The sequence below is a fragment of the Leptodactylus fuscus genome, chromosome 6 (genome assembly GCF_031893055.1).
Source record: "Leptodactylus fuscus isolate aLepFus1 chromosome 6, aLepFus1.hap2, whole genome shotgun sequence".
Classification (NCBI taxonomy): Eukaryota; Metazoa; Chordata; class Amphibia; order Anura; family Leptodactylidae; genus Leptodactylus; species Leptodactylus fuscus.
This window is the reverse complement of record NC_134270.1, coordinates 169,502,450-169,574,538: the sequence shown is the minus strand read 5'-3', so window position 1 is coordinate 169,574,538 and position 72,089 is coordinate 169,502,450. Positions and strand designations below refer to the sequence as shown.

Below are 72,089 nucleotides of genomic sequence, written 5' to 3'. Positions count from 1 at the left end.
TTCTACTGCCTCCCTGTCTCCTGTGCCTTTATTCACACTTATGCAATGTCCCCCCCAAAAAGGTCAACTGCTTTGGCGGTTGACCTTTGGACAAAATTACCAGGACACTTATGTAATGTCCCCCCAAAAAGGTCAATGGCTCAGGCTGCTCTTACACAACCGTATTGAATGTACGGTCCGCAAGTTGCTGATCAGCAACATAGACTCCGCAGATGTCCATGTCCTGCCGCACTCGCCCATAGAGTTCTATGGGCAAGTCTATGCAGTGCCGCAATTCACGGCCATTACAGACATGTCCTATAAATTGTGGACCACGGTTGCGGCCCGGCCACACCACGGATAAAATAGCCGGTTCTTAGAAGGTACACGTGCACCTTTTAACCAATAAATTCTACTGTGACCTCGAGCGCGGTCTATTGCCTTCTTCATATCAGGTTCTTGGAAGGTGGAAGGAGTTCCATGGTTGTTAGGAGCCCCCACCTTTAGCCATTGGGTCACTTGGTGGTTCAGTTTGTCTATAAGTAGTGCTGATGATCTTCAGCCCAACAGGTTGTACCATGTCACCAGACCTGTATGCTAGTAGAACCAAGACTTCTTGAACCTGGTATAAGCTGAACATCTCCACTGCTGAACCAGTAAAGAAACTTAAGTGTCCAGGCTGTATTTTCCCTAGTGGACTATGAGGATTATGTTGCAGGGGTCAAAAAGAGTCACAGAACAGAGGAAAGTGGGAAGAGCAATGGCCACTCCTCTCCATGTGTGTATAAAATGGTATACCTATGGAAATTACTGCTGTAAGGGACTAGATGAATCTGTCTCCTGTGCCTTTATTCACACCTAACACCAAGGGCACCCCAAAACACCATCAAATGGAAAACCAATAGCAGGGCATGCCCAAGAGGACCCAACACCTTCACCTCAATGCAACCCCCTCATCATTGTGCAGCCATCAAGTCCAACCTATAAACCTACGAAATTGAGCCCAAGGCCCCTTGTCACTGTTACAGGCCTAAGTTATAAGAGATCATTGTATTCCCTTTACTATCCATGTTATGAGGTCACTCCTAAGATATCTTTTTTCCAAACGGAATATCCCCAAGTTTGATAACCTGTCTTTATACTCTAATCCGCCCATCCCTTTAATTACCTTGGTCGCCTCCTCTGCACCCATTCCAGATCAGCGATATCTTTCCTATATATAGGTACTTTCTACTAGATATTGTAGTGTATGAGTGAGAATTTTTGGCCATTCATCCAGAGGAGCACTGGTGAGATCAGAGACTGATGGTGGACATTGAGAGGCTCTGGCTGATAACGTTCATTTTAGTTCATGCCAATGGTGTTGAGGTCGGGGATCTGTGTGGCCAGTCAAGTTTATCCTTACCAAACTCTTACCCATGCCTTTCTGGACCTTGCTTTGTGCACTGGGCCCAGTCAGTGTTGAAACTTGACTACCATAAAATATCTTGGTCTGATAAACAATGACAATTTTCAATCACTGGAACCAGGAGTGTAACCTGAAGCTTTAGGGTCCCAATGCAAAATATGTAATGGAGCCCCAACCAACCTTGTGCCATTTAGAATAGTGGTATATTTTATGTAACAGAGAAACTGATGGGCCTCATTGTCCGATTGTTGGATTCTGGTTCCTGTCCTGCATTTGCGGTTGGCTGGAGGTAGATCCCAATTTCAACTCATCTGCGCCTCCAGACGCAGATGGGTTGAATTCAAGAGTGGTGAACTAATGAGGTGACCACTTCTTGCTTCACCATTTGGCCTTCGTTTCTCAATGTAGAGACGTCACTTACTTTAAACCTTCAGCTACAAATGACTCAGACTAGAGACAGCAGACAGGACATATGGGGAATGGGGAGGGGAGAGTATTAGGTTTTTAATGTTTGTTTAGTACCAGGAGAGGGACATAATATTGTGCGGGCAGATGAAGGGGGACATTAAACTGGGGACAGATGAAGGGGGACATTAAACTGGAGGCAGATGAAGGGGGACATTAAACTAGGGGTAGATGACTGGGGACATCAAACTATGGAGGTAGCTAAAAAGGAGACATTATAATTTGGGGCTTTTGGAAGACGACATTATAATGTGTGGACCAGTGGCGTAACTAGGAATGGCGGGCCCCGTGGTAACTTTTGACATGGGCCGCCCCCCCAACCGACACCGAAAACCTCGACCGACCCCTTCTACACATTCCTGCGCGCTCTATTATGCCCCATAGTGGCCCTGCACATAGTATTATACCCCATGGTGGCCCCTGTACACAGTATTATACCCCATAGTGGCCCCTGCACACAGTATTATGTCCCTCAGTGACCCCTCCACACAGTATTATCTCCCATAGTGGCCCCTCCACACAGTATTATGCCCCATAATGGCCCCTCCACACAGTATTATCCCCCACAGTGGCCCCTTCACACAGTATTATCCACCATAGTGGCCCCTGCAAACAGTATTATACCCCATAGTGGCCCCTGCACACAGTATTATCCCCCATAGTGGCCCCTGCACACAGTATTATCCCCCATAGTGGCCCCTGAACACAGTATTGTCCCCCATAGTGGCCCCTGCACACAGTATTATCCCCCATAGTGGCCCCTGCACACAGTATTATCCCCCATAGTGGCCCCTGAACACAGTATTTTGCCCCATAGTGGCCCCTCCACACAGTATTATCCCCCATAGTGGCCCCTCCACACAGTATTATCCCCCATAGTGGCCCCTCCACACAGTATTATCCCCATAGTGGCCCCTCCACACAGTATTATCCCCATAGTGGCCCCTGCACACAGTATTATGTCCCACTGTGGACACCCATAAACAATTATTATACTCTTTTCAGACCCCAGAGTATAATAATCGGCGACCCAGGGGGAGAAAAACATAAAAAAAACCTCTGTTACTCACCTATCTCCCGTTTCTTATGCTGTCGGCCCCCTAAGTAGTCCATCTTCAATGACGTCAGAGCCGAAGCCTGCCCGATCGTGGAGAGGTAACTAACAGTGTTTTTTATGTTTCTTACCTCTCCCAGTCCGCCGATCATTATACTCGGGGGTCCGAAAAGACACCACCCCCACCCCCGAGTATAATGATAGCAGCAGTAGCAGCTGTCACCAGGCCCCTAATGTCCCGGGCCCTGTGGCAGCTGCCTCTGCTGCATCTGCGGTAGTTACGCCACTGGTGTGGACATATCATGTTAGGGTGACTGTATGGGGCATTGTACTGTGTGGGGATACAAACAGAAATGGATGGGAATTGCCAGAAGTAGAAGTAAGTGGGAGGTACGCCATAGTGCTAAACAGGACATAATACACACACACAAAAAAAATCACACTTTTTTGGGGAGAGACTCCTGCTGAAAAAAATGTCTAGAAAAAGACACTGATCCTGGGACACACAGAGCAGATTTTTTATACGTTTTTCATTTTTAATTGTGATGTGAGAAAAAATAAGATAAAAGAAGAGCATCATGTGATAGAGGGGAGGAGAGCTGGATTATTTTATATTTTTTGGTGGATTTTCTGATCTATCCATTGTCTGGTCCCCTCCTTAGATATCACCCCCTTGCCATAAAGTCACACACAGACGATACGTTGTTGATGCTGTGAGAATTTATTGCAGTGTGCAGAAAATCTCATTTTTATCATATTATCAGAAATCACTCATTTTCGTTCCGTGTTCTGAGCAGTCCATGAATTTTTAGGTTTTTAGTCCATGATGGTCTGGTTACTGGGATACTACAACTCCCAGTATGACATGGTAAGAGTTGTATGTACTTCCTCAGTAATGCAACATATTCATGTGACGACTCAGAAAAGCTCCCAACGGCAAAGCTAAAAAATCACATAGATGCCCCCGTGGAGGGCAAAGCTAAAAAATCACCCCGTGGCATTATAGATTAGATTATTATAATATGCGATGCGTGATTACGACAGATCAGAAGCAGATGATTGGTACCGAAGACGGCCGATCTGTTCAATGAGGAGTTGCGGGTCTTGCTTTCTCACAGCTCAGCCATTTCCTTTCTGTTTCATTAAAGCCAATAAAACTATCAATCGCAGAATTGCAGAGACCTATATTAGAACAACCGAGCTCAGTATACAGCTCATTTGTGCCATCTGTAGACACAAAAACAATGTCACTAGGTAAAATATCTTATATACATAGTGTAACGTCTTTATACTTTACAATCCCTTAAATGTGACATTCAGGTATTTTTCTTGCATGACATACATTATACAGTATGTAAAGTGTACAATAGGACATTATACTGTGTGCAGGGGTCACTATGGGGCATAATACTGTGTGCAGGGGCCACTATGGGACATTATACTATGTGCAGGGGCCACTATGGGACATTATACTGTGTGGAGGGGTCACTATGGGACATAATACTGTGTGGAGGGGACACTATTGGGAATAATGCTGTGTGAAGGGCCACTATGGGATATAATACTGTGTGCAGGGGCCACTATGGGACATTATACTGTGTGGAGGGGCCACTATGGGACATTATACTGTGTGCAGGGGCCACTATGGGACATTATACTGTGTGGAGGGGCCACTATGGGACATTATACTGCATGGAGGAGCCACTGTGGGACATTATACTGCATGGAGGAGCCACTATGGGACATTATACTGCATGGAGGGGCCACTATGGGACATTATACTGCATGGAGGGGCCACTATGGGACATTATACTGTGTGCAGGGCCACTATGGGACATTATACTGTGTGCAGGGCCACTATGGGACATTATACTGTGTGCAGGGCCACTATGGGACATTATACTGTGTAGAGGGGCCGCTATGGGACATTATACTGTGTGGAGGGGCACCATAGGACATAATAATGTGTGGAGGGGCCACTGTGTGGCATTATACTGTGTGGAGGGGCCACTATGGGACATTATTCTGCGTGGAGGGGTTGTTATGGGACATTATACTGTGTGCAGGGGCCACTATGGGATATAATACTATGTGTAGGAGCCATTATGGAGGATAATACTGTGTGCAGGGGCCACTATGGGACATTATCCTGTGTGCAGGGGCTACTATGGGGTATTATAATGCATGGAGGGGCCACTATGGGGGATAATACTGTGTACAGGGGTCACTATGGGACATTATACTGTGCGGAGGGGCCACTATGGGACATTATAATGCATGGAGGGCTGCTATGAGACATTATTCTTTAGAGTAAAAGGGGGGGGGGGTGATTTCTGAACAACCTTAAAACCCTCTACAATTAAAGATCTGCTCACCTGAAAATGTAATGTTACCGCTATACTGATAACACATGTCCAGTAGTCCTTCACACTCTATTTTGCCTACAGGCGTACACTTCTTCATAGTGCCCGATTTGAAGCAGTATGGGCAAAACAATCCATTACGAGTTCTATTTCGCTTAGAAACTGGAGAAATAAACAGAATTTTAACTCAAGTCAATATCGTACGTGTAATGGTCTAGAAAACCATCAGATCACTATAATAGTCACCATCACTTTTTAGGTTTCCCTTCTTGGTTTGAGATATCTACAATCTCTATGAACTAACTACAGACAGGGCAGTCAAATCTCCCAGAACATGGCCTGGAAGTCATCTGCTCACCACAATCCTGGCTTCAGAATTTCAATCAAATACCAAGATGTCTAATAAGGTCTAATAAATGCATAACTTACAAAAAAAAATTAAAAAAAATAATCAATTAATCCTCATGGCTAATGCCATTGTGATACTTACGGTTACATTTGTCTATGTTGCAGCCATTTCCAAAGCACGAGCTCATGTTACTTTTCATATAGAATCGGAGATGTAATGCTTCGATGCCGGATTGAGACATCGATGGATCGGCACAGCTCTTATAGAATGACCACATCTCAACCCCTTCTACAAAACGGGATAAATAGAGGTAAAAGAAAACAAAAATGAGACGGTGATCTTGTTATTAACAGGAAGATAGAAGATGTACTTACCAACAATAAGGTATTGGCAGACGCTCATACATCGACCTCCAACGCATTCAACCACCGTCTCGTTCTTACAAGTTGTACCGTTTCTTTCATGGCAATATTTACAGAACATTTCAGAAAAGACTGAAAAATAAAAGTGACCATTGAGTGATATTATATGTGAATGGTAAGAAAGGGGCAATTTGGTTGTCATTACAATAATGGTGTTATATAGTCAACAAAGCACAGACATTGGACATTGAAAACGTTGTTATCTTAAAGGGGTACACGGGTCAAGACTGAGGTGGGGATACGGAGATCACTGTCCTGACCACTAAGCTAGCAACATGTCTGTGCTATACTGTTAGTTGTTAGGTATTAGGTAACTCCGACTTATGTCTATCTACTACAGCCTGGAACGTGAGACTACCATCATATTATAGACCATCATCTTGGCTATCTCATACATAAATGTGACTTGTAACTAGTTAATATATGACTAGTTATGCATATTCTTGCATTGTTACTGTTTTGCTTGTGGTGGTGGAAACATCTTTTTCTTCTTGTATACTACAAATTACCTGTTCTCACATTACCTAATAGCACAGGGTGTTTTTAGGTCTATACAAATTAGCATGTAGGTGCACTGGAGGAGTGTCTTTACATCTAAAAGCGCTGATATTGTAAGAGTCTACAGTAAAGCATGGGACAGCACCAGCAACAGAAAAGATAGAATGGGGGCTTTATATAGGTGGAGGCTCAGGGGACGTGTGAAAAATAAAAAACAATTATACATATCTTCTGTTACCTCCTCTGGGCCTACACTTATTATACTCCGGGGTCTGAAAAGAGCTAAAAATTAGGAGTCCTAAGAGTATTCTACACTATGTTTTATAGATAGGTTCCAAGGAGCCCTGACAGTATTCTACACTATGTTTTATAGATAGGTTCCTAGGAGCCCTAAGAGTATTCTACACTATGTATTATAGATAGGTTCCTAGGATCCCTAAGAGTATTCTACACTATGTTTTATAGATAGGTTCCTAGGAGCCCTAAGAGTATTCTACACTATGTATTATAGATAGGTTCCTAGGAGTCCTGACAGTGTTCTACACTATGTTTTATAGATAGGTTCCTAGGAGTCCTGACAGTATTCTACACTATGTTTTATAGATAAAAGGGTAACAGACTTTATAATGCTATGCAGTTAGATGGGGGAGATGATGGATTACCTTTAATATGCACCTACAGAGCTTTGTTGATCTAACTTACGCACAAAAGGCCAAACATGATATAAGACTCTTGCTTCCTCTTGTATCAGTATATAAGATCTTACAAAATTGGTATAAATGGTCATCCATTAACTCACCTGAGCCCAGCAGAGCACAGAAGACAATGAGGCCGGTAGTAGAGAAGGTATTCATCTTGACAGCTAGTCAGAAGAGCTCAGGTGAGACGATGTCTTCAGATGATCTGTGATTCGAACTGGGCTCTTATATACTTTTCTCCTCCGTTGATGTAAATCAGATGATGAAACTTATTACCCATGTGCCATGGGTAGATGACATGTGACAAACAAATAAATCATGATCTCCTGTTGACAATAGTCTTAGGTAATCTTCACACCTTGGCTCTAATCCCATCCATACAATCCCTGAAGCTTCTACTGTAAATGGATTAGAGGCCTCAGTCTTGTCTATTGTTTTCACAGTTATATGGCCATTTCTCTTCTTAAAGGTGAAGTGAATATAGAATATATCATTTGATGGATTTTTTTAGGTTTGGGCTACACTATGGTTTTATTTGCTACCCCACAAATAACATAAATTCCATTAGAAAATATAATGTTGCCCCTTGCTAAATCGTTCTTAACTTCATTTTGCACCTGAAGAAGCCAAGAGGTCAAAAACTTGAATATTCAGACTTGTACCTTATAGGACCACTCTTTTTGGACCCCCAAAATATGACTGTGTTCCATAAAGAAAAACGTATCCTAATATTTCCTATGGAATTTTCATAATTACCCAGATACGGTAAAGCAAGGGCAACCTGGCACTACCTGGATGGGAAACCCAACAAGAAGTCGGACCAGTACCCAACCAATGCTAGATAGTTGGATGGTTGGACTGTACCCAGCTACTGGCATCTCTGATGGAGGTGGGAACCAGGGTAAAAATGGCTAGGGATAACCTATTTAGTGGCAAACACTAAGCCCACCTTACTAATGGATGCACATCTAGATCTGCATGCTTCAGAGTGTGCAGACTTCTTCTCCTAGTAAAGGAATCCCCTCAGTCAAAGGGTTAATCATGGTCAAGACTGTAATTAACCCCTGCATGGGCATTAATCACTTGGGCAATAAGTGTTGTGCATCAGATATCCTTAGGAACATGGGGATTCATGGAGACCTCCAAGTGCTCCAAAACCATATGTGCTACTTCAACTAAAGCAAATCTTAAAGGTTTCATTGGAAACTAAACTTCTGAGAAATTTTGATTAAATCTGGTTTGTTAAGAACCAGTTCATCAGTCACTACTCATTCCATTTTCAGCCAATTCATTCCCAAGATTCATTTCAGGTTGAATAAGCAGCAAAAGAGTTTAAATTGGCTTAAAACATTGTATTTGACACTGTATTTGACACTCTTGGGCTGTATCTATAAAAACATAATGTATGACCGTCAGGGATCCTAGGACTCGATTTATAAAATATAGTGTATGACATTCTCCAGGCTTCCAGGGTTGTATCTGTAAAACAAACTGTATGACATTGACATTCTCAGACTGTGTCTATAATACATAGTGTATGACACTGTCAGGACTCCTAGGACTATACACTCACCGGCCACTTTATTAGGTACACCATGCTAGTAACGGGTTGGACCCCCTTTTGCCTTCAGAACTGCCTCAATTCTTCGTGGCATAGATACAACAAGGTGCTGGAAGCATTCCTCAGAGATTTTGGTCCATATTGACATGATGGCATCACACAGTTGCCGCAGATTTGTCGGCTGCACATCCATGATGCGAATCTCCCGTTCCACCACATCCCAAAGATGCTCCTCTATTGGATTGAGATCTGGTGACTGTGGAGGCCATTGGAGTACAGTGAACTCATTGTCATGTTCAAGAAACCAGTCTGAGATGATTCCAGCTTTATGACATGGCGCATTATCCTGCTGAAAGTAGCCATCAGATGTTGGGTACATTGTGGTCATAAAGGGATGGACATGGTCAGCAACAATACTCAGGTAGGCTTTGGCGTTGCAACGATGCTCAATTGGTACCAAGGGGCCCAAAGAGTGCCAAGAAAATATTCCCCACACCATGACACCACCACCACCAGCCTGAACCGTTGATACAAGGCAGGATGGATCCATGCTTTCATGTTGTTGACGCCAAATTCTGACCCTACCATCCGAATGTCGCAGCAGAAATCGAGACTCATCAGACCAGGCAACGTTTTTCCAATCTTCAATTGTCCAATTTCGATGAGCTTGTGCAAATTGTAGCCTCAGTTTCCTGTTCTTAGCTGAAAGGAGTGGCACCCGGTGTGGTCTTCTGCTGCTGTAGCCCATCTGCCTCAAAGTTCGACGTACTGTGCGTTCAGAGATGCTCTTCTGGCTACCTTGGTTGTAACGGGTGGCTATTTGAGTCACTGTTGCCTTTCTATCAGCTCGAACCAGTCTGGCCATTCTCCTCTGACCTCTGGCATCAACAACGCATTTCCGCCCACAGAACTGCCGCTCACTGGATGTTTTTTCTTTTTCGGACCATTCTCTGTAAACCCTAGAGATGGTTGTGCGTGAAAATCCCAGTAGATCAGCAGTTTCTGAAATACTCAGACCAGCCCTTCTGGCACCAACAACCATGCCACGTTCAAAGGCACTCAAATCACCTTTCTTCCCCATACTGATGCTCGGTTTGAACTGCAGGAGATTGTCTTGACCATGTCTACATGCCTAAATGCACTGAGTTGCCGCCATGTGATTGGCTGATTAGAAATTAAGTGTTAACGAGCAGTTGGACAGGTGTACCTAATAAAGTGGTCGGTGAGTGTATATCTATAATACATAGTGTATAACACTGTCAGGACTCCTAGGACTATATATCTATAATGCATAATGTATGACACTGTCAGGGCTCCTAGGACTATATATCTATAATACATACTGTATGACACTGTCAGGGCTCCTCTGGACTATATATCTATAATACATAGTGTATGACACTGTCAGGTCTCCTAGGACTATATATATATCTATAATACATAGTGTATGACACTGTCAGGGCTCCTAGGACTATATATATCTATAATACATAGTGTAGAACACTGTCAGGGCTCCTAGGACTATATATCTATAATACATAGTATATGACACTGTCAGGGCTCCTATGTCTATATACCTATAATACATAGTGTATGACACTGTCAGGGCTCCTAGGACTATATATCTATAAAACAGTGTATGACACTGTCAGGGCTCCTAGGACTATATATCTATAATACATAGTGTATGACACTGTCAGGGCTCCTAGAACTATATATATCTATAATACATAGTGTATGACACTGTCAGGGCTCCTAGGACTATATATCTATAATACATAGTGTATGAGACTGTCACGGCTCCTAGGACTATATATCTATAATACATAGTGTATGACACTGTCAGGGCTCCTAGGACTATATATCTATAATACATAGTGTAGAACACTGTCAGGGCTCCTAGGACTATATATCTATAATACATAGTGTATGACACTGTCAGGGCTCCTAGGACTATATATCTATAATACATAGTGTAGAACACTGTCAGGGCTCCTAGGACTATATATCTATAATACATAGTGTATGACACTGTCAGGGCTCCTAGGACTATATATCTATAATACATAGTGTATGACACTGTCAGGACTCCTAGGACTATATATCTATAATACATAGTGTATGACATTGTCAGGGCTCCTAGGACTATATATCTATAATACATAGTGTAGAACACTGTCAGGGCTCCTAGGACTATATATCTATAATACATAGTGTATGACACTGTCAGAGCTCCTAGGACTATATATATCTATAATACATAGTGTATGACACTGTCAGGGCTCCTAGGACTATATATATCTATAATACATAGTGTAGAACACTGTCAGGGCTCCTATGTCTATATACCTATAATACATAGTGTATGACACTGTCAGGGCTCCTAGGACTATATATCTATAAAACAGTGTATGACACTGTCAGGGCTCCTAGGACTATATATCTATAATACATAGTGTATGACACTGTCAGGGCTCCTAGAACTATATATATCTATAATACATAGTGTATGACACTGTCAGGGCTCCTAGGACTATATATCTATAATACATAGTGTATGAGACTGTCACGGCTCCTAGGACTATATATCTATAATACATAGTGTATGACACTGTCAGGGCTCCTAGGACTATATATCTATAATACATAGTGTAGAACACTGTCAGGGCTCCTAGGACTATATATCTATAATACATAGTGTATGACACTGTCAGGGCTCCTAGGACTATATATCTATAATACATAGTGTAGAACACTGTCAGGGCTCCTAGGACTATATATCTATAATACATAGTGTATGACACTGTCAGGGCTCCTAGGACTATATATCTATAATACATAGTGTATGACACTGTCAGGACTCCTAGGACTATATATCTATAATACATAGTGTATGACATTGTCAGGGCTCCTAGGACTATATATCTATAATACATAGTGTAGAACACTGTCAGGGCTCCTAGGACTATATATCTATAATACATAGTGTATGACACTGTCAGAGCTCCTAGGACTATATATATCTATAATACATAGTGTATGACACTGTCAGGGCTCCTAGGACTATATATATCTATAATACATAGTGTAGAACACTGTCAGGGCTCCTAGGACTATATATCTATAATACATAGTATATGACACTGTCAGGGCTCCTATGTCTATATACCTATAATACATAGTGTATGACACTGTCAGGGCTCCTCTGGACTATATATCTATAATACATAGTGTATGACACTGTCAGGGCTCCTAGGACTATATATATCTATAATACATAGTGTATGAGACTGTCACGGCTCCTAGGACTATATATCTATAATACATACTGTATGACACTGTCAGGGCTCCTAGGACTATATATCTATAAAACAGTGTATGACACTGTCAGGGCTCCTAGGACTATATATCTATAATACATAGTGTATGACACTGTCAGGGCTCCTAGGACTATATATATCTATAATACATAGTGTAGAACACTGTCAGGGCTCCTAGGACTATATATCTATAATACATAGTGTATGACACTGTCAGGGCTCCTAGGACTATATATCTATAATACATAGTGTAGAACACTGTCAGGGCTCCTAGGACTATATATGTATAATACATAGTGTATGACACTGTCAGAGCTCCTAGGACTATATATCTATAATACATAGTGTAGAACACTGTCAGGGCTCCTAGGACTATATATCTATAATACATAGTGTATGACACTGTCAGGGCTCCTAGGACTATATATCTATAATACATATTATAGACTGGTGAAGGGAAAAAGATGTATGTAGAGGCAGTGGGCGCTTCATAAACTGTTTAGATGTCCGTGGGCCGGAATCAAAATTTAAGCCAGTTAGGGGCTGACAGAAATAACCATTATAACCCATGCCACAAAGCTGACACTCATACAACGTGGCAGGCAAGGCAGGGATCGAGGTTTGAGGCGCACATTTAGCCACAGAAAGGGCACCAAATGTTCACCTCAATATCATTCCTCTATGCCAGAAAACTGGGATAAGGGAAATGATGAATTCACCCTTTTGTGTATTACACTCTCTGGGTGACTACAAACTCATGTATACAACATCGGCAATCACATAGGACACATCGAGTGAACAAATTTAACTCAAAACTAATCTTTGAGGCAAACCGTCCAAACCCAAAATGAAATTAATTATCAGAGTATCATCCATCTTTAATTGCCAATCATTTGAGGATTGACATAACAGTCCACTAATGGAAAACTGGCTCAGTTCCTTCCACTGTTCCAATCTACTGGCCCAGAGGACAAGGCTACTGGTATAAGTTCTAGGTGTGACTGAGCCTGCTTGTGCAAGTGGTGGATATTCATTAACTGCTGTGACTCTGGTTGGCACTGAAAAGTAAAAAAAAAAAATTGGGGTTTCATATACTGAACTGGCTGGAGCTGACTTTTCTATTTGGAGCGGTGGGGCAGTGACTGAGTGAAGAAGACGAATGGGAGCAGTGTGTGCGGCTGTCAATGGCAGTTGTCTCCCTAAAAGCTGCAACAAACCTCACCTTGGCATTATACTGAGGTATAAAAGCATGGATAGCTGGTACTTACAGTATCCCTTTGCCTGGTACCAACATGCTTATCATGGATTTAGGGACCTACGATGGTTGGCTTGGCCAGCATGGTTGTCATCATCATCTCCAAAGAAATTAGAGTCAGCCTCATCTCCTGGCTATGAAATAGCAACGTCCCATCTACATCCATACAAATGTCTTCTGCTGCTGTCATAGATGCTCCGGCATGTGCAATGTGGAATTCCAGCAAGTGGAAACATTACAGCTGAAACAGTGCAAGGGTAGGCTGTTTTGTTATTAAAAGTCCACCAGGGTGATCATAGCCACATAAGGGCTGGGATATATAGACACTTTAATATGCAACACCTCCTTTAAGTGTTACGGCCGTGACTGCACCACCAGCATCTAGGCCAGGTATGAGTTAAGTTGCTGACCCCAGCACTGCGAGGCAGGAGAGCTAAACTCTCTACTGTCCTCTCATCTGAGTCACGGGAGAAGAGACTGTGCCAGCACTGTGACCAGGGGGTCCTAGAAGACGAGACCCACTTCCTGCTACACTGCACCAAATACTCAGCTGTGAGGGCCGTCTACTACCAAAGACTCTCTGCCCACATCCCAGACTTCAGATCTGCAGACGAGAAGAGGAAACTCTACATCCTACTGGGAGAAGAAGAAGCCACTGTGGAGATCGCTGCCCAATACGTGTCCAGCTGTCACCAAACCAGAGGAAGATGAGACTCCATGGACTGTTATATTTATCCCAAAACACCCGCCCCGCCCCCACCTCCCCATATAGCAGTCACCAACGAAGAGGAAGACAAGACTCCACGGACTGTTATACCCCAAACCAACCGCCCTGCCCCACCCCACCTCCAACCCCCCCCCCTAATAGCAGTCACCAACGAAGAGGAAGATGAGACTCCATGGACTGTTATAACCCAAACCCCCCCCCCATACCCACCACCCACCCAACCCAACTCCCCCCACACACACACTTTACTAGCTTTGGCAATGCCAAATACCTATTCGGACGTGCCAATAAAGCATTTTTTGATTTGATTTGATTTGATTTGAGTCATAAAGGGTTCCAGTTCCTTGTCCACCTCTATGGAAATCTTCAGGGTGACCTCACTAAGGTTTTCAAGACTGGAAGAACTGTGATATTCCCTCTTTACAATTTACAACACTTCCAACTGTAACTCAACATGGAACCACATTGGACAATGACATGTGGTCGCAACCACAAACACAAAGACATTGGGATATTATGGCTTCCATTAAAAGTCTCAAGACTAAAATGAGACTAGAGTGGATAGTAATCACATAACCAGGTGCAGTATTGGGTTATATCATCACTTCTTACTATATTAAATTTCAGGCCGCTCTTAAGGGCATTTACCAAGGGAAGAGTCAGAGTAATGTTGACTATAGTTGAGTAAGCAGCCAGTTGGACGTAATGTCTTAGCCATTGGCAAAGCTTGTCCATTATTGTCTATAGCACAAACACCTTAGAGTTATATGCTAAGAAGGAAGAGTCTCTGTGGATAGAACGACTTCATGTAATTAACTTTTGCACAGTAAATAACTTACAATACAGACAGAAGTTACTTCACGTCCACCATCTTCCAAACAGGTTCACATTTGCACTATAGATATAATTATTGGGGCACATTGTCCTCCTAATAGAGGCCACTGCTATGGACTAAACTCTTCTATCTCGGCATAATGTACTTTGTACTGACTATTTGCACCTTCCAGCTTTATGGTGGACACTCAGCAAGTAACAAGTCATTGCATGTTGCTGTACAAGTAGGAGTGGCTTATGTTCTTTGGACTTTGAAGGCGTTTAATGGTTGTTAGGACCCCCAACCTTTAGTCAGTGGGCTATTTTCTGGTCCAGTTAGTCTGTAGCTAGTGGTAGATTGTAATGTCCCAGAATGGCCATTATGTCTGTATACATTGGGCCTTTGTGTGCCACTGGCTGATGCTCTGCAGAGGGATATTGGTCAGTGCTGTCTCCTTATATAATAGTGTGTAATGGCTTCCTATTGGCATTACATTATACTACATTAGGTTTATTGGGTACTATTCCGTTATCGGGCCAGCAGCAGCGCATTTCAGCACCAGCTTTCGGGACAGCAGTTCAGTTCAGCAGCGGGAATTACAATGACATCCGAGGACTGCTGGCCCGATGCTTGTGCCCAGTAGCCAGTACATCAATGACCCCCCCTCCATCTCCTCCTCCTTCCAGTGCTGCCCCCCAGCTCTCCTTACATCTACCCCGTACCCTCTCCCCGCCACATGACTAAGCCGATGCTGGCCCGATGATAGAGGCCGTGCTTGTGTGTAGTAGGCAGTACATCGATCGATGCCCTCATCCTCCTCTTCCTTCCAGTGCTGCCCCCCAGCTCTTCTTACATCTGCCCCGTACCCTCTCCCTGTAATAGGCCTCACCGTAAATCTTGAGCAATGAATGCTACTAGATAGCCGCCGGACGCTGCAGAAAGTTTGTCCCTCCGGCTCGCTGTAGCTCACCGTTCCTATAGTCGGCGTGTTTCTTGTCAGGGCCTGGATTGAGCCCCGGTGTCTTTCCTTTCGGTCTCGGTACTAGCGCTGAGGTGAGGCCTAGTCGTGTGGCGGGGAGAGGGTACGGGGAAGATGTAAGGAGAGCTGGGGGGCAGCACTGGCAGGAGGAGAAGGATGGGGGAGGGGGGTCATCGATGTACTGGTTACTGGGCACAAGCATCGGGCCAGCAGTCCTCGGATGTCATTGTAATTCCCGCTGCTGAACTGCTGTCCCGAAAGCTGCTGCTGAACTGCGCTGCTGCTGGCCCGATAACGGAATAGTACCGTTTATTGTGTTGCTGCCACCTAATTACCAAAATGACACATTGATCTGTCTGCATAAATATTGGTTTATTCCTTGCTTGTAATGGTACGTTCCATAAGTCTGTCACATGATCCTTCCAGCCAATGACATCTGCTGATACCTCAGAAGGTTCTAGAATCTGCTAGATTTCCCCCCTCCCTCCTAGCACAGTGTGCGGTTCCTTCAGTAGTGAGTTGGAGCCTGACAGGACACCATCACCTCATCATGTCTCCCCTCAGGAGATGAGCCCTCAGACTACTACTCTGCTCCTCCATTACATTGTTCTGCTGCCAGGTCTTCTCCAGTAGTCCCGGCTGAGGTGTTTTATAAAGAGGTTGTATCCAGGGGTCAGGCCTGGCCAAATCTACTCACCCCTGACCCTGAGGATGACCTGTGCTGGATTACTGCTGTGTACAAGAGTCCTTTGTAGTTCCTTGTAAGACTTGGCCAAGCTTCTCTCCTGTCACCCAGTCCAGGCCAGAAGAGCATCTTCTCCTCACAGGTATCCAGAGGGGATAATCCTATGTCAGGGGCCCCTTTACCTGCTCCAGGCCTTTAATGGTTCCACCAGCCTGGGCACTATACAGTCTATATCCATGTGTGTGGCCACATCTCCACACTGAGCCAAGGCGTGAAGGCTCTTTCTAGGCAGAAGCCTTGTTACTTGGACTGTGTATTCCTTAATAGTCATCTCCCCTATCAACCAAGTATATTGTCTGCTCCAAGCAGAAGTTACTATAGGAGAGTGTGAACAGACTATTGCATGTATCTTTAATTTCTGCACCACTGACTGTGCCGAGATCTGAAGTGACTTTTCCTCTGCACATCTATGTCTGGATTACAGTTGTTTTATGCACAATCCTTCAGTAATAACTGTTACCTGGTTTACTCCAACCTTGTGTTCAGAAGTCATCGGCCTGCACATGGAAATTCCAAAGGAATTCTAGGATAGAAACACTAGGATTGCATATATTCTGCCACGTGATCCTACATACCTAGCCAGCCTAAACAGTGTTACCTCTGGTTACCACAAGATGACTTTTAGCTCTTAGGGTTAGATAGATAACAGATAGGGTTCAGCAGGTTGTACCAGATCACCAGACCTGTATGCTAGCAGAACCAAGACTTCTTGAACCTGGTGTAAGCTGAACATCTCCACTGCTGAACTAGTGAAAAAAACTTAGTGTCCAGGCCAAAATATGCTCTGTATTTTCCCAAGTGGGCTATGGAGGACTATGTCCCATGGAACAGAAAGAGGAACAGAGGAAGTGGGAAGAGCAATATCCAATTCCGTCCGTGTGTGTATTAAATAACATACTTGTGGAACCTACTGCTATAAGGGATCGGCACCTTCATGTTGACCTATAACTGAATGAATCTTGCCAAGTAAACTGAACCAAGAGCTCTGCCTGTATCTACTGCAACCCAAAGAACAATGGCACCATAAGATGCCATCACATGAAAACCAATAGCAGGGAGCGCCCCAGAGGGCCCAACACCATCACCTCAGTGCTAGTCAGTGAGTTCCATAGTCTCATCGCTCTTTCTGTAAAGAATCCCCTATATGACTATTGTAAACCCTATTTCCTTTAGACGTAGAGGACGGCTCCTTGATACAGTTACCGCATTGGAAAGATCTCTATACTGTCCATTCTGTATCTGTACATTGTTATCAGGTGGCCTTTCCATCTCAGTACTGCAAGGGTGCTAAACATTGTATGACATTTTCCAGCGCTTGTGACATCTCCGTGACAATACATTGTCAGTACCGTCATGTAATTGTTTCTCTAGTAGTGTTTCCTAGGGTGTAGGAGGCACCATGAATGTCGAAAGAGCCAGAAGCACAGGAGAAGTCTGGACATAGTGCAAGAATGCCTTAGAGTTATATACTAAGAGGGCAGATTCTACATAAACTCATTAACTTCATGTTGACTTCTTTGACCACGTAGAACTACTAGAGGCTTAAACAAGCAACAGCTGACGTTGCTTCCAGAAGACTCTCCGATGTGCCAGATTTCAAGTAAACCTATGAAGACTCCAAAACCTGAAAAAATATAGATGAAATTTAAGATATTTCAAGACAAATTTCTAGACCATAGTTTTCTTGGTAACTCTAAAAATTTTAAAACGTAGGGGTATAGACTCCCGGACTGAAAGCTTGGGAGGACGGGCTAGGCACAGTGGTGTGTTTGGCACACGAGGAGGCAGTGCCGGTGTCTTCTCGCTAGTGTCTATTAGGAAAGAAAGAGACTTTTAGAAAAAACACCAAACAAGAATGGTGGCCATGAAAGGACACCATGAAGGAACCCTCTGCGGTGCAAATTCATTGAAGCCCATCTCATGGCCATCAGGAACTTCCACAATGCTTCTGGGAAAATCTTTCATGGATAGACAAGACAGAACATTTGATGGATAGACACTAGGCTTGAAATAAAAGAACACGACTCACGATGATGGAAGCATTATGAGTTGAGGCTACTTTGCTGCCTCAGGACATGGACATCTTGTGATCATTGATGGGACAATAAATTCTATGGTGTGTCAAAACACCTTACAAAGAATTTAAGGACAGTAGTCCATGACCATAAGCTGAAGAGACGGGTGATACAGGAAGAAAATGACCCAACACACAAAAGTAAAACAACTAAAGAATGAATGAAAACCTCTATAGAGATACTGTGACATGTCCTGGGTTGTTTACGGAAGCGTTCCATGAAATGAAACACTTTTTTGGAGAGGAATGGTCCAAAACGCAACCTCAATCTGCACAAAATTTGGCACATAAATAAGAATATCACTACTATAATACTGCCCCTATATACAAAAATATAACTACTACTGTATAATACTGCTCCTATGTACAAGAATATAACTGTCCTTAGCTTGAAGATTTTTTGAAATCCTAGGTGCACGATCCAAGCTTCCGACTTCAAAGCTGCATAATGATATGTGCCCAAAAAGATAGATGGATCCGCTCGACCAGGGTAGGTTTAAAATGTAACCTTTAATCCGACATGATTAGCTGTAGCTGTCAGCTACAGCCATGCGATTTTAAGCACTATATTTGTTCTTTGTCTCCTTCCTTTTCACATTTTTGTTTGTTAAATATCTATGGAGTTTTTAATCATGTCGGATCCATCTATCTTTTTGAAGAATATAACTACTATAATACTGACCCCTATGTACAAGAATATAACTACTATAATACTGCTCCTATGTACAAGAATATAACTACTATAATACTGCTCCTATGTACAAGAATATAACTACTATAATACTACTCCTATGTACAAGAATATAACTACTATAATACTGCTCCTATGTACAAGAATATAACTACTATAATACTGCTCCTATGTACAAGAATATAACTACTATAATACTGCTCCTATGTACAAGAATATAACTACTATAATACTACTCCTATGTACAAGAATATAACTACTATAATACTGCTCCTATGTACAAGAATATAACTACTATAATACTGCCCCTATGTACAAGAATATAACTATTATAATACTACCTCCTATGTACAAGAATATAACTACTGTAATACTGCCCCTATGTACAAGAATATAACTACTATAATACTACCTCCTATATACAAGAATATAACTACTATAATACTGCTCCTATGTACAAGAATATAACTACTATAATACTGCTCCTATGTACAAGAATATAACTACTATAATACTGCTCCTATGTACAAGAATATAACTACTATAATACTACCTCCTATGTACAAGAATATAACTACTATAATACTGCTCCTATGTACAAGAATATAACTACTATAATACTACTTCTATGTACAAGAATATAACTACTATAATACTACCTCCTATGTACAAGAATATAACTACTATAATACTACCTCCTATGTACAAGAATATAACTACTATAATACTGCTCCTATGTACAAGAATATAACTACTATAATACTACTCCTATGTACAAGAATATAACTACTATAATACTGCTATGTACAAGAATATAACTACTATAATACTGCTCCTATGTACAAGAATATAACTACTATAATACTGCCCCTATGTACAAGAATATAGCTACTATAATACTGCCCCCTATGTACAAGGATATAACTACTATAATACTACTCCTATGTACAAGAATATAACTACTATAATACTGCTCCTATGTACAAGAATATAACTACTATAATACTGCTCCTATGTACAAGAATATAACTACTATAATACTACTCCTATGTACAAGAATATAACTGTTATAAAACTGCCCCCTATGTACAAGAATATAACTACTATAATACTGCTCCTATGTACAAGAATATAACTACTATAATACTTCTCCTATGTACAAGAATATAACTACTATAATACTACTCCTATGTACAAGAATATAACTACTATAATACTGCCCCTATGTACAAGAATATAACTACTATAATACTACTCCTATGTACAAGAATATATCTACTATAATACTACTTCTATGTACAAGAATATAACTACTATAATACTACCTCCTATGTACAAGAATATAACTACTATAATACTACCTCCTATGTACAAGAATATAACTACTATAATACTACCTCCTATATACAAGAATATAACTACTATAATACTACCTCCTATGTACAAGACTATAACTACTATAATACTACCTCCTATGTACAAGAATATAACTACTATAATACTACTCCTATGTACAAGACTATAACTACTATAAGGGCTAGTTCACACGTGGGCAAAGGGGAGGTTTTTGACAGCGGAATTCGCTTCAAAAACCGCTCCTTTAACATGGTGGTCTATGTAGACCACTAGCTTTTTTTTTCCTCCTAGCGTTTTCCGCCTGAAGAAGCGACATGACCTTTCTTCAGGCGGAAAACACCTGAAGAATTGCATAGAAGTGAATGGGAAGCGAAAACCGCGCGGTAAAAAACCGCGCGGTTTTTTGCACACAAAACCGCGCGTTTTTTTGCAAAAAACCGCGTGGTTTTCGCCTGCAGTTTCTATAGCACATATAGGGAAAAAAAACCCTAGCGAAAACCGCTAGCGAAAACCGCGTCAAAAACCGCGTGGAATGCAAAAAACAGCGTCAAAAAAACTCCCCGAGGTTTTTTACCTCGCACAAATAAGCTAGGCGGTTTTCACGTGTGAACTGACACTAATACTACCTCCTATGTACAAGAATATAACTACTATAATACTACTCCTATGTACAAGAATATAACTACTATAATACTACCTCCTATATACAAGAATATAACTACTATAATACTACTCCTATGTACAAGAATATAACTACTATAATACTACCTCCTATGTACAAGAATATAACTACTATAATACTGACCCTTATGTGCAAGAATATAACTACTATAATACTCCTCCTATGTACAAGAATATAACTACTATAATACTACTCCTATGTACAAGAATATAACTACTATAATACTACCTCCTATGTACAAGAATATAACTACTATAATACTACTCCTATATACAAGAATATAACTACTATAATACTACTCCTATGTACAAGAATATAACTACTATAATACTACCTCCTATGTACAAGAATATAACTACTATAATACTGACCCTTATGTGCAAGAATATAACTACTATAATGCTACCTCCTATGTACAAGAATATAACTACTATAATACTACCCCTATGTACAAGAATATAACTACTATAATACTGCTCCTATGTACAAGAATATAACTACTATAATACTACTTCTATGTACAAGAATATAACTACTATAATACTACCTCCTATGTACAAGAATATAACTACTATAATACTACCTCCTATGTACAAGAATATAACTACTATAATACTGCTCCTATGTACAAGAATATAACTACTATAATACTACTCCTATGTACAAGAATATAACTACTATAATACTGCTATGTACAAGAATATAACTACTATAATACTGCTCCTATGTACAAGAATATAACTACTATAATACTGCCCCTATGTACAAGAATATAGCTACTATAATACTGCCCCCTATGTACAAGGATATAACTACTATAATACTACTCCTATGTACAAGAATATAACTACTATAATACTGCTCCTATGTACAAGAATATAACTACTATAATACTGCTCCTATGTACAAGAATATAACTACTATAATACTACTCCTATGTACAAGAATATAACTGTTATAAAACTGCCCCCTATGTACAAGAATATAACTACTATAATACTGCTCCTATGTACAAGAATATAACTACTATAATACTTCTCCTATGTACAAGAATATAACTACTATAATACTACTCCTATGTACAAGAATATAACTACTATAATACTGCCCCTATGTACAAGAATATAACTACTATAATACTACTCCTATGTACAAGAATATATCTACTATAATACTACTTCTATGTACAAGACTATAACTACTATAATACTACCTCCTATGTACAAGAATATAACTACTATAATACTACTCCTATGTACAAGAATATAACTACTATAATACTACCTCCTATATACAAGAATATAACTACTATAATACTACTCCTATGTACAAGAATATAACTACTATAATACTACCTCCTATGTACAAGAATATAACTACTATAATACTGACCCTTATGTGCAAGAATATAACTACTATAATACTCCTCCTATGTACAAGAATATAACTACTATAATACTACTCCTATGTACAAGAATATAACTACTATAATACTACCTCCTATGTACAAGAATATAACTACTATAATACTACTCCTATATACAAGAATATAACTACTATAATACTACTCCTATGTACAAGAATATAACTACTATAATACTACCTCCTATGTACAAGAATATAACTACTATAATACTGACCCTTATGTGCAAGAATATAACTACTATAATGCTACCTCCTATGTACAAGAATATAACTACTATAATACTACCCCTATGTACAAGAATATAACTACTATAATACTCCTCCTATGTACAAGAATATAACTACTATAATACTACTCCTATGTACAAGAATATAACTACTATAATACTACCTCCTATGTACAAGAATATAACTACTATAATACTACCCCTATGTACAAGAATATAACTACTATAATACTACTCCTATGTACAAGAATATAACTACTATAATACTGCTCCTATGTACAAGAATATAACTACTATAATACTACCTCCTATGTACAAGAATATAACTACTATAATACTACCCCTATGTACAAGAATATAACTACTATAATACTACTCCTATGTACAAGAATATAACTACTATAATACTGCTCCTATGTACAAGAATATAACTACTATAATACTACTCCTATGTACAAGAATATAACTACTATAATACTACCCCTATGTACAAGAATATAACTACTATAATACTGCTCCTATGTATAAGAATATAACTACTATAATACTGCTCCTATAGACTATAACTGCTATAATTGTAATTACAGTAAAATGAGTAATGAGCATTACATTTGGACCAGTTTTTGTAACTTTATTTGTTTGCACCGGGGTCACCAACATGAACATTTGCTTTCATATTATATACATTTTTATTATACTTTGTGAACATTTGAAATCTATAGAACAATAATAATAATAATGTTATGTAGTTTACAGGAATATACATCAAGCAATCGGTTACAGACTCTGTAGGGGGGGATAGGCGCGGAGCGGACTGTGGAACTGATTATTGTGCACAGACACAAGCATATACTTTCCAATAAAGGTTTATCCTGCCTTGTATCCAATCTGTAACCCTTCTGTTCATTGGCGGTATACACAAGAGATGACTTGCCAAGGTAGTTATATCATGTCTGATACTCCAGTCACAACCAGAGCTCCATTCAATATTCTCACTGCTGACCCCTGCTGGTGTAATGTTGGTATATGGCGTGCTCTGCTGTGCTGCATTGTGGGAAATATAATGTAAACATCACTGACTTGATCTCTCGTAAAGCAGAATCACCTCTGTATTACAGAACCTCAGTCATGCTCCTCAGGGGAGGGTCTTTTATACCAAGAGGTGTGGCCAAATGATTTATAAATGCAGCTCTGGTGGTGATTGGAGCGTAAGACATGTTTTAATTCAGGATCAGTACAAGATAACTACAAGGTGTTTTCAATGTTACATTGTCTATAGTTTCTAGGTGGAAAATTACAATAAAAGAATATTTTATAACAGAACTTTTAGACATTCTCAACACGTACAGATGATAAATCTTGTCAGATGAAGACGGGTAGAAGTGAACCTGATGAAACTGAAGCTTTATAGTAATGTCGTCTTCTCATACATGCTTCATGTGAGCTATACTATAGTGTACGACCAGCAGGCCTAAAGTTAATTTTGCCATTTTAAGTTTTTCTAATATTTTTAGAGTGGTCAGAACTTATGTTTTTGTGATACAGAGCTCCAAATCCCCTGTAAAGACATTGAGATGAACGATATGATTCTTACTCTCTGCCACCACTAGGGGGAGCCCAGGAGTAAACTGCATACTGTTATTAATGAGTTTAATGTATAAGTCAGCGCCCTCTAGTGGTAGCAGCAGTTATTTTGTCATATATATTAAAGGGGTTGGCCAGGAATTTTTATTTATAACTATATAATCAGTGGGGGGACTACACAGATCAGCTGTTTAGGGTACACCCGCCCCCATACTATACACAACAAGGAGACAGAAGCAGTTGACTCCACGCCCTATTTTGTGGCCGGGTGCCAGTACTATAGCACAGGTTCTATTAAAATCTATGGGAGCTGAGCTGCATTACTAGTGTCTGACCACTGTACGAGACATGGACTCAACCACTACAGGGTCCATACCCCCAAATACGGATCAGTTGATGTCCCCCCCACTGATCAGATATTCAACCTATCTTGGTCAACCCCTTTAACTTTCTGTGCCCTATTTAGCTGACCGATCCTCCGACTCTCCCTAAATCTTCACAGTCCCCTTTCTCTGTCTTCCTCTTCCCTGAGAAAATTTCTTGATATAATGCCCCCCATATAAATTGGAATCTTCTAGGTCCCAATGCAAAATGTACAATAGGGCCACCCCCTACCCTGGTGTCTTTATATATAGCCTGGGTGCTAATGTGACCTCCTCACCCCTATAGGGATACCCCGACAGCGCTTTTGGAACCTTTTAGGTTGTCAGTGGGAGAAATAAGTAGGGGTGGGGATGTTCTGTAAGGATGGACACAACCTGCAAAAGGGAGAGCAGGAAGATCTGCCCGCTTCATCTCAATGGCATGACATGGACGGGTAATGGGGTGAACAACTTTATAATAATTGTACTTAAAGGGGGGTTGGCGGCAGAATCGGCAAATCCACCTAGCCCCACAGATAGATAGGTTAGGGACACCTGAATTAATCTGAGTTTTCCCCTTGTGAATCGCTGCCTCTATTGCAGAGATATGGCAGTCTTTTCAGTATGCAAATGAGCTCTTTGAAGCAACAAGGTGGCCACCATTGCTCTAAAGAGGGAAACGGCAACTGACAACTACAGCAATATCTCAGCAACGGATGTACCGATTCACAAGGGGAAAAGACTGTAGGATTCAAGAGACCCTAACCTATCTTTCTGCAAGGTTGGGTGGAGATGCTGTGTTCTGTTGACACTCCCTTTAATGGGGGCCTTCTTACTAAGAGTGGAGAACCACCTAGGGTTGGCTAAGGGAAATGGCATAGATTGTTCCAAAGCAGGTGAAATTAGGAAAGCCATAGACCACCTCCCCAGCACCCGAATGACAATTTTATTGGTATCCTCATACTCCAGGATCTGGGCTATGTCAGAGTTTTTATTAAAGGGGTTGTCCGGCATCTGAAGATAATTCTGATGGCCTATCCTGTATCAATTATCTTCATATCCTTGACATCCACTTTAAGGAGTTAAAGTAACACTCTAGGCAAAACTGATACTCTGTGTTATATTTAGCGCAAAGTCCAAGGGGGTGGAGCATGACACATGGATTCTATTGCAGTGTTCTTTGAATCTCTAAATCTTACACTGCCCCCACAGGCTCCACTAAGAATAACAACCTGTATCATTTTCCATGGTGAGTTTCTTTATTGTAGCCCTGTATATTTTATACTTAGTAAGAAACTAAAAATCCCATAAAATTCATGAGGTATAGCTGGGGTATCAGCAACACCTAATACCCTATAATTATAAAATACGAGCCATGTAAGTACAGAGAGAGCGTCAATCCCTGAAATCTATGTAATTAACAAACCGAGCCTGATAGTAAGTTACATCACATTGTATTTAAAGGAATGGTGTCAAGAATGTTCTAGAAGAAAGTCATTTTGTGTAGTTCTCATTCCTGATTAAAATATGGGGTCTGACACCCCTGTGGGACGACGCAGTACAGAGTTACTGGATCGAAAAGATCAATATTTTGTAAGCATAATATAACTTATCTGAGTGGCGCTGTTGCATTGATGTCTATGGACAAAAGTCTTTTTCTGGTGTAGTGGTAGAAAAGGGTATTGCAATTTCACAAAAAAATATTGTAAATTTCAAACTGTATATTATACAAATTTTACAGTTATTAGAATTTCTAACTTAACCACTTAAAGCCCAGTAACGATTAGAGTTTTAGTAACCGGAACTCGAAAATCAAGTTCCTCTTTATTTAGATTTATGCGACTATGCACAGGAAACGGGCATACAGCATTGTAATATTAACTGGAGATCCGGGGAGTCGCCGTTTCTTCGATAAATTAGGAAATAAGGCTTAATATAAATAGAGTAGGCAAGAGAACAGCGCCCCCTATATGGTTAGACTGAATCATAGGGAAATAGGGGGTGAAAAATAGGAAATGTTCTAGATCTGATATAAAACCTCTGGCGTAGATTGCACATGATACACATAGCGAGTCCGTCTCGGGCTTCTGAGTAAACGCTCGATGGATCGGAGCCAAAAATAATAATTCCCAGAGTTTTCATCAGGTTTATCTGATCCAGCAACTAAATGCGACATAGACGCAAGGGAACGCGTCAGCTTTTGCTTCCATGACTAACAGCACAAAGGATTGTGGGTTGGAAGATGAAACCATAAAACGTAAGAAGACAGCTTGATGCTCACCCACTCCCTATGACACAACTGGCACCAGTGCCTGGAGCCGTTCCATCCGAGAGTCTATCCAGCCAAACAGTCAACAAATATGGGGGGTGGGAATAATAATAATAATAATTATAATGTGATATTTTCAGGGTTATTGCTACAGTACAGATTCGCCATCTAGAATCCAGCGCATGGACAGCCCTTTAGAAGTCATAGAAAAGTGCCTACAATAATAGCTCCCTCTGCAGTGGAAAAGGGGGAAGGGAGGTTGTCCAAAGAGGCGGAGCTAAGGCTCTCTCTGTTCCATAGACAATGGATTCCCTACTTTTTCCATCCTCTAATACTGGCCCATAGGGAACAGGCAAGTTGGAAAAAATAGGTGGAATTTAGGCAGCTTCATTGCCTTCTATGCCACCCCGCCCCTTTTAGATAAGCTCCGCCCTCAGGAATCAGGATCAGACGGGGAATTTGCAAAAAATCTTATAGACTTACCTTAGCTTTTGTTTCCAGATGTGATATTTATAAACTTGTGTATTATTATATTCTTATAGAAATATAGAATATAGAAATGTCATGTGACCACAGCAACCAATCAGCTACTGACGTCGATATGACCAGGGCATGTTATAACCTTGGCCAATTCACGTCTGGTGGTTATTGATCATGTATGTAAATTAAGGAACAAACATTATAACCTGCAGATTTGGGGGGTTTTCTTTATCCCCTATTATTTTTTTGTAAAGAATCATCCCGTCTGGTCTCTATCCATGCCTCCTGAGTGGGCGAGTTCTTCCTGGTGTGACATCAGAGCTTCTCTGTGTTCTCTGAGCCAATCAGATGCCTCCCTTGCTGACCCCTCCTCTCCCTTCTAACACTGTTTTACTAACAAATCAAATGATAAACTGCAGCTGCATCCCCTCCACCTCCCCCTACCTCTCCTCTCCTCCCTAAAATGTACCGTTTTTACAGTAAATGGATTTTTTGATGGCTGAGGAAGTTCCTAAACATTTATTAAGATCCTCCAGGCAAGAAAAGGGGACTGATGGAAGGGGAGGAAGATGCCTCCCCCCTTTATATGATATATAGAAATGTTTGTGATCATTATAACAATAAGTAATTTTGCTTTGGAACTTGGAGTACATCCTTGTTTCTCTTTTTTAGAATCCTATAAAATGTGGGCTTGAGGTTTTTTAAAGATGGTGGCCAGACATTGGTTCAGTTGTGTTTGTGCTGTTAGATAAGTGGCCGTCATTTCACCCGGATTTCTGCGTATTCAGTAAGCTCCTCGGGGGAGGTATAGATGTCCATTACACTCTTCTTTGTAAAGTCAATATTTGCATACTCAGAGTCCACAGTTGGTTTTTGCTTTCTCTTACTCAGTAGGATTCTTTCCGAAATACTGAGAAGTTGGTTCTAGGAACGAAACAAAAAATATATATATATTGGTAGTTAAGCAGGGGAAGGAATGTCAAGGGAAGATGCAATTGGCAAACAAACCAGTGGGCAACCAAAGATGCCATATGGATTTACAACAATAAATTCCAATAGGTTCTTGTAGGATATATACACACTTCTGGGACACATACTGCATGCTTTATATACCACTGGATAGGGCTGGCATGAGCACCTGGAAAGGTAAGGTAAATCCCAGTGCCCATTGGAGGAAAAGTAGCCCAGTCCTGCTCCCTGTCTTGCTGTAGGGAGTCCCCGACATCCCAGCACAGTTCAGGTTAGATGAATCCCCACAGCAGAGACCAGGTACAATCTGACAATGCAGGAAATGCCCATCATGTAATAGGTTATCCATGATTTTTTTTCTATTTATGACCTAGCGTTAGGATAGGCCATAAATATCTGATTGGTGGGGAGTAGGGTTGAGCCAATCTTGAGATTTTAGGGTCATTTTTAAAATCCAATTTCAGATCATTTTCCATCCGAACCCGATCCCAATTCCAATTCCAATCCTAATGTAAGTCAATGGGATTTTTCAATGATCGAAAATCGGATTTTAAAAACGATCCTATTCACTACACAGCATGGAGCCCAAAAATTGAAGGCTTCAATTTTTGGACTCCATGCTGTGTACTGATTAAAAAAATCCACTGGCTACTTAGTCCCCCCTGCTGCTGCTTACCTGCACAGAATCGCTGCCGCTGCCGCTCCCCGTTGTTCTCGCTCCTCTTCTCTCTAATTCACATGCCTTCAGGGTGCTGTGCGCACCCCCGCCTCCCAGGCTTGTGTTACAGATGCTGGGAGAAGGCGGGGCTTGTTGTGGCTTAGGAGAGTGTGGGCGGGTACAGGGCAGGGAGACGTAAGTGTGTCACTCATTTCTCCCCTCCCAATACCCGCCCACACTCTCCTAAGCCACAAGCCCCGCCTTCTCTTAGCATCTGTAACACAAGCCTGGGAGGAGGGGGTGCACACGGCGCTCAGAAAGCATGTGAATTAGAGAGAAGAGGAGCGAGAACAACGGGGAGCGGCAGTGATTCTGTGCAGGTAAGTTGAGCGATCAGGATTAGATTTCCATTCCTGGTCTTTTTTAGGCGGGATCGGAACCCGATCACGATCGTGAAATTTACTCGATTGCCGATCGGGATCCAATCTTTTCCGATCCCGATCGCTCAACCCTAGTGGGGAGCTAAATATATATACACAGCATTGAGCCAGAAGCAGTTGATCCCATGTATAGTGGACAGTTGCAGGTACTTCAGCTCAGCTCCCATTGACTTCCGACACTATAAAGGGACCAGAGATAGATACTTCTGGCGCCATGCTGTATATAGTACAAAGTGGTCCCCTACAGTTGATCTATCCATCCCTCACCGGTTAGATATGTATGGCCTATCCTATTCTAAAAATACAAAAACAGACAATATCAAACTATTTTCACATAGATTCAACACAAGATCAACAGTTTTTAGAAACTGAGACCCACAACACTATTTATTGCAGTAGATCAAGCTGCTGACAAACACTGATAAGGGAAGAAGCGATCAGAAGCGGATGGTTATTTTAAGGCTAAGGCCCTACGGGCTGTAAATGCAGTGATAAAGAGCTGCGGGAAGAGCTGCTGCGTGATCACATTGCGGTTCTTTCCGCAGCGCTTTGAAGAGAAAGTTCACAGAGTTTTCCTCCAGCGTTTCCGTAGATATAATTGACATGCTGCGATTTGCAAAGCCGCAACGGCTTTGCAAATCGCAGCGTGTCTGCGCTGCAATCTTTTCCGCAAAGTGGGCATGGGATTCTCCGCCGCGGGCAAATCACTGCGTTTCCGGCCCGTGGGGCCCCGGCCTAAAGGAGCCATCTCAGATAGTGTGGTGGCTTCAACTATCACCCAGAGGTAGGTCCCAAATCCTCTATGGTGATCTGTGATAGTTAAAGGGGTTTTCTGGAACTAAGAAAATGGGACTAAAGGCAGGAAATGATTGTTATATGAATGAACAATCATAACTGAGGATCTTTGAGTGTGTTTGGACCATTTTTACCATTCCTCATATTTCCAGGCTCATGCAATACTTCCTGTTTTACACTTCATGGTTGTGGGGGTGTCAGTGCTTTTTCAGACGGTTTCAAACAAAATGTGTTGTCTATCTGTCCTTGCTGCTGCTGTCTCTAATCACTGCTCTGATCATCTAGATGTGTGATGTAGGTGCTGGCTTATCTGGTGATCAGGAGCAGTTGCCACTTCCTCCTGGCTGCTCTGGCAGTCAATAAAGTTTAAAGGGGTATTCCCACGTCGCATACTTACCAGTCTTCACTGCTGTAAAATCTTCTTTCTTCCTGGTTTCTTGCATCATTTGGTGGGCGGGGTTTCACATGCAACCTGACGTTTAGCTCCGCACCCAAATCAGTGTGTACCTCCGCCCACATAGCGTGATCCTATGGGGCGGCTGAAGGGCCTGTGATGTCATCAAAGGTCCTTAAACACTATATTCACAATATTGGACTATGAAGTACAGGCAGGAGCAACTCCATTCTGTGTTACATACAGAGACTGCCTGTCTCTGCCATAATGAACACAATTGAATTAGCTAGCCTGATAACTGGGAGAACAGAAGACAAGTTCAGAAATGAAAGCAGCTCCTCTCCCCTATCTGAAAGCAGGAAGGTCACATGGTGCAGACACAGGAATAGCTAGATACACAGGCTCGCTCCCTGCACTTAGCCCCTCCTCCCTCCCCCCTGACAGCAGGCAGATACATCACTTGACTTTTGAGCAGATAAGTCAAGGGCTGTGTCAACAATGAATTGAATAAAGTAAGATAGTGGACAAACAAAGCAGTTGTGCTGAAGCAGTGTATTTAGGAAAAGTCTTACATCCACATTAACAAGCAGTATAGGTAGGATCCTTGTGATGGGACCAGTGGTGAATCTGCCTGCTTCGCCGCCCGAGGCAGACAACAGAAAGCCCCCCCCCCCCCCTGCTCCAGCGGCCTCCCCAATCCACCGCTCGGTGACGCTAAGCCAGTCCAGGACAGCTTGTCCTGGACTAGCTTAGCCTGGTAAGCAAAAATTCCGCCCTCCCCGGGGCCCTGGCATAGCGCCGCCTGAAGCGGTCGCTTCACGTCGCCTCATGGGAGGTGCGGCACTGGATGGGACAACCCCTTTAATAAAACCTGGACTCTTTTGCCATTTGCTGAGCTCCGGTCCAGGTTTGGCCTCCCTGGGTCTAGCGAGTTCACGTATGTCCATATTTCCCACTATGCAGTTTCAGTCTTTTGGGGAACAGTTGCGCCCATTCTTACAATGTTTGATCGACTCTGCAAGGCTGGTACTGGAACGCATGTCTCGGACATTTACCGCATTCTATTGGACCCCACCCCCCGAGGTCTTGCCCAAACACCCATATATGTCTCGGTGGGAAACCTATTTGGGTCAACCCATCTCAGACGTTGACTGGTCCCTCATCTGGGATAGGGGGCTCAAGTCCTCGAATTGTGTTGTTCATAAAGAGAACTTTTTCAAAATGCTGATGCATTGGTACCACACAGCAGCCCTTCTCCATTCCTTCAACAGGTCCATCCCAGATTGCTGCTGGCGGTGTGGTGCTCGTCCCGCTCATATCTTCCACCTGTTTTGGTCCTGCTCTTCCCTTGTCCCTTTTTGGTGCCAGGTTCAGGATCTACTTGGGCAGGTATTGGGGGTGCGATTTCCCCTATCTCCTAGGACGTTTCTCCTTCATCTCCCACCTGTCAAGTTGCGCAAGCCCGCTCTTCGCCTCCTTCTATTTCTTTTGACTCCTGCTCGGTGTTTAATAGCCAAACATTGGCGCCAACAGGCCCCTCCATCCCTGGAGGAACTATACTGTAGGATCAGGAGTGCGCGTTCTCTGGATTACCTAACCTCTGTCCTTAAAGGGGTTGTCCCATCACGAGGATCCTATCTATTCTGCTTGTTAATGTGGATGTAAGACTTTTCCTAAATACACTGCTTCTGTAAAACTGCTTTGTTTGTCCACTATCTTACTTTATTCACTTCATTGTTGACACAGCCCTTGACTTATCTGCTCAAAAGTCAAGTGATGTATCTGCTGCTCTCAGGGGGGAGGGAGGAGGGGCTAAGTGCACGGGAGCGAGCCTGTGTTTCTAGCTATTCCTGTGTCTACACCACATGTCCTGCTCTCAGATAGAGGAGAGGAGCTGCTTTCATTTCTGAACTTGTCTTCTGTTCTCCCAGTTATCAGGCTAGCTAATTCAATTGTGTTCATTATGGCAGAGACAGGCAGTCTCTGTATGTAACACAGAATGGAGTTGCTCCTGCCTGTACTTCATAGTCCAATATTGTGCATATAGTATTGTTTGAGGACCTTTGATGACATCACAGGCCCTTCAGCCGCCCCATAGGATCACGCTATGCGGTGGGTGGAGCTACAGGCTTATTTTGGGGGCGGAGCTAAACGACAGGTTGCCTATGAAACCCCGCCCACCAAATGACGAAAGAAACCAGGAAGAAAGAAGATTTTACAGCAGTGAAGACTGGTGAGTATGTGACGTGGGAATACCCCTTTAATGAGGAGGAGCGATTTCACGCCATTTGGAACTTATGGGACACGTTGTTAAAAAAAACTTCTTAAATATACTATTTTAAAAAAAAAAGTTTAATAAATTCTGCTCATACGAATCTATAAAAGGGTAGGAAATTTATAATTTGGTCTCAATTACTGATTATCTGTAAACAAATATACGTATTTCGGGAAAACTCCTTTAATTCTATTGTCCGTTTGCATTTCTGATCACTTCTTCCCTGCACAAAATCCATCGTTCAGTGTTACCCATACATAAAACATACAGTACTAACCTTTTTGATCATTTTACCTCCACCGCACAGATCTCTCCTGACTGTTGAAGAAGGTATATTAGTGAATGTTACATGGCGATTTCATGAGATTAGTTCATTACACATGATGACTCAGGATATTAGTTAATGGTTTGTTCCTTTTACCAAACTGCAGTAAAATAAGAAAAATCCAAAAATATTCGAAAAGTTGTGGATTGGTCCAACTGTTCGCTAAATATCGGCACCTGTGTTACTACAGTCATTGCATGTCCGGCATATATTAGATATAAGTCAGACCTGGCATATGCTTACGGTTACATAAAAATATTTTTCTCAAAAATGCAAAAATAGAAGTGCAAAAATAGAAAAAAAATTGCAGTTGGTAATCAAATGGCTTATATCCTTTAGGTGTAATATGGCTATGCCGCTCTACATCAGATTTAGAGCTAGGGGTTGGGCCCTTCCATGTACCGGCAGAGTTATTGGGGGTGTTTAGGTTTTGCCTCTGTGGTTGCTTATACATGCCCATAGGGGGCCCCAGATTATGGAATTCAAGAGAGTCCCAGCGCTTGGACCCCATTATTGTTATCTTCTATCTGATTTAAAGAAAACCTTTTACCACCTCTAACAAGTCCAGTTCTTTACACCATTTAATAGCTGCCACTCTCCTGATTCTGGCCCAGTTGGAAGTTTTTTCTCTAGCCCCCACCATTCCTGAACAATCAATGCTGTTAGTTTTGGTGCCTGATATTTTTCTTAGCAAAAAAGAAGAGAGGCACCGAGCCAACCTTGGTGTAGTATTTTTTGAATCAAAAAGTCAGGGTAAGCAGAAACAAATGGCCGCTCACCTGGTGGGGTTGTGGGAGACACAACCACCTCTATAGTGTATCTTAGGAATGGATGGCACAGGTAAACATGGGCGGTAGCTGGATATACGTCTGGGAGACGTCAAGTCAACGATATTGGGGTGGACCTTCTCACTCGAGGGGAGAACAGAAGAACCGCGCTCGCCCGGGTAAATCAACAAACTTTATTTGCACAACGCATCTTAAATAGGCTTGAAACGCGTTGTACAAATAAAGTTTGTTGATTTACCCGGGCGACCGTGGTTCTTCTGTTCTCCTCTCAAGTGAGAAGGTCCACCCCCAATATCGTTGATATTTTTCTTAGGCTCTGTACTGTCAGGAGGGTGGTATCAGACAGAATCAGAGAAGGGGTGTGATTCTGAGCTCTGACATTGGCTGCCTCTGCCTAGAACTCTTAATCAGGTCCCCTGTCTGACACCGCCCACTTGACATTACAGAGCACATCAGGCACCAAAACTCTCAGTACTTATTGCTCAGGACTGGCAGGGACTAGAAAGAAAACTCCAACTGCACTAGAATCAGTGGAGAGGCACCTATTAAGAACTTGAAATGGTGGAGGCGGTGAAAGGTCCACTTTAACCTACTGGGATAACCCCAGGAAAATCAGGAAGCTGCTTTGGGGCATCACTGGGCCCATAATATGATGTGGTACAAAATGTTAATTTGCAAAAAATCTGGTTTATGTAATAAAGTATGAGATAAAAAAAACTGAATTTTCTCATACCTCTATTTTTCCTAAATTTTTCTTGGAGGCATCTCCACTGTATGACGGTGATGTCTCTGTTTGGATAAAGCTGGAACTTTCTGTTACGTTCTTCCTATGACAAAAAGTTAAATGTGGAAAATTAGTATTAAATCTGTAGAGACATGTATGCAAATTCATGGGATTGATGGGATGAGATCTCGGGGTAAAAAACCAAGAAGGTGAGTGTTTAGAAGAACACCATGGTTCCTTCATTCTGAAGATTGCCTCAAACCCAAGGAAAAGGAACCATGGAAAATGTAATGGCTTTGTGAAAAGTGAGCGTAGCCTTGTGCTGCAACACTGTACACCAAAAATGCACCAAATTCATAGGAGGTGTAAAGTATGGGCAATTATTAGTAAATCTGCCCCAATTGGGTTTAAAGACTAAAAATGTTCCTTACTTTTCTCTGGTTTTAATCATGTAGCCACCGACCGCTACAAGGATGACGAAAACCACCACAGCTCCAACCGGACCGATCTTAGCCCAAATTAAGCTGCCTGTAAAGAAAAAGACAAACCTAAGTCGTCTATGAAGAACATTGACATAAAATTTAGGGCTGCAGTAAAATCGATGCATTGGTCAACCACCGGAGTGGTGGAAACTATTGTAAAGTGGAAAGTAGTTAAGTTGACCGATAGAATGGCAAAAAAACAAGGTCATAACTTCAACATGTCCACAGCCCTATCACCCAGCTGCTCATCCCACCACTGGTCCATGTGGACTTTACGAGTCTATAGAAGACCATGACTTACTGGTATCCTGGAAGAGAAGCTCATGAACCTTCTTGCCATACAGGTTGCTTGCAGAGCACAGTACAACCTCCGGAAGCTTGGTCTCTTTCTGTAGGGTCAGGATGCTGCTCACCATGTAGCCATTCCTCTGAGAGTGCACAAACTCCGTGTTAAGCTCACTGACCGTGAAGTTCTTCTCTGGGATCTCAAACATAATGTATGGGTCTGGATTGGACTTCACGGTGCACATACACTGGACGCTGTCCTTGGTCACCGTGCACTTGGATTCAGGTAAAACTAATGGTGAAACTGGATAGATGGAGAAACATGGTGGGAATTAGATAAAAAGATGGAGCAAACATTGAGCATCTGATAGTCCACCATGGACAGTGTGATGTCAGACTTTCCATAAAAATTGGCAACGGATTACAAGACATTTTAACAAAGTAAGTCTATGTTCACGCTATGTTATTAATGTCTGTTGCTGTCATCTGTCATAGGTCATGTAACAGGGGAAGAATATGCAAATCTGACTTCCATGATGTAACTAGGATGTCAGTGCCTCAAGTATGCATGGTGGTTCTCTCCCTATGGAGTGACGACCTCCCCTGAACCCTGTCTAAGCCTCTCACCTCTACCAGATCAGTCCTCTCTGCGCCAAGCTGATGAGATGCAAATACATCGAAACAGCTGTCCTTGGCTGAGAAGACTGTATCTGGTATAATCCCAACATCATTGCAAACAAAGGCCTCTGAGAAGGTCGGCATGATGTTAAAGGGAGCGCCCTCTATAGGTTTGTTTGACTGAGACTCTGCCTTCCTAATTACATCATGGAAGACAGACTTGCACATTCTCAGTCAGCTCCCTCTATTGATGTGCATACTTGAGGCACTGGCATCCTAATTACATCATGGAAGTCAGATTTGCATATTCTTCCCATGGTCATGTAACAGACATAGATGGAGCCCACTCTATATGTTTCCATTCCCATTGTCTCTAATGTACATGATAGACATGTTCTTCCATCATGTTCGGTTACTTTTATAATGGAAGAGAGTTCTGCATGCAAAAAATATGAGAGGAGATGAATGTCTGACTGCTCTGGATCTGATCACTAGAAGGATGGGGGTCTCCGTAATGTCTCCTTGTGAATGGAGCACCAATGTGCTTGCATGACCGGCACTCCATTCACTTCTATGGGGCTGTAGGCAGCCCTGGTAAATAAATGGAGCCGTTAGTCCATTGCTGCGGATAGGGGATCAGTGCCCATAAGGGGACAACCCCTTTAACAGATCAGTCACATGGACCATTAAAAAAACAGTCCATTATTTTGTCGTTTAAAAAAACAACTAGCACACAGCTGTAAAAGCGTATAGTGTGAATAAGTATTTAACTTGAGGCTGGAGCTGCATAGGTGTTTTCTATCACAATCAAAGTACTCCATGCACTTCAGTGTATCTCAATGCTTAGAATGCAGCTCACCAAAACAATAGCAAAAATAAAGGAGTTACACTTTAATTGGTCTGTGAAGCTTCCAGCAGCTGGTCTGTGGGGGTCCCCGGGGGTCCCCAGTGTCAGACCCCGACTGATTAAATATAGATAAATCATCCTGTAAGAATATGATTGCAGTATTTAAGAATGGGGAAATCCCATTAGGTGCTGCAATCAGGTTCAGTGTGAACTTAATAGGGTCCATTCACACGGAGGAAAAAGGAACCCATTGAAGTCAATGGGAGGCTTTTATTTCAGCGCTGAAATTCCACACCAAATTCCTCACCATTTTCCTCCATGTGAATGGACCCTAAGGGGGCATTCACACGGAGGAAGTTGGAGCTGATTCTGGCGCGATAACTCGTGTCAGAATCTGCGTGGAAATAAAGCTTCCCATGATTTCAATGGGTTCCGCGCGGAAAACGGAACACATTGAAGTCAATGGGAATGGGCCTAGTCGGGAGGAGGGAATGTCTTCAGGCTGAATCTTGAGGCAAAACGGCCTGAAGAATGAGCACCAACACCTGAGCGGCTCCCTAGAACCTGTGATGGGAGCGTGGTAGTGGCGGGGGAAGGCTATTCCACTGTTCCCATTGTTCTCAAGCAATTCAGCAGAAAATTTCAGTGCCCAATATACTAATTAGGCTCCCTATGGACAAGTGAGTGGTGCTAGACTATCGGCTGCTGCCTAGGACTGCCCACTTGACCGTAGAACCTAATTAGCATATCGGGTGCTGAAACTTTCAGTACTGATTGTTCCGGAACGGTGGGGGCTAGAGAAAAATAATCTCAATGACATTCTGGTGATTTTAGGGTGAGCTTGTGCTAACACCCAGCAGCCAATCTCAAGAAGCAGATCTACAGCCTAAAACATGGAGGGTGGACAAAGCGAGGGTCAATGAGGGTCAATGAGCTGGAGTCACCGATCAGAGCTCGATCCTAATAGAACGATAAAATACTACTGGCTTGACCTTAAAAAAAATTCCCAAAAATTCCTGATTGTATTACTTACACACAACGGTGAGGTTGAAGGAGCTATTGCTGTGTCCATACTGGTTTTCGGCCAGGCACCAGTACTCGCCGTCGTGCTCGTGAGTCACAGACGGGATTTCCAGCACCAGTTCGTTCTGGAAGATGACCGAATTAAGAACTTGTTTGTCTTTCACGATGGTCATGATGGGATCCGGGTTTCCCTGCGTGTTACACGAAATAGTGACCGTCTCTCCTTCTACCGCCACCAGGGATGTATTCACTGAGGGTTTCCATGGAGGATCTGGAAGATACCAGAAACTTATAGTTACTTCAGTTTCAAATACAGTGCCATGCAAAAGTCTTAGGCAGGTGTAGAAGAAATGCTGCAGAATAAGAATGCATGGAAGGGTTAATGGTTGTCTACTAACAAAATGAAGCAAATGAAGAACAGAGAAGTGTAAATCTCATCAATATTGGGTGTGACCTTTGCCCTTTCCCTTCCATCAGTTCTTCTCGGTACTTGCAGACAGTTTTTGGCAGAACTGGACAGGGAGGTTGTTCCCGCCATCTTGGAGAACTAAGCCCAGATCTTCTGTGGTTATCGGCTCGCTCCAATCCGTCTGTCTCTTCCTGTCATCCCAGACAGACTGGATGATGATGAGATCAGGGCTCTGCGGGGGCCGGATTATCACTTCCTGGACTCCTCCTCCAAAGGGCAAAGGTCACACCAAATATTGATAGGATTTACATTTCCCTTCATTGTGCTAAACGACAAAAATCAATTAACCCTTCTATTTCTGAAGACATTCTTATCGTGCAGCCTTTGCTCCATACTTGCCTAAAACATCTGCACCGAACTGTATAGTTAGTGTTTAGAATTTGAGCTTAAAACTTTGCATTTTGTACAAGTCTTAGATTTTTTTTGGATCTTGGATAAGTTTACAAGGCTAAAAATATTCTATGTAGTACAGCGCACTCTGCTGGTTCTTTACTGTAAGAGCCTTGAATCAGTGGAATAGTTACCCAGGAGATGGATATTTACTGCAACAGCTCTGAATTTGTGGAATAGTCATCACCGAAGATGGTTCTTTACAGTAACAGCCACCTCAAGATTTAGTTCTTTACTATATGAGCTTGGAATCTGTGGAATAGCCTACCCTAGGAGATGGTTCTTTACTACATGAGCTGTGAATCTGTGGAATGGCCTACCCAAGTAGATAGTTTTTTACTATATGAGCTTAGAATCTGTGGAATAGCCTACCCTAGGAGATGGTTCTTTACTACATGAGCTGTGAATCTGTGGAATGGCCTACCCTAGGAGATGGTTCTTTACTACATGAGCTGTGAATCTGTGGAATGGCCTACCCAAGTAGATGTTTTTTTTTTACTATATGAGCTTTGAATCTGGGGAGTAGCCTACCCTAAGAGATGGTTCTTTCCTACATGAGTTGTGAACTTATGGAATAGCTACACGCAGCCATAAACTTTACGTGAATGTCGGCCATACCCGATTTCATCGGGACCAGCCAAACTTCCCATCTGTAGGGTGGTCTCAAGACTCTTACCTAATGGCATCAGCTTATCATACTCTCCTTATTGTGAACATGTGCATCCTCGGTTACCCTAAAAATGGTGCAATTGTTTATTTTACTTAATTAGTAACAACCTGGGGTTTAATAATAATATAATATGGGGTCTGGATACATGTAGAAAAGCCATGCCCCTTTAAAGGCCATGTCCCCATGAAGGACTGTCCCAGGTTGGCGTCTCTGTGTATGGCGCTAGGTGTATGTGTATGTCTATGGCGCTATTATTTCAGCATAGTACTATATGGAACATACAGTCCTATGAAAAAGTTTGGGCACCCCTATTAATCTTAATCATTTTTAGTTCTAAATATTTTGGTGTTTATAACAGCCATTTCAGTTTGATATATCTAATAACTGATGGACACAGTAATATTTCAGGATTGAAATGAGGTTTATTGTACTAACAGAAAATGCGCAATATGCATTAAACCAAAATTTGACCGGTGCAAAAGTATGGGCACCTCAACAGAAAAGTGACATTAATATTTAGTAGATCCTCCTTTTGCAAAGATAACAGCCTCTAGTCGCTTCCTGTAGCTTTTAATCAGTTCCTGGATCCTGGATAAAGGTATTTTGGACAAACAATTCAAGTTCAGTTAAGTTAGATGGTCGCCGAGCATGGACAGCCCGCTTCAAATCATCCCACAGATGTTCAATGATATTCAGGTCTGGGGACTGGGATGGCCATTCCAGAACATTGTAATTGTTCCTCTGCATGAATGCCTGAGGATTTGGAGCGGTGTTTTGGATCATTGTCTTGCTGAAATATCCATCCCCGGCGTAACTTCAACTTCGTCACTGATTCTTGAACATTATTCTCAAGAATCTGCTGATACTGAGTGGAATCCATGCGACCCTCAACTTTAACAAGATTCCCGATGCCGGCATTGGCCACACAGCCCCAAAGCATGATGGAACCTCCACCAAATTTTACAGTGGGTAGCATGTGTTTTTCTTGGAATGCTGTTTCTTTTTGGACGCCATGCATAACGCCTTTTTTTTATAACCAAACAACTCAATCTTTGTTTCCAAAATGAAGTTGGCTTCTCCAAATGTGCTTTTGCATACCTCAGGCAACTCTATTTGTGGCGTACGTGCAGAAACGGCTTCTTTCTCATCACTCTCCCATACAGCTTCTATTTGTGCAAAGTGCGCTGTATAGTTGACCGATGCACAGTGACACCATCTGCAGCAAGATGATGCTGCAGCTCTTTGGAGGTGGTCTGTGGATTGTCCTTGACTGTTCTCACCATTCTTCTTCTCTGCCTTTCTGATATTTTTCTTGGCCTGCCACTTCTGGGCTTAACAAGAACTGTCCCTGTGGTCTTCCATTTCCTTACTATGTTCCTCACAGTGGAAACTGACAGGTTAAATCTCTGAGACAACGTTTTGTATCCTTCCCCTGAACAACTATGTTGAACAATCTTTGTTTTCAGATCATTTGAGAGCGGGCTGTCCATGTTCGGCGACCATCAAACTTAACTGAACTTGAATTGTTTTGTAGAAAGAAATGGTCCAAAATACCTTCATCCAGGATCCAGGAACTGATTAAAAGCTACAGGAAGCGACTAGAGGCTGTTATCTTTGCAAAAGGAGGATCTACTAAATATTAATGTCACTTTTCTGTTGAGGTGCCCATATTTTTGCACCGGTCAAATTTTGGTTTAATGCATATTGCGCATTTTCTGTTAGTACAATAAACCTCATTTCAATCCTGAAATATTACTGTGTCCATCAGTTATTAGATATATCAAACTGAAATGGCTGCTGCAAACACCAAAATATTTAGAACTAAAAATGATTAAGATTAATAGGGGTGCCCAAACTTTTTCATAGGACTGTATAATTAGGCAACATACTGTATGGCTATTTATACATTGCCATACGATGGGAGCTGCCAACTCAGGGCATCACCCAACATAAGACTAGCCCCGCTCTTGGTTCATGTTTCCGCCCTCCTATACGAAGAGCTTATTTGCCTTTGACCCCCATGACAAAAATCAGTTTTCAGTAAAAGTAAAACTTACACATGACGGCCAACCCGATGGTTTTGTTGACGCGGCCGTACTCATTCTCCGCAGCACACATGTAGATGCCATCGTGGTTGTAGGTGATGTACTCGAACTCCAGTGTAAGGTTCCCGGAGTAATCCTCTTTTAATAGGGAGTCATCCTTGAACCACATGACACGTGCCATAGGGTTACTATCAATCACACACAAAAACACCACCTGGGTGCCCTCCGTGGTCTCCATAGAGGAATTGATGTCTACAATACGAGGAGCATCTGAAAGAGACAGAAGTGCCCAATGGTCAGTCATATATTTGCCCTGTATATATAAACTGAAAAAACTATATAATGGACCCTCTGTTGCTTCCCTTCCAAACCCCAAGTAATACATTTATGGGCGTAAACTGAAAACCACCAAAATTGTAGATTATGGTGAAGTTGGGGGTTGTTGGGGTTGCCCCATGTCAGGGAATAAAATTCCTTTCCAACCCCAAATCTGACAATCAGTATAAAACCCAGAATCCACTTTTCTAAACTTAAAAACCCCAATTTTGTTAAACTGTCTCTGTCTTCGAATCCACCCATTCTCTTTACTGTCTTGGTCACTCACCGAAACAATGAGCACCGGAAAATCTCCTTACAGTGTAAAGAAAATGCAAAAACTTTGTTCTGTCCCAAGTCAGGATGGGATGGAAAGGGCTTTTGGAGGAAAATTTTGGAAATTTACAAAGTTTACTGTCTCACTGCATTACTCTACATAGTACCTAGAATTCACGGGTGACTTACATTTTACATCCATCGTGGCAAACCCTTTATATTCCAGTTCGGTGTCCGGGAATGTGACCTTGCAGCCCAGCCGTTGGCCATGGTTTTTATGAGTTGGAAGGAACCTAAGGGTAGAGATCTGCTTCCAAGCACCATTGTTTTCCTCCAGGCGGGCGTACACGTTATGATGTTCCAGTCCTTCAATGTCCATCCAGGTCACAGAAGGCTTCATGTCCGGACAGTTGTCGTCTACTAAGCAGGTGATCTCGGCTTCGGTGCCTGATATGATTTCTTGAGGCTGAACAACGAAGGGTTCATCTATAAATTAAAAAATAGCACCAGATATGTTACCCCATTATGTCTATCCTCAGTTCAACACCTTAAAAAATTTTACGAGTCTCAAGTTCCACCAGTGGTGGGAACTTCTTCAAAGAATCTAAAGTTGGTCAAATATGTTATGTCCATAACAACATATCCATAAAGCTTTGAAGATCCCTCACCACCCCAAAAACAAAAAAATTACCTAGTATGTAGAGGTTAGCATGTTCTGAGTAGGTATATTGATTGTAGCCTCCCAAATCGGCCCGGAAGTAATATTTTCCTTGAATTTCGCTGGTGACCCTGTCGATCTGTATGGAGCAGTTTGACGTTTGTAGGTCTCCGATAATCTTGGTACGACCTATGTACATCTCATGTGCCGAGTTGGTCTTTGAATTCAAGACAACGGGTGGAAAGTTTCTAGGATATGGGCTGTTAAAGTACCAGATACCATGTACCGCTGACGGCCGAATGTCTTCTGGATAGTCAAAGTTGCATGGGATGGCCACACAAGTCTCCCTAAAGGCCGAGATGGATGGTGGCATCCAAGCTGACCAGTGTCTGGTGAAGCCACCTTGAATGGAGTAAACCATAGAAAGGAAACAATCACATCGAGCAAAAACAAAAATTTTATCTGAAATACCTTTGGGATACGTGTCATTCTATAACTTTTGTAGGCCATGTATACCCAATAAATGGATCCAGATCTGATGGTGGCTTTTCCTTCACAGAGCCTACATCTACAGCTTAATTTTTTTAAGTTGTTTTGTTATATTTATGCTATTTCTGTAACATTTGGAAAAGCGATGAAGTTGGCCCCTTCTTTAGCTGTGCCCGCCAAAACACCAGGATCCAGCCAACTTGAACCTCAGCCACTGTTCTTGTTATTGATTCAGACAGTATGTGCGGGCCTACACTACCACCTCAATCTGGTCTTCTGTATCTTATCAATCATTTACTTCTAAGAAAGTGCTGAAGAAAAACAATGTAGGAGAAGAAGATGATGTCTCACCATCGCTTTCTCCTTCCTAAAAAAATCTCTAAATGTAAATGCATAGAAAGTAATGCCAAGGAATTCGGGGGATTAGAAACTTTTTAAGACAGACTAAGAAGATGTATGCCGTAAGTCAAGTGAATGAGCTACTGATGGTCACCACACGTTGCAACCGGAAGAATTTTTAGGGTTTTTTTTCAAAAAGTTTCTAATCAGTCTCAAGAACTTTTTCTATACCCTGAATCACACATCTTCGGGAGGTCTTCTGTATGTAATATGTGTTGTCCTACAGACTACTTTTTGATCAGTGGCCTGGTCAACTATCTAATGTTCCCCTTGATGATGGGGAAAAAAAAGGATCAGGCTGCTGGATTCAACATCCCCGACCTTTTTGATGTTGAGGACCTTAGGCTGGTCGTACACATTTTAGATAGCTGTCAGTCAGAATACAGATGTCTCTTCCATCTTCCAATATACATGGATTCTTGGCCAAATGTGGGAAGAAAACCCTTGAAGGCTTATCATCCCAAGAACAAAAGTTTGGGCATGTTGATATCCATTCCAGATCTCAGGTAACGATTGAAAGACCCCCAAACATATTAGATGGTCAACCAGTCTTGTCCAAATGGGTGGATTTATCTGATGTATATCTTAAATTTTTATCATCTTATGAACCAAGTGGAGCCAGAACTAGTGGAGGTAAGTAGGACTATAATTTATTTTCTTATAAATGTAGTGTAGCTGCTTCACTGCCCATCATGTCTCTCCTCTCGGTGGCCATCTCTACTTTCTGCCTCCTGCTGCCTTGCAAGTCCATAGGTTCTGCATGTGTTTCCCAGCTGACTCTAAAATGGCCTGTCCAAAAACCTATTTTAGTGTTTCCATCCAAGCCCTTTGGTTTGTAGGTTCCATAAAGTCCATACAAAAAGGCACCTGGGAAGGTATTTTTATTTCCTTTATATTCTGATCCCATGTCCTCACCTCCTGGTTACTCATTTCTAAACCTGTTCCACCTGCCCTAACCTCTTTCACTTAACCATACTGAGGCTGCGCTGCCTACCCTGACACTGGCCTGGACACTGATAAGAACAAACTCTGCCTGTCCTGACCTCAGCTCGTCCATTGACCACATCTCTGTCTTTTCCTTCAGTGCTATGTCCATGCTTCTTCTGACCTGCCTGGGTCAACAGCCACTGGACTGAGAGTGACTACTCTTGGATTTAGTGACCTGGTAGCTCCCTGCAGAGAAGACCAGATCCCTCATTTAACTCATCTAACTTTCTCAGCTGTTTGAGACGATGATTATATACAGGAGTTCCCCTTTAAGTCTTTTTGAAATTTAGAGTCAAAATTCTTACCTTGTAAAAGAATTAGTATTAAAAGAAGAGATTTCCACCACCATTCCATCTTCTTCTAAACCAGAAGGTATCTTCTCTGCAAGAAAACACATTGAATAACAGGTGCAATGAAAGGCCAGAAAGAGACGTTGCAAGAAAACAAAGCAAATAAGCACCTCATACCAAAGCCAAATGGATATAGGTGGGTACCAGGGACTGAGAACTACCCCTCTGCAGAAAGGCCGCTTCAGTGTCCAGTCCTATGGTAGTCCAATTTATGGATGGGATATTGGGAAAGATTTATTAAATGAAACTGTGCAGAATTCTGGAACATTTTGTGCCACAAAAATGTCCTTACATGTTTCATTTTAGACACTATCTGAAACGTTCTGCCCCTTGTCCAACGGGGGTGAAACAGATCAAAAATGTGATGTGCTTGCTGGGAAATGAGATAGGGCTTATACCATGGGGCTGGGGTGATATGCTGGTTCTGGTGATAATAACCTATCTGCAGGGCTGGGTTAGTATTTTAATTCTGGTAACACTAACCTATCTATGTGCAGTGCTGGGGTGATATGCTGGTTCTGGTGACAGTAACCTATCTATCTGCAGGGCTGGGGTGATATGCTGGTTCTGGTGACACTAACCTATCTATCTGCAGGGCTGGGGTGATATGTTGGTTCTGGTGACAGTAACCTATCTATCTGCAGGGCTGGGGTGATATGCTGGTTCTGGTGACACTAACCTATCTATCTGCAGGGCTGGGGTGATATGCTGGTTCTGGTGACAGTAACCTATCTATCTGCAGGTCTGGGGTGATATGCTGGTTCTGGTGACAGTAACCTATCTATCTGCAGGTCTGGGGTGATATGCTGGTTCTGGTGACACTAATCTATCTATCTGCAGGGCTGGGGTGATATGCTGGTTCTGGTAACACTGACCTATCTATCTGCAGGTCTGGGGTGATATGCTGGTTCTGGTGACAGTAACCTATCTATCTGCAGGGCTGGGGTGATATGCTGGTTCTGGTGACGGTAACCTATCTATCTGCAGGGCTGGGATGATATGCTGGGTCTGGTGACAGTAACCTATCTATCCGCAGGGCTGGGGTGATATGCTGGTTCTGGTAACACTGACCTATCTATCTGCAGGGCTGGGGTGATATGCTGGGTCTGGTGACACTAACCTATCTATCTGCAGGGCTGGGGTGATATGCTGGGTCTGGTGATAATAACCTATCTATCTGCAGGGCTGGGTTAGTATTTTAATTCTGGTAACACTAACCTATCTATGTGCAGTGCTGGGGTGATATGCTGGTTCTGGTGACACTGACCTATCTATCTGCGGGGCTGGGGTGATATGTTGGTTCTGGTGACAGTAACCTATCTATCTTCAGGGCTGAGCTGATATGTTGGTTCTGGTGACATTCCCTTTAAGAGACTTTTTACATGTTTATCCTAGAGTCTATGGTTCGGAGCCTCAGCTAGAGGGAATCATATTCTGCCCCACAAAGTTTGATCAGGTAACAGGTTATATACCACCTGAGCGTGATGTCACAGTGGGACACTTTTGGAGGACTCTCTAACGCCATGGAAAAACAAAGGATTTCATAAGGCAGGAACATCAGTCACCAATAATACATTACAAATAGCAATTTGTAGGTTTTTTTGCAATTACTCATGTGTGATGACATCTCGTAGCTCAGTGATGTGCGTGGGAGGAAAATGAAATCTATTAAACAGGAATTAAAATACATAAACACTGCGATTGTAGTAGATGTCAGGATATTTATATGAGTAGGACGACGACAGAGGCAACGCTCGCACATATGACATGATGGGAAATGACAGATTTCTGGCTGACGAGAAACGAATGTACACATCGTATAGAACAACAAATGGCAGGAAAATAATAGACGTGAGGCAGGCAGTAGTGGATCCCGGAATAGAACAGGAGTTACACCCAGCTGTATACCTACCAAGGTCCACTGAGCATATGCCGGAGTTACAAACTGTGGAAATGATGAATCGCGTGAAAAAAATGCAATCCTTCATTTATAAGTTATTTGCAATGAAGATATTTGAAATTAAAGTCAAAATTCTCAAGATTCTTTTTTGAAAATTCCATTCTACCCCTGTTGCCCGTATTACGGACTTTTGTAACCTCACAATTCAGAAAATTTTTAGTGCTGTGTTATACAAAAAGTAGAAGAATGGACTTTTTAGTCATCAAGTACTTCCACCTTCGTTGGCATGTCTGTAACAGGGTGACCTGTGGTGGTTACACCCTTTTAGGGAGGGTAACCCGTACAGTACTTGTGATCTCCTGTTGACTAGTTGGTGGATAATGTCAGGATGGAACATTGTTCCTCATCAAAGTTTCAGGAGGCAAAGAAAGTTTAGAGGGTCTAAGGCCTGGGAACACTACGTAACAAGGGTCAAGAGGCGTATGGAGAAGTGTCTAGAAGGTGGGGTTCACCTGGACAAAAAGAGGTATAACACTCGCTTATTTTCCTCCAATAGTATAATGCTCTCCATAGTCCCCCATACAATAAATGACAGTCCCCACATAGTATAATGTCCCCCTAGTGGCCCCCACATAGTAAAATTGCACCTGTAACCCACACAATGTATAAAATCCCTTGTGACCCCACATAGTATAATGTCCCTCTTTATAATTCCCCATCTAATCCCCTATATAATGCCCCTGCTACCGCTCTATGTATGTGGCCTAGGGGTAAGCGGAGGACACTTCTCAGTATTCCCCAGTCTTAGACCAATACATTCCTTCACTGCTTCTAACACTGACACCTACTATGTCACAGCAACACTAGGGTCCAAAACAGAGAAGAAGTGAGTATTAAAATTGGTGAGTATTGAGAACTATACTCACTGCTCATTCCTCGGGTCAGGCCAGTAACCAGTGATCGCAGAGAAGCAGCAGAGAGAGTCCTTAGAGTGGTGAGTATTGAGAACCGTACTCACTGCTCACTCCCCAAGCCCGGGTAAAAACTAATAAGCACAGAAATGAAAGAAGGAGTCCTAAGAGCAGTGAGTATTGAGAAACATACTCATCGCTCACTTCCCAGGTCAGGCCAGTAACCAGTGATCGCAGAGAAGCAGCAGAGAGTCCTAAAAGCAGTGAGTATTGAGACCCATACTCAGTGCTCACTCCATAGGCCAGGCTAGAAACCATTGAGCACAGAAATGAAGGAAGGAGTCCTAAGAGCAGTGAGTATTGAGATCTATACTCACTGCTCACTCCACAGGTCAGGCCAGTAACCAATGATCGCAGAGAAGCAGCAGAGAGTCCTTAGAGTGGTGAGTATTGAGAACCATACTCACTGCTCACTCCCCAAGCCCAGGTAGAAACTAATAAGCACAGAAATGAAAGAAGGAGTCCTAAGAGCAGTGAGTATTGAGAACCATACTCAGTGCTCACTCCATAGGCCAGGCTAGAAACCATTGAGCATGGAAATGAAGGAAGAAGTCCTAAGAGCAGTGAGTATTGAGATCTATACTCACTGCTCACTCCTCGGGTCAAGCCAGTAACCAGTGATCGCAGAGAAGCAGCAGAGAGTGCTTAGAGTGGTGAATATTGAGAACTGTACTCACTGCTCACTCCCTAAGCCTGGGTAGAAACTAATAAGCACAGAAATGAAGGAAGGAGTCCTAAGAGCAGTGAGTATTGAGAACCATACTCAGTGCTCACTCCCCAAGCCCGGGTAGAAACCAATGAGCACAGAAATGAAAGAAGGAGGGGCCACACGGTGGCTGAGTGGTTAGCACTGCAGCCTTGCAGCACTGGGTCCTGGTGTTCAAATCCCACCAAGGGCAAAAACCATCTGCAAGGAGTTTGTATGTTCTCCCCGTGTTTGCATGGATTTCCATCCCATATTCCAAAAAGACATACTGATAGGAAAAAAAATGTGCATTGTGAGCTCTATGTGGGGCTCACAATCTACATTAAAAGAAAAAAAAAAAAAAAAGAAATGAAAGAAGGAGTCCTAAGAGCAGTGAGTATTGAGAACCGTACTCATCGCTCACTTCCCAGGTCAGACCAGTAACCAGTGATCACAGAGAAACAGCAGAGAGTCCTTAGAGTGGTGAGTATTGAGAACCGTACTCACTGCTCACTCCCCAAGCCCGGGTAGAAACTAATAAGCACAGAAATGAAGGAAGGAGTCCTAAGAGCAGTGAGTATTGAGAACCATACTCAGTGCTCACTCCATAGGCCAGGCTAGAAACCATTGAGCACAGAAATGAAGGAAGGAGTCCTAAGAGCAGTGAGTATTGAGATCTATACTCACTGCTCACTCCACAGGTCAGGCCAGTAACCAGTGATCGCAGAGAAGCAGCAGGGAGTCCTTAGAGTGGGGAGTATTGAGAACCGTACTCACTGCTCACTCCCCAAGCCCGGGTAGAAATAAATAAGCACAGAAATGAAGGAAGGAGTCCTAAGAGCAGTGAGTATTGAGAACCATACTCAGTGCTCACTTCCCAGGTCAGGCCAGTAACCAGTGATCACAGAGAAGCAGCAGAGAGTCCTAAGAGTAGTGCGTATTGAGAACCATACTCACTGCTCACTCTCCAGGACAGGCTAGAAACCAATGGGCACAGAAATGGAGCATGTAGTCCTAATAGTAGTGAGTATTGAGAGCCATGACTGCTAACCAAGGAGCGCTTCCCTCAGTATGGCTGCACCTGACCAGGGTCAGCAAGGGGGAGAAGTTACATGTCGTCACCTGGAATGGGTTAGATGACTACATGACCAGAGGCCTACAGAGACAAGAGAGGCCTACAGTTGCTAAGGGGCAATTAACGATGAGATGTAACATAGCAATACAGTCTCAGAGACAGGCCCATCTTAGTTGTTGGTAGTAGTAGGATAGTGAGGTAGGGGGTAGTGAAGAGTTATTGCCACGTTTGTGCCAACCAAAGCTAGCTTAAAGGAACTAGAGATCTTCCATTTGTTTCCTCCAAACTTAGCAAGAGGTTTCTCAAAGTAACTTAAACAAAGCTCCAAAACAAATGGTCACCACCATAGACTTAGGATTCAGCTGTGAAGGCCACAAACTGACCCTGGGACCTCTTCAAATATATTGGCAGAACATCTATTTCCACCAAAGGGCATAGAGTGAGTCCCCAATGTGGACAAAGAGGAACCACAAAGTGTCCGTCCCTCCCCGAGAAGACAGGAGCTTCACTACAACCCATCCAGTTGTGTCCATGACACTCGCCCCAACAGCCACCTGAACGACTTATTTGCCCACCTCCCTCTATCCCCTTCAACGTCCCCTGGGCAAGGTCTGAAGCGCATGACACATCTCCCCGTACATTGTACCACCCTAAGCTGGGAACGCAAAAAGGACAGCAGGGTCTTGTCCCGGCCTTCCACCTCCTGGCCGTGGGCCAGACTCATCAGCACACAATGGTCTCTGTTGTCTTGTAGGACCACAAGTAGCCATTGAATTCTCAGCGACGGTACAAGAGCTGTTTTGATCGCACAACTTAACGCAGGGCTGTGGGTCGAGCCAATAATTGACTCACTTCCACATGCAAAGGGATCTGTGTGGGGGTGTACGAGGCTTGTCATCTGCTCACTGTGGAGGTCTGGGACTTGTTTTCGTACAGATTAACACTTTCCCTGCTGGACTTTCCTAAGATGCTAAATCGTAGACGGTGTCGTCTCTTAGAGATAATTATAAGATATGCAAATTTTTTGTACAATCTGGATATAAAGGACACACTAAGGTCCACAAATACTCAAGTAGAGATCCCCGTTACCCTTGTGCTAGTCCTAACATGTACAATGTGCGATAACAGGGGGCGTGGTGGAAACTCTGCCAAGCAAAAAAATCTCAGCTCCATGACGCTGCCCAAAAAGTCAGCCGCCCACCGAGGTTCTATAACTGGGAACTGACCTTTTCTGCTGATTCTGAAATTAGTATAAAATGGGAGGGGAAGGGGGGGGCAGAGAGTACCGAAATAAGACGGTGAACCACCAGGCGGCCTCTGGAAATAATATGCGGATATTTCCAGAAACCTTCCAGCCAATAGGAATTCAGTATATCTCCGTGTTACCGGATAACTCCGTCTCCTGTGTCATTGGAAAATCAATAAATTGCCCAATGGATAGCTCATCGAAGGGTTAACAGCACCGTTAACCCCTTAAGGACATTGGTTTGTTTGGTACTCCACTCTCTATATTTATCTCGAAGGTCAACATTTTTAATGTTTTATTGATGTGGCCCTATGTGATTTTTTTTTTCTTTTTTTTTTTGAAGGACAAGCTGTATTTTTTAATGGCACCATTTTGGGGTACACGTACTGCAATGTCTAAAATTTTATTCAATTTCGGAGGGTGTCATAAAAAGAACTTCCTGTATATTTCCCATTCCTTTTGGCTCAAAAATCCGCAGCAAAATCTGCAACAAAAAAGTTGCATTATCGCAATGTGGGGCCTCAGCCTTGTACAAAGAACATGTGAGATAAATGACGTTCTTCTGTAGATTAATAGGATTATGGCGATGCCAGATTTGTAGTTTTTTTTTAACTTTTGCACAATAAAGACTATTTTTTTTTTGGTATAATTTGCGCTTTTCCTTAACATTAACAAAGGCTTGTTTTTTGTAGGACAATTTTAGTTTTTAATGGGCATAGCCTCAATACACACGTTTTTTGTTTATTTTTGTATGATTTGCACTTTTCCTTTAACAATTTTGAAAGGGCTTGTTTTTTGTAGGACAGTTTCTAGTTTTTAATGGCATAGCCTCAATACACATGGATTTCTGGTCACTTTTTATTCTATTTTTTAAGATTATTTTATTTCTTATTTTAATATAATAATGTATAATTTTTCATACAAGTCCGTAATTTCTTAATTTTTTTGCCTTTTGCTCCATAATAATGAACTTTATAAGGAAAAACGGATGATTTATTTATTTACACCTGAATTTTGTTCACTTTTCGACATTCAGGTTCTAGTAGGCACTTGTGATCTAATAGGCACTTACATATAGCAGGTATATAAGCCACAGATTTGCCCTAGCTACCATTACAGCCCCTTGGCACCCCATGATTATATTCCGCAGACCTTTCCGTGTCTAACCACTCATATTATGGTCAGCATTGATCACAGCATGTAAGAGGTTAAAAGGCAGGAATCAGAGTTATCTCCAATTCTGGCCATGGGGTGATAGCCATATAAAACAGCTGGCACTTGCAAATGATGGCACAGACACAGTTCCTCGACCTCACTGTGATGTACAGTACTTCAATGCATGGTAATAATGCGTTTTCTATTATGTAATTGTACATTCTGGGGTGGAAATGGGTTAAAAAATTTTGCAAACTACAATGAAGGGGCAGCTATTTTTTACACTAAGATTCAATAACAAGTAATACCTCTGTTCGGGAACCTTCTCAGCCACCAACAGAACCCAACTAGTGTAATACAGTAAGTAGAAGGGAGGAGGGGGATGCAGCTGCAATCTGTCACTCTGAGAGTGATGCTGTGAGAGAGGAAAGGGAGCAAAAGAGGAAAACGGAGCCCAGCTCTGACATCAACCTATTTGGTATTGTTATGCAGATCTATTGACTTAAAGGGAATGTGTTACCAGAAAATAACTTTTTTTTTTAAATCAGGTTTTATGTTAAACATATTTTTTAAGAATTTTGATGAATTTAAAAAAAACTATTTCCATCTATATTTAAAATAAATTGTATTAAAAAATGAAGTTCCGACTCTGTCTACTAAGCCACATCACATGCTGCCACATTCTGTTTTCTGTTAAATAAATTGTATAAATTCCTCAGTTCTGACTCAGACCACTAAGCCAAATAATATGCTGCCACTTCCTGTTTTCTGTAGGAGATGTCTTTGCAGCAGTCATCTCACTTACAGCACACTGATGGTCACATCTATTATGTATATGTAGATAAGACACAAGATCCACCAGTCACGATTGGTGATGTCACATCTTATCTATTCCCCTCTCTGCCCCCATGACTTCTATGCAGGCCCAGAAAACTCTCCCATAGAAGTCAATACGATCAGCTTAAGACTATTGTGTCTATGGCCCAGAGTTTGTCGCCAGGAAACAGGAAGTGACAGACTATTTTAGGCTTTGTGGTAAGAGTTGGAATTACAAGATATTTAATATTAATTTTCAATATAGATAATAACAGGGTAAATTAAAAACAACATCACCAAAAATTCTTTAAAAATATATTAACCTAAAAAAATACATTTTAATATTTTTTTTTTTTTTTTGTAATTTCCCTTTAAATGGGGAGGAGCTGCAATACCACATACAGCCCAGAGATGGTGCTGTTTATGGAAGAATGCAATGCACGCAGTCCCTCTGGGATATACATCATTAAACCGCTGCCCCTAGTGGTAAATTTCTGTCCTACTCCTATTAATACACCATGTGTTGGATTTTACAATGTGCAGGGTGATCCTGAACTCTGCTGCGTCAGTCCTGTCAGATAACAAAACATCTTCCAAAATCTGTCACCGCCTCCTGTGCCGGCATTCTGGTCTGGAGATCATTAAACCCTCATTGCAGTCTGCTGTTGTTATATCTTTCTGCATTATGTAGATGAAGTCATTGAAAGCAAAATAAACAGATGAGAAACATATGACAGCAAAATCCTGTGAGTCGAGGAATCAGACAATCGGGAAGGTTCGCTGCAGGATGGGAGCGCAGAGTGATCTGAAGAGGGGGTGCAAACAATGTGCTACCTTGCTCTTTTTGCTGCTAGTCTGTGACCTGTCACTGAGGACAAGATTCACGGCATCAGGGGTTAAATCCAAAGTGCAGCTTTTGCTACGCTGTGAAATTGTGGCAAGATTGAGAGTAGCCTTAAAGGGAGTGTGTCATCAGAAAAATCACATGAATCTACCTATACAGATAGATAGGGTAGGATCCCCTGAATTAAACGGTGTTATCCCCTTGTGAATCGGTGTCTCCGTTGCCGAGATATCGCCATTTTTGTCAATAGCTCTTTGAGGAATAAGGAAGCCGCCATTGCTTCTAGCTCATTTGCATATTGTCAAAAATGGTGATATCTCAGCAACGGAAGCTCCGATTTACAAGGGGAAAACGCCATTTGACTCAGGTGACCCTAATCTATCTGTCTGCAGGGCTGGGTCGATATGTTGGGTTCTGGTGACACAATCCCTTTAAGGCGCTTTAAACAGGTCAATGATCTTCCTCAATTATATCCCATGTATACATGTCCATCCTTCAGAAGAGAACACTCTTTAATGTGGTCAGAAAAAACACTGTTTCTTAGAGCACATTCCCCCACTGTCCAAAAAAAATCTAAAGATCCCATTTCTGAAATACTCTGTGCTGCTGTAGAACCGTTCTAGTTTTTAAATCGGAATTTCACAGGGAACTTTCTCACGAATAACACAATTACCATTCCAGCCCGATATGGCTGATACCAGTGAAAGCCAAGAGTCAGTCTCGCAACAGTGACAGAGATAAGCACAGGGTTTTGTGCCCCTTTATTAAAACACAATGTTTCTTTATGCTTCATTGCCTATTACTGGAGATCCTGACAACCAAGAAGCTTCGCAAACTCACAACAAAACCGCAGGAAGATCTGAGAGGAAAAGGCGACCTTTGTGCTCAGAAGAAAAAAAAAACGTTGGTTTCTGTAGTTCACAAGGGCTTTGAACAACTCGGGCAACAATGAGCCAGTGTCAGGGGGATCGCCCATCACAGCCCCACATTGTCTGCGGCTCAGTGCCCGCTCTGCGGAATGTGTCTTATGTTACTTTATGTATTTTACTAGTAAGGAAATACAAATTGTATATAGAAAAATAATAACACCCCAAAAACATCCGAGACGTGAGGGAGAGGAGATGTGATAGCACTAATAGCCCCGCGCCAGGGACCTGCTGCAAAGTCCAGGGATTATACAGGAAAGTGACTGACCAGAGGAATTCTAGGGGCGGTAATATACAGTACAACCTGTCTGTGAGCAGTATTATAGTAGTTATATTCTTGTACATAGGAGTAGTATTATAGTAGTTATATTCTTGTACATAGGAGTAGTATTATAGTAGTTATATTCTTGTGCATAGGGGGAAGTATTATAGTAGTTATATTCTTGTACATAGGAGTAGTATTATAGTAGTTATATTCTTGTACATAGGAGCAGTATTATAGTAGTTATATTCTTGTACATAGGAGCAGTATTATAGTAGTTATATTCTTGTACATAGGAGCAGTATTATAGTAGTTATATTCTTGTACATAGGAGTAGTATTATAGTAGTTATATTCTTGTGCATAGGGGGAAGTATTATAGTAGTTATATTCTTGTACATAGGAGCAGTATTATAGTAGTTATATTCTTGTACATAGGAGCAGTATTATAGTAGTTATATTCTTGTACATAGGAGTAGTATTATAGTAGTTATATTCTTGTACATAGGGACTGTATTATAGTAGTTATATTCTTGTACATAGGAGCAGTATTATAGTAGTTATATTCTTATACATAGGAGGTAATATTATAGTAGTTATATTCTTGTACATAGGAGCAGTATTATAGTAGTTATATTCTTGTACATAGGAGCAGTATTATAGTAGTTATATTCTTATACATAGGAGGTAATATTATAGTAGTTATATTCTTGTACATAGGGGCAGTATTATAGTAGTTATATTCATGTACATAGGAGCAGTATTATAGTAGTTATATTCTTGTACATAGGAGGTAGTATTATAGTAGTGATATTCTTGTACATAGGAGTAGTATTATAGTAGTTATATTCTTGTACATAGGAGGTAGTATTATAGTAGTTATATTCTTGTATATAGGGGCAATATTATAGTAGTTATATTCTTGTACATAGGAGTAGTATTATAGTAGTTATATTCTTGTACATAGGAGTAGTATTATAGTAGTTATATTCTTGTACATAGGAGCAGTATTATAGTAGTTATATTCTTGTACATAGGAGCAGTATTATAGCATACCTCCCAACTTTTGTGTTGACTCTGCCCACTCGTTAATTTTTCATGTGCCCGCACACAGTATAATCCTCCTATAGTCACCCGTAAATTATATGTCCCCCCTCTATCTCTCCCCCAGTTTCATATACACCCTTCATCTGCCCCCAGATTCATGTCCTCTCCATCTCTGCCCCCAGATTCATGTCCCCCCATCTATGCCCTCAGATTCATGTCCCCCCATCTATGCCCTCAGATTCATGTCCCCCCATCTCTGCCCCCAGATTCATGTCCCACATCTCTGCCCCCAGATTCCTGTCCCTCCATCTGTGCCCCCAGATTCATGTCCTCTCCATCTCTGCCCCCAGATTCATGTCCTCTCCATCTCTGGCCCCAGATTCATGTCCCCTCCATCTCTGCCCCCAGATTCATGTCCCCTCCATCTCTGCCCCCAGATTCATGTCCTCTCCATCTCTGCCCCCAGATTCATGTCCCCCCATCTATGCCCTCAGATTCATGTCCCCCCATCTCTGCCCCCAGATTCATGTCCCACATCTCTGCCCCCAGATTCCTGTCCCTCCATCTGTGCCCCCAGATTCATGTCCTCTCCATCTCTGCCCCCAGATTCATGTCCTCTCCATCTCTGCCCCCAGATTCATGTCCCCTCCATCTCTGCCCCCAGATTCATGTCCCCTCCATCTCTGCCCCCAGATTCATGTCCTCTCCATCTCTGCCCCCAGATTCATGTCCCCCCATCTATGCCCTCAGATTCATGTCCCCCCATCTCTGCCCCCAGATTCATGTCCCACATCTCTGCCCCCAGATTCCTGTCCCTCCATCTCTGCCCCCAGATTCATGTCCCCCATCTCTGCCCCCAGATTCATGTCCCTCCATCTCTGCCCCCAGATTCATGTCCCCACATCTCTGCCTCCAGATTCATGTCCCACATCTCTGCCCCCAGATTCATGTCCCCACATCTCTGCCCCCAGATTCATGTCCCCACATCTCTGCCCCCAGATTCATGTCCCACATCTCTGCCCCCAGATTCCTGTCCCCCATCTCTGCCCCAGTTTCATGTCCCTCCATCTCTGCCCCCAGATTCATGTCCCCCATCTCTGCCCTCAGATTCATGTCCTCTCCATCTCTGCCCCCAGATTCATGTCCCCCATCTCTTCCACAATGTCATGCCGTCCTCTCCTTCATCTGCCCCCAGATTCACGTTCCACCTCCACATTAAACTTACCTTCTCCTCCGCTCCCTCGCCGCCTCTCTCGCTGACACATGCGGCTGAAGGAAGGAGCTGACACAGGTCAGCTCCTCGCTTCGCCGCTGCCCGCCTCTCTCCCTGACACACGCGGCTGAAGCTGCTCGCGTGCTCGCTTCGCCGCTGCGTCTCTCTCTCTCGCGGACACATGCGGCTGAAGCGAGGAGCTGACCTGTGTCAGCTCCTCGCTTCGCTGCTGCCGCCGGCTCCTGGCGTGTACATCGCGTCTACAAGCCAGGAGCCGGCGGCAGCAGCGAAGCGAGGAGCTGACACAGGTCAGCTCCTCGCTTCAGCCGCATGTGTCAGCGAGAGAGAGACGCAGCGGCGAAGCGAGCACGCGAGCAGCTTCAGCCGCGTGTGTCAGGGAGAGAGGCGGGCAGCGGCGAAGCGAGGAACTGACCTGTGTCAGCTCCTTCCTTCAGCCGCATGTGTGTTCAACTCAGATCTGCGTCCTCTGGACGCAGATCTGAGTTGAAATCGGGACATACCTCCCTCCAACCGGGACCGCGGGACATGTCACCCAAATCGGGACTGTCCCGCGGAAATCGGGACGGTTGGGAGGTATGTTATAGTAGTTATATTCTTGTACATAGGAGCAGTATTATAGTAGTTATATTCTTGTACATAGGAGCAGTATTATAGTAGTTATATTCCTGTACATAGGAGTAGTATTATAGTAGTTATATTCTTGTACATAGGAGGTAGTATTATAGTAGTTATATTCTTGTATATAGGAGTAGTATTATAGTAGTTATATTCTTGTACATAGGAAGCAGTATTATAGTAGTTATATTCTTGTACATAGGAGCAGTATTATAGTAGGTATATTCTTGTACATAGGACTAGTATTATAGTAGTTATATTCTTGTGTATAGGAGCAGTATTATAGTAGTTATATTCTTGTACATAGGAGTAGTATTATAGTAGTTATATTCTTGTACATAGGAGCAGTATTATAGTAGTTATATTCTTGTACATAGGAGTAGTATTATAGTAGTTATATTCTTGTACATAGGAGCAGTATTATAGTAGTTATATTCCTGTACATAGGAGTAGTATTATAGTAGTTATATTCTTGTACATAGGAGTAGTATTATAGTAGTTATATTCTAGTACATATGAGCAGTATTATAGTAGTTATATTCTTGTACATAGGAGGTAGTATTATAGTAGTTATATTCTTGTACATAGGAGCAGTATTATAGTAGTTATATTCTTGTACATAGGAGCAGTATTATAGTAGTTATATTCATGTACATAGGAGCAGTATTATAGTAGTTATATTCTTGTACATAGGAGGTAGTATTATAGTAGTTATATTCTTGTACATAGGAGTAGTATTATAGTAGTTATATTCTTGTAGATAGGAGTAGTATTATAGTAGTTATATTCTTGTACATAGGAGGCAGTATTATAGTAGTTATATTCTTGTACATAGGAGCAGTATTATAGTAGTTATATTCTTGTACATGGGGCAGTATTATAGCAGTTATATTCTTGTACATGGGGCAGTATTATAGTAGTTATATTCTTGTACATGGGGCAGTATTATAGTAGTTATATTCTTGTACATAGGAGCAGTATTATAGTAGTTATATTCTTGTACATGGGGCAGTATTATAGTAGTTATATTCTTGTACATAGGAGCAGTACTATAGTAGTTATATTCTTGTACATAGGAGGTAGTATTATAGTAGTTATATTCTTGTACATAGGAGTAGTATTATAGTAGTTATAGTCTTGTACATAGGAGTAGTATTATAGTAGTTATATTCTTGTACATAGGAGCAGTATTATAGTAGTTATATTCTTGTACATAGGAGCAGTATTATAGTAGTTATATTCTTGTACATGGGGCAGTATTATAGCAGTTATATTCTTGTAGATAGGAGTAGTATTATAGTAGTTATATTCTTGTACATAGGAGGCAGTATTATAGTAGTTATATTCTTGTACATAGGAGAAGTATTATAGTAGTTATATTCTTGTACATAGGAGTAGTATTATAGTAGTTATATTCTTGTACATAGGAGCAGTATTATAGTAGTTATACTCTTGTACATAAGAGCAGTATTATAGTAGTTATATTCTTGTACATAGGAGCAGTATTATTGTAGTTATATTCTTGTATATAGGAGGTAGTATTATAGTAGTTATATTCTTGTACATGGGGCAGTATTATAGTAGTTATATTCTTGTACATAGGAGCAGTATTATAGTAGTTATATTCTTGTACATGGGGCAGTATTATAGTAGTTATATTCTTGTACATAGGGGCAGTATTATAGTAGTTATATTCTTGTACATAGGAGCAGTATTATAGTAGTTATATTCTTGTACATGGGGCAGTATTATAGTAGTTATATTCTTGTACATAGGGGCAGTATTATAGTAGTTATATTCTTGTACATAGGAGCAGTACTATAGTAGTTATATTCTTGTACATAGGAGGTAGTATTATAGTAGTTATATTCTTGTACATAGGAGTAGTATTATAGTAGTTATATTCTTGTACATAGGAGTAGTATTATAGTAGTTATATTCTTGTACATAGGAGTAGTATTATAGTAGTTATATTCTTGTACATAGGAGTAGTATTATAGTAGTTATATTCTTGTACATAGGGGCAGTATTATAGTAGTTATATTCTTGTACATAGGAGCAGTACTATAGTAGTTATATTCTTGTACATAGGAGGTAGTATTATAGTAGTTATATTCTTGTACATAGGAGTAGTATTATAGTAGTTATATTCTTGTACATAGGAGTAGTATTATAGTAGTTATATTCTTGTACATAGGAGTAGTATTATAGTAGTTATATTCTTGTACATAGGAGCAGTATTATAGTAGTTATATTCTTGTACATAGGAGCAGTATTATAGTAGTTATATTCTTGTACATGGGGCAGTATTATAGCAGTTATATTCTTGTACATGGGGCAGTATTACAGTAGTTATATTCTTGTACATGGGGCAGTATTACAGTAGTTATATTCTTGTACATGGGGCAGTATTACAGTAGTTATATTCTTGTACATGGGGCAGTATTATAGTAGTTATATTCTTGTACATGGGGCAGTATTACAGTAGTTATATTCTTGTACATGGGGCAGTATTACAGTAGTTATATTCTTGTACATGGGGCAGTATTACAGTAGTTATATTCTTGTACATGGGGCAGTATTACAGTAGTTATATTCTTGTACATGTAGGCAGTTTTTACTAGCTCTATTCGTCTTATTACTTGCACAGTCAGATATTTCTTGTGTCACCTGTGACTTGAATTACTCTTTTAATTTCCCATCAGTTCATTTTTCCGTGCTAGATAATAAGTCAGCCATGTCTTTGATGCCTATAGGCTATGGCCCACTGTGGATTACGATTTATCTGTCCTGGTCCCAAGAGGAGGATTCTGCCCACGCGAGACCATTATAGATGAAGCAATGTTTTTGATGTGGATTCTTTTTGAGAACATATTAAAGGTTTTTTTTGCAGGAATGTTTTGTGTTATCTCTAAACTGTCTGGTAACAAAAACTCAACAGGAAGCCGGCGGATCACCTAACAATAGAAATGATTATTAGAGTCAATTACCCCCTTATTCTAAAATAAATCTGCTCGCTTCTGAGCTGTACTTTATTTCGGGAAACCATAATAAGCATTGTCTGTGTAACATGTCGGAGCTGCACATCACAGATACATTTTTACATCGAGATCTTTAAAGGGGCCGCACGCTGGGCTCCCCTTATAAATGTACATGATACCATACCAGGGGAAATATTATACCGTCCACGTATGGGTTTACATATGTTAATGAGTGGGCGGTGCCATATGGCATTGTCTATTGTTAGAAGGTAATGGCAGTATAGATGTCACATAATCCACCCGGCACATGTGTTATGTATTGGAGTGGGAGTATATACTATAGAGGAGCCTCATGCAGCTGCTATGGGAGGGGGAGGGGAGTCTATGTGAATATTTGTGTAAATTAGATGTTGGGTTTTTTGGCTGGAAATTGGCGCAGGTCTTAAAAGGTCCCAAGAGAGGGGATGAACATGTTGGGGGTTATAGTACCAAAAGGGAAAGGACTAACCAAGACGGCGCCCCCTCAGTACAGGAGCCACAGTGCAGCTGCAGAGTTTGCCTGTATTGTATGTAACAAACTAGTAAATGAGTATGGCTATGAGTAAGGAGCCCTTTTAGCGCTCCGAAACGCGTCTTTTCCACTCGCCATCATGGATTATTTTTGGAATACCAAATACTGACTTATATTTTTTATTCTGGATATTTACTAAAATAAAGGCTACGTTTTAATCAGAGATTGTATGCTGGATTCATCGTTTGACCATTTGTATTGTAGGTAGGCTTTTGCTACAAGAGTGTATAGCATAAAGGCAATCCTATATATCCTATACACCACAAAGGCAGTCCTATATACTCCAGAGACAGCCCTATATACCACAGAGGCAGCCATATATATCAGAATGGCAGTCCTATATACCAAAGAGGTAGTCTAATATACCAGAAAGGCCGTCCTATACACCAAGGAGGTAGTCCTATATGTCCTATATACCTCAGTGGCAGTCCTAAATACTCCAGAGAACGCCCTATACACCACAGAGGCAGCCGTATACACCAGAATGGCAGTCCTATATACTAAAGAGGTAGTCCAATATACCAGAAAGGCAGTCCTATATACCACTGATGTAGCCGTATATACCACTGATGTAGCCCTATATACCATAAAGGTAGCCCTACATACCAAAGAGGCGTCCCTATATACCATAGAAGTAGCCTTATATATCACAGAGGCAGTCCTATACATCACAAAGGCATCCTTATATTCCATAGAGGTATGTCTGTATACCACAGAGTCAGTCCTGGAAACCATTGAGACATTCCTATATACTATTGACATGAAGGACTCTGGGAAAGTTGGATATGAGCTGTAATAACAGACAAGTTCGATGTCACCCAGCTTTCCCAGACGTTACTAACACATCAGTCCAGAGCGTATAAACACTGTACAATGGAGGACGAGTCAAGGACGTGTATTTAATGGGATTTATTTGATCAGGATTGTGGATTTAGGAATCAGCCGGACGCCGGCGAGGTTGTAAAGTCATCAAAGGCGAACGCGGCAAAGTGAATTTCTTTAATAGGACGTATTGTTAGCGCAGAGCCGAAGGTCCCATCCCGTGTCATTGTATCACACAACAGGTGACATATGGCGGTAACGAAGGCGCTCCTCGGCCATGCGGTGACATTCAAGGACGACAATACGACAATAGAAAATAGAGCGAGCGAGCGCTTACCTGCTCTGTGCAAGTGTCTCCAGATATCCGGCATAAAATGGTGATGTGCTCTCTTATCTAGAAGGAAGAAGAAGATGAAAATATAAGGCAAAATATCACAAAGAATACCGCAACCAGTGAACAGGGTGCAAGGCAACGCAAAACTTTCATGACTATCCTATCCGCAAGAGTCCGAAATGATGTCAAAGTGACGATCCAGGTCACATGACTGACTTATACGCAGTCCTAGCACTGACCTTAGGGGGAGCACTTGGGGTTTTTACAGTTTTTAACCATTTCTTTGGAACAAAATAACAGGGTAAGGGCGATGGAGAAGATTTTGGGGGCGTCCCCGCAGATCAGTCTCATTCCCATTCATTCCAATTAGAACTTGTAGACAATGTTGTTACTTTGTTGCAATGCATTAAGTGTTGCATAGATAATCCCTAGAAACATATAGGGCCAATGGTGGGTAGTCAGCCCCCGGAACCTCCACCAATCAACACCTGCGACATTCAGAAGTAGAACTGATAGGTAGGCTTTACATAGTCATGGAGATGAGATGAATCCGGGCATAGACAGAGGGGACCGCGTAGCACAACCCCTTCCTCAAGGATGGCGGGACCCCTGCTTCATTGCAAAGCAATGCCCCCTCCCCAAGTGGCAGGACATTGGATTTACCCAGAGAAAGGAGGCGGCCTGAACAGGTTTACACCCCCTATGGGGAGAGTGATAGGACATCCTTCAGTCATTACAGAGCTATTGTGTTGTATGGCACATGCCCTATACACCCTATTACATGTACAATACAATATAGTATATACAGTACAGGACAATGCAATATAATACAATGCAATAAGGTACAAGACAAAACAGTACAATACAGTGTAGTACAATATAGTAAAAGACAAAACAGTACAATACAGTGTAATACAGGGCAAGACAAAACACAACAATACATTACAATACAATATAGTACAAGACAAGACAGTACAATACAGTGTAATACAGGACAATACAATACAATACAATACAGTATAATACATTACAAATATACAATATGATCCAGTGCAGTAAAAGACAATGTAACAATATAATACAACACAGTACAATACAATGTAACACAATACTCCACAGTACAATACAACACAGTACAATACAATGTAACACAATACTCCACAGTACAATACAACACAGTATACAATACACATATTTGGAGTTTTTCAGCCTATTACACACAGGTTTGCTTATGAGATTATAACACCATTGACAAGGAGATCGCCCCAGGAACATGAAGGAGTGAACACTCACAGGGTGATACTTTGCTGACAATAAAGGGTTAAGTGGAACTATTCTCAACCCACAAAAGAACACAATTCATGCAGCTATTTTGTAAAAAAAAAAATGGTATTCTAGCATTATATTGCCTATTACATTATTTGTTGCCTATAGATAAATGTTGGGATCAGTGGGCTCAGTCTGGGGTCACACGGTCAGAGCGTCTATGGCCGCCATAACTAATGAGAAAACAAGTGCATTACACGATAATGTCACACAACACTACAAATACAGCAATAAGATACTTACCAATAAGTGCACCGCCCCTCAGATGCCAAGACCCATAACTTGCTGTCCAGTCGATATAATGCCCTCAAGATAGGTTGAAAGTAATGTCACCAACTGGGCACAATGTCCACCAGAATAATGTCAGTGAGCTGGGTACAGTCTTGTCCTGAAATGCCAACGAATTCAATGACAATGAGCCGGGCACAGTCCTATCTCTATTAGTGTTTTCTACTACACTGCCAATGAGTCTCTTCTCCAAAATAAAGCCAATATGTTGGGCACTGTCTTCTCCAGACTAATGCCAATGAGCTGGGCACAATGTTCTCCAGAAATAATGGTGATGACCTGGGTATTGTCTTCACCTAGATAACAGCAGTTGACTACTTGTCAATGACTCTGCCAAGTCTTCTCTGGGATGGTGACAATGACCCTGGCACAGTCTTCCCTGGGACTAGGACAATGAGCCAGGCAAAGTTTTCTTCGGGATGATGACAATGAGTTCTGCACAGTCTTCTTTGGGACAAGGATGAATGAGAAGGGCAAAGTCTTCTCTAGGACTATGAGCCGGGCTCAGTCTTCAATGGAATGAGGACAATGAGTTGGGCACAGTCTTCTTAGGATGGTGACAATGAACCAGGCACTGTCTTCTTTGGGACAAGGGCAATGAGTTGGACACAGTCTTTTTTGGGATGTGGACAATGAGCCGGGCACAGTCTTCTCAAGGACAATAAGCCGAGCAGAGTCTTCTCGAGTATGAGGATGATAAGCCGGGCAGAGTCTTCTCTAAGACAATAAGTCAAGCAGAGACTTCTCAAGGATTAGGACAATAAGCCAGGCAGAGTCTTCTCGAGGATAATAAGTCAGGCAGAGACTTCTCGAGGATGAGGACAATAAGCCAGGCAGAGTCTTCTCTAAGACAATAAGTCAAGCAGAGACTTCTTGAGGCTGAGGACAATAAGTCAGGCAGAGTCTTCTCAAGGATAATAAGTCAGGAAGAGTCTTCTTGAGGATGAGGACAGTTAGTTGGGCACAGTCTTCTCAAGGACAATAAGCTGGGCAGAGTCTTCTCGAGGATGAGGACGATAAGCCAGGAAGAGTCTTCTCTAGGACAATAAGTCAGGCAGAGTCTTCTTGAGTATGAGGACAATAAGCTGGGCAGAGTCTTCTCTAAGACAATAAGTCAAGCAGAGACTTCTCGAGGATGAGGACAATAAGCCAGGCAAGTCTTCTCTAGGACAATAAGCCAGGCAGAGTCTTCTTGAGGATAAGTCAGGAAGAGTCTTCTTGAGGATGAGGACAGTTAGCTGGGCACAGTCTTCTCAAGGACAATTAGCTGGGCAGAGTCTTCTTGAGGATGAGGACAATAAGCCAGGAAGGGTCTTTTCTAGAATAATAAGCCAGGCAGAGACTTCTCGAGGATAATAAGTCAGGAAGAGTCTTCTCGAGGATGAGGACACTTAGCTGGGCACAGTCTTCTCTAGGACAAGGACAATAAGCCGGGCATGGTTTTCTAGTAGGAGTTCTGAAATGCACTTTCTCTACATTTTCATCAAAGCCTAAACCCACACATGAATTCCTGCGAGCCGCAGCGTAGATCTCCCTCCCTATGAGCTGGTGAGGAACCAAGTGTATGAAGATGGCACGTTACATGTTACTCAGTGTTCAGCTGGTGTCTGTCTGCCTCTGTGTAGGTGTGTAGGTGGGAGGACAATCTGTGCATGTCCTGGCAGCCGGCGACATCAGCATAGCTCATGTTCTATAGGGTGGGCACCGAGCTCTGACCCCATTAACACATTGATACAAGCCGATACATTGTAACAAGAAGATCCCTCCTGCAGCTCAGCGTGTCACGGGAATACATCAAAGTCATATTCTGCCTCATCCTCTTCCCTACAGCTCCTGTATCATCATTTTGTAAAGATGCAGGATTCTAAGCCGCTTGTTGTCACCCAGCTTTCCCATTCTCCTGAATGGTAGATCAACCTAGTTATAGAGGGATATGTGAGCTGAGGATGTGACGCTGCACAGTTAGGCAGATCTGCCATATAGGAGACTGGGGAAGGTATAGACATGTCATGTTGTGTTACAAAATGTGACACTAACACACAATGCGTTCCGTACACACGGAATGCATCAGACATTACAAAATATGCAAAAATGTAATAGTTTTGTGACAAAATAACATTGTGGGAATTTTAATTCTTGTTCACAATATGAACATCACCCTTGCAAAACGTCATTTTCTGATTTTGTAGTTGCAAAAATGACAAAATCAATTTGGTGTGACAAAACGCATTCTGTGAGAATGTAAAACCAGACACTGATCTATGGGGAGCGTCCTTCCGAAAAGTAGCGCTACAGCAAGTTCTCCTTCTCCGCCAAGGAATTATCTTCTTAGTCCTTTCCCAAAATCAGTTTTTTTGTGATACCAAAATTGCATTATGTAAGACAAAACGACATTCTGTACATAAAAAAAGTAGGTTTTGTGGCTCAAAATCAATTCAGATCACAAAATAAAAAGGAGGGTTTACAATCTACCTGTCCTTCCAGTGTGACTGTGCAGAACATCGCTGACTGTACTAACAGACTAGAGCGCCATCACTGAGCCAGGAGAGGGAATGGAGTGTTAATGTCAATATTCTCGGTGGTCTCGGACAGTGAAGGGGCTAATATAACAGTGTATGGTGATATAAGACAGTGAGGGGTGATTCCAGTGTCCCTGGTGGTCTGGAACAGTGAAGGAGTTAGTGCTAATATATCTTTATCTAGGACTGTGAAGGTACTTAAATCTAGTATCCTTGGTGGTCTTGCGCAATGAAAAACTTAATGTCAGAATCCCTGGTGGTCTGTGGCAGTGAAGGGATGAATAATATCCTTATGCTTGTTTGTCTGTGGCTTTAGAGGAGTTAGTGTCAGCATCCCTGTTGATCTAGGGCAGTTAAAGTGTTAATATTCCTGGTGTTCTTGGACAGTGAAGGGGCTAATGCGTTTATACTTGTTGGTAATTAATTTTCCCATGGGGCCACATGAGAAATTGTAACGGTTCTAGAGGGCCATGCGCATCGCGGCAAATTTAGCTCCACCCACTTCTCTGCTGACTCCGCCCATTCTCAATCGTATGATAGTGGAATACACATTGGCCTGAAGAAGACGCTTGACCAGCGTCAAAACGCGCATCCTATCATTTTATCTTCTGTCATTGGAACCAATAAAGTGACGTTACCAGTTAACCCTTGGACTCACTCTTCACTCAGTAGTGCTCCCTCTATTCCCGGTTTTTACCCCATTTGTTTTCTACCCTACATGTCAGCATTCCTAATATCAATAGTCCTGGTGGTCTCGGACAGTGAAGGGGCTAATATCAGAGTGTATGGTGACGTAAGACAGTGAGGTGGTAATACCAATATCCCTGGTGGTCTTGAGCACTGAAGGGGTAAATGTGAGGATCAATGGTGGTATAGTACAGTGAGGAGGATAATGTCAATATACCTTGTGGTCTGCAGCAGTGAAGGGGTTAATCTATAGTGATCTAATTGACTAGTTAATTCTAAGTTCCTTGGTGTATAGCAATGCGGTTAAATATGCGGAGTCCATCGGTCTAATGTTGTCCTGGCTCCGAGCTCTGATAGTTCCCTTCCCATTTGCTCCCTGCCTTGATCATGCAGATGGATGCAGGGAGGGGATAGAGAGAACTGTGCAGCTGTGACTGTACCGCACAATACTGTCCTGAACTGTAGTGGAGTAGGAATCCTAGAAAATATTGTGTGACTATAATATGCCATGTGCTGTGCTACTAGGTGAACACTGGTGATGTCACTGTGATGTCACCTCTGTAGCCTCTGTATATAAGCAGAGATTAGCAATGACTGGAGTCACAGTGCTGAAACGGGAGCAGAGAAGAGACGTGAGTATTACGACTTTGGCCTAACCTGACAATTTTAGGCTTCGCCCCCCACAAGCACTATTATGTCCTGGGGTCTCTGAGTATAATGAGTAGAGGCCCTGGGGAGGGGCATAAACTTAACAGATAGTCATGGTCGTCTCTCCCAGGCTCCATCGGTGTGGGTCTCTGGCCTCTTTCGGCCTCCTGAATGATGTCAGTGACCAGGTGGATGAGTGACGCCTGCAATTGGGTTTCAGTGGTCATGTAGGTCACAGTACTGTCATGATGTCTAAATGTAATTGCCATGACGTTGGCATGTTCCACATGACCACTGTGGTCCCTGAAGCCGCTGACATTACTCAGGAGGCCAGAAGAGCATGGTGACCCACACCCAAAATTTTTAGAAACCCAGTTCATTAAAAAAACAGTCCCCACAACCCTACTTCATTATTAAAAATCTGCACTATTTGGGGACTACATGGCTGTTGCTTTAGGGCTGCCTTGTCTAGCAGTCAGACTTTGGCTGGGCCTGTTCAACCAGAAAGAAGCTGCAGAACCAATCAGGGCTCTAGTTCACTGTCCAATCAGCATCCGATCGGGCTGAGGCGGCTGCCTGTGATTACATGAGTATTCTGGCTCTATGTTCTCACAACTGACTCCGAGTTTTCAGCATTCTGCATTACTGAATTCAGCTTGGTCTCCTGGTTAACCCTTCGATGTATCTGTGACCTCCCGGACATGACCATGGCTTTGATCCCTGCTTGTTTATTTCTTTCTCTGTACGCTGTAGGGTTTCTGGATGGATTAGGCACCTTGTTCTGTTGTAACCTGGGTTCTGAGCAGCCAAGTCCATCCTGCCTTACGGCGGATTCTGGTGAATACTTTGGGAGGACCTAAGGGAGGAGCCTCAATAAAGGGCGGAGCCCAGGACCCTGCTGTAGAGAGGTGCAGGGTCTCATTCATAGCCATTGCCAACCCTCGGTAATATCTGCAGGACACTGTCCTAAAATTTTCCATAATTAGGTTTAGCATAAAGGAAATTAATTGCTAAACAAGAGAATATGTAGATGATGAAGACAGCTAGGCTCCACCCCCTCCCGACATCGGGCACAGAGCATGCCCACAACACTCTCCCATACAATTTTTATGTCCAGGTCCCTGCTGTAAAGCAAATCTCTGCAAATGCTGTGCAACACTCAGGGCTGCAACTCAAACAAGATGGCCTCCCCATAATCAAGACTGGATTTTAATAATTGTCTATAGCTTGAACAAACCCAACCCACTGCAAGTAAGCACAGAGTATTTCAGGAGAAGAGCGTACTGATCTTGTAGGATGGGGTTAGTGACCTATCCTCTCATGTGGGGGTGTTAATGGACCAGGGGCATTGTCGTGACGTGAGGAGGGGAACGGAGACTAGTGGAAGGAGCCCCCAGCAGCACAGAGTATTTCAGGAGAAGTGCATACTAATCTTGAGGAGCAGGGCAGTGACCTGTACGTTCATGTGGTGATGTTATAATAAGGACAGGGACATGGTTGTGATCTGAGGAGGGGTATGGGACAAATCGACTATCACAGACTGGGAATTACATATCCACAGGAGCACAGAGTATTTCAGGAGAAGGCTGTACTGATCTTTTGGAGGACAGCGATATTATTGTGGACAGGGGCGGCGCTGTTATGATGTGAAGAGGGGAAACAAGACAAGATGAAGTTCATAGACAGATATCTAAAGGAAGGATTCCCCAGCAGCACAGAGTATTTCAGGAGAAGACTGTCCTGATCCCGTGGCGGATGAGCAGTGACCTGTCCACTTATGTGATGTCAATGAGAACAAGCCTAGTGTCATAATGTGAGGTAGGGAACTGAGACATGTGCAAGGAGCCCCAGCAGCACAGAGTATTTCAGGAGAGGACTGTCCTGATCTCGTGGCGGGGGGAGCAGTGACCTGTCCACTTATCTGATGTCAATGAGAACAAGCCCAGTGTCATAATGTGAGGTAGGGAACTGAGACATGTGCAAGGAGCGCCAGCAGCACAGAGTATTTCAGGAACGATAGTAGTATAATATCACCTTCCTTGACGTCCATTTATCCCTAGATCAGAGTAGTTGTCAGGCTCTGGTATGGGTGTCAGGTGTCGGCTCCGGTTCGAGCCCTGTTATGTCAGGTTGTTGACAGGTCAGCGCCGATCTGACAAATATTTTTCTCCGCGGCGCGGTGTTCTCGCGCAGGGTTCAGGATTATTTCTATTTCAGTCGCCTTTTTTTTTGTTTATTGTCTGGTGTTACCGGCTAATGACTACATCCCATTATGTTTTCGGAGCCGCTCGCGTTGACATAATTCGCCAAAATTGGAAACAAGTGGGATGGACAATATGTCGGCCTGTTTATCAAGGATTGAAACAAGTTAAATACGGAACTCGCCACAAGGTCCCACGGCACAGTCCGTGGCGCTGCTGACAGGCCAGGGTGTGAAGAGCGCCCTAATTAACTGTTAATTAGCTGAGGCCGCTGCCAGGAATCTCGCCCCAGTTCACACTTCGTACGCCGATCTTCTGAGTTTTACATTGGGTTTTTTTTTCCTCCAGCTCTCACTTAATGTCAGCCGCTCTCGCGCCCCGTGCCAGCTCTGATATTAAGGGTGGCATTCAATGGAGCTGAGCTGTCGACTTGTGGGTGAAAATGCCTTTAATTAGTTATTTGGCGTCCCACGGGCTTATATTTGGCCTTCTGCCTTACTTGGAGAAAATTAGCTAAAAACTGCATAAGGCTGGATTCACACACATGCAGTTTGAATGCAGTTTTTTTGTTAAAACTGGGAATGGATTCAAACAAAATTTCGGATGTAAAGTAGGTTTCTTCCTATTGACTTTGAGTCCAAAAACTGCATTAAAAACTGCGTGTGTGATTCCAGCCTAATACCACACTTAAAGTGATACTCCGCCCGTAATGAATTCTGGCGCTATAAGCCAATATATGGTCCAGAAGTTGTGACAGATATCATTAGAAATGTTATTCTGCTTAGGATACAATGTATACAAGACATCAGTAAGATCCGTCATCAGCAACTCCCTGCTTGCTGATGGTTTCCACATAAGAAACCATCAGCAAGCAGGGAGTTGCTGATGACGGATCTTACCGATGGCTTATACACCTTACTATATGCTACAGCGCAGCTCTGGGTAGGGGGTTCTGATTTAAGTGGACCACCTCTCCCGACCGCCTGTCCCCTTTTGAATGGGGAAGGAAGCGGATCTGGGGCATCTCCAGCAGGGGCTCATCTCCTCAAAGATAAAAGGATCAGGCATGTTGAAATCCAGCAGCCCAATCGGATCCACCAAAACCACCAGCTCAAGTGTTTAGTATGAAACCAGTAGATATCAGATGGGTAAAGCGTTGTCCAGCCTGTTGTAATGCAAAGAAGGGGTTAATTGCAGGCTCTCTGCTGGTGGTTTAGAGCATCCTTGGTGGTCTTGGGCAGTGAATGGGGTAAATTTGAGTATTTCTGGGGGTCTTCAGCAATAAATAAAGTTAATATTAATAAAGGTGATAGTCTAGGACAATGAGAAGAACAATTCCAGCATACTGGTGGTCCAGGCAGTAAAGGGGATCATTTCAGTAGTCCTAGATGTCTTGGCTATGAATGAAGTTATTGTCAGCATATCTGGTGGTCTGGGACAATAAATAGGGCAACATCAGAAAACTTGGTGGTTTAGGTA

The 72,089-nt window shown here is 42.3% G+C and overlaps 1 protein-coding gene across 1 annotated transcript; it reads right to left on the bottom strand.

Annotated features, from left to right (window-relative positions):
- Positions 1 to 28,260: 28,260 nt before the first annotated feature.
- MAG (myelin associated glycoprotein) lies at positions 28,261 to 64,859 on the bottom strand. The gene is made up of 11 exons (XM_075277945.1): positions 64,511 to 64,859; positions 62,945 to 63,001; positions 45,414 to 45,489; positions 43,267 to 43,635; positions 42,765 to 43,061; positions 41,997 to 42,254; positions 38,421 to 38,681; positions 35,939 to 36,226; positions 35,587 to 35,683; positions 35,165 to 35,258; positions 28,261 to 28,711 (listed from the first exon to the last, which is right to left on the bottom strand). The coding sequence occupies exons 3-11, from the start codon at positions 45,460 to 45,462 to the stop codon at positions 28,547 to 28,549; spliced, it is 1,878 nt and encodes a 625-aa protein (XP_075134046.1). The 5' UTR covers positions 45,463 to 45,489; positions 62,945 to 63,001; positions 64,511 to 64,859; the 3' UTR covers positions 28,261 to 28,546.
- Between the last annotated feature and the right edge of the window lie 7,230 nt (positions 64,860 to 72,089).

Coding starts and splice junctions, on each gene's coding strand:
- MAG (XM_075277945.1), bottom strand. CDS start 45,462: ATGGAATGGTGGTGGAAATCTCTTCTTTTAATACTAATTCTTTTACAA. Junction 43,636..45,413: donor AATACTAATTCTTTTACAAG/GTAAGAATTTTG, acceptor ACTCCATTCAAG/GTGGCTTCACCAGACACTGG. Junction 35,259..35,586: donor ATGATTAAAACCAGAGAAAA/GTAAGGAACATT, acceptor TTTTTGTCATAG/GAAGAACGTAACAGAAAGTT.